Source organism: Quercus lobata, chromosome 4 (assembly GCF_001633185.2).
Source record: "Quercus lobata isolate SW786 chromosome 4, ValleyOak3.0 Primary Assembly, whole genome shotgun sequence".
Classification (NCBI taxonomy): Eukaryota; Viridiplantae; Streptophyta; class Magnoliopsida; order Fagales; family Fagaceae; genus Quercus; species Quercus lobata.
In genome coordinates, this window is record NC_044907.1 from 1,617,989 (window position 1) to 1,690,077 (window position 72,089).

General features: G+C 35.0%; 2 protein-coding genes across 2 annotated transcripts; one reads left to right on the plus strand and one right to left on the minus strand.

Annotated features, from left to right (window-relative positions):
- Positions 1–27,603: 27,603 nt before the first annotated feature.
- LOC115986931 (AAA-ATPase At4g25835-like) lies at positions 27,604–29,478 on the minus strand. Its single transcript, XM_031110358.1, has one exon. The coding sequence runs from the start codon at positions 29,383–29,385 to the stop codon at positions 27,832–27,834; it is 1,554 nt and encodes a 517-aa protein (XP_030966218.1). The 5' UTR covers positions 29,386–29,478; the 3' UTR covers positions 27,604–27,831.
- Positions 29,479–48,843: 19,365 nt separating this feature from the next.
- LOC115987455 (protein YLS3-like) lies at positions 48,844–50,241 on the plus strand. Its single transcript, XM_031110997.1, has 3 exons — positions 48,844–49,537; positions 49,738–49,839; positions 49,938–50,241. The coding sequence occupies exons 1-3, from the start codon at positions 49,192–49,194 to the stop codon at positions 50,087–50,089; spliced, it is 600 nt and encodes a 199-aa protein (XP_030966857.1). The 5' UTR covers positions 48,844–49,191; the 3' UTR covers positions 50,090–50,241.
- Positions 50,242–72,089: the final 21,848 nt, after the last annotated feature.

A 72,089-nucleotide genomic window follows, 5' to 3' on the forward strand; every position in this document is an offset into this window, starting at 1 on the left:
CACCATCCAATAACTTATTATTTAATGCATATTTTGAAAATCCAACTGTTGGATAACATGTTCTATATGTTCTTAATATGCATGCCAATTTCCATGCCAATCGGATGTAATGTGCCATTTGATCTTTATACTCATCTTTTATGCGTTATTTTAAACTACAAAAACATGAATTTAGACAATGGATTGATGACATGCCTATTAATCTTTGATCACATTGAAATTTTGTAAGCATGAAAAACATATGAAGATAATGTAATCTAACGGAAGATTTGTCAAAATTCATATCGAATTAAGAAATATAGGGTTGAGTTCAAGTTATACTTGACGTAACTCTAAAAATTGTTACACCAACCAATAACTTATTATTGAATTCATATTTTCAAAATCCAACCATTGGATTATATGTTCTATATGGTCTTAACATTCATGCTAATTTTCATGTCAATCGGATGTAATTTACCATTTGATCTATAAACTCAACTTTTATGCATTATTTTAAACTACTAAAACTTGAATCTAGACAGTTGATTGATGACATGGTTATTAATATTTGAAAACCTTGAAATTTTGTAAGTAAGAAAAATATATGAAGATAGTATAATCTAACGGTAGATTTGTCAAAATTCACATCGAATTAAGAAATATAAGATTAGGTTCGAGTTACACCTGACGTAACTTTAAAAAATGCTACACTACCCAATAACTTATTATTGAATTTATATTTTGGAAATCTAACTGTGGGATTGCATGTTCTATATTGTCTTAACATGCATGCCAATTTTTATACTATTTAGATTTAATTTACCATTTGATTTATAAACTCATCTTTTATACGTTATTTTAAACTACAAAAATATGAATTTAGACAATTGATTAATGACACGCCTATTAATCTTTGATCACATTGAAATTTTGTAAGCATGAAAAATATATGAATATAATGTAATCTAATGGTAGGTTTATCAAAATTCACATCGAATTAAGAAATATATGGTTGAGTTCAAGTTACACTTGACGTAACTCTAAAAAATGTTACACTACCCAATAACTTATTATTGAATTCATATTTTTAAAATAAAACCGTTGGATTACATGTTCTATATGGTCCTAACATTCATGCCAATTTACATGTCAATCGGATGTAATTTACCATTTGATCTATAAACTCATCTTTTATGCATTATTTTAAATTACTAAAGCTTGAATCTAGACAATTGATTGATGACATCGCTATTAATTTTTGATTTCCTTGAAATTTTGTAAGCATGAAAAATATATGAATATAATGTAATCTAACGGTAGGTTTATCAAAATTCACATTGAATTAAGAAATATAGGGTTGAGTTCAAGTTACACTTGACGTAACTCTAAAAAATGTTACACCACCCAATAACTTATTATTGAATTCATATTTTCGAAATCCAACCATTGGATTACATGTTCTATATGGTCTTAACATTTATACCAATTTTCATGTCAATCAGATGTAATTTACCATTTGATCTATAAACTCATCTTTTATGCATTATTTTAAACTACTAAAACTTGAATCTAGACAATTGATTGATGACATCGCTATTAATCTTTGATCTCCTTGAACTTTTTGTAAGCATGAAAAATATATGAATATAATGTAATCTAACGGTAGGTTTATCAAAATTCACTTCGAATTAAGAAATATAGGGTTAAGTTCAAGTTACAATTGACGTAACTCTAAAAAATGTTACACCGCCCAATAACTTATTATTGAATTCATATTTTCAAAATCAAACCGTTGGATTACATGTTCTATATGGTCTTAACATTCATGTCAATTTACATGCCAATTAGATGTAATTTACCATTTGATCTATAAACTCATCTTTTATGCATTATTTTAAACTACTAAAACTTGAATCTAGACAATTGATTGATGACATCACAATTAATCTTTGATCTCCTTGAAATTTTATAAGCATGAAAAATATATGAATATAATGTAATCTAACGGTAGGTTTATCAAAATTCACATTGAATTAAGAAATATAGGGTTGAGTTCAAGTTACACTTGACATAACTCTAAAAAATGTTACACCACCCAATAACTTATTATTGAATTCATATTTTCGAAATCCAACTGTTGGATTACATGTTCTATATGGTCTTAACATTCATACCAATTTTCATGTCAATCAGATGTAATTTATCATTTGATCTATAAACTCATCTTTTATGCATTATTTTAAACTACTAAAACTTGAATCTAGACAATTGATTGATGACATCGCTATTAATTTTTGATCTCCTTGAACTTTTGTAAGCATGAAAAATATATGAATATAATGTAATTTAACGGTAGGTTTATCAAAATTCATATCGAATTAAGAAATATAGGGTTGAGTTCAAGTTACAATTGACGTAACTCTAAAAAATGTTACACCACCCAATAACTTATTATTGAATTCATATTTTCAAAATCCAACCGTTGGATTACATGTTCTATACGGTCTTAACATTCATGCCAATTTTCATGCCAATCGGATGTAATTTACCATTTGATCTATAAATTCATCTTTTATGCATTATTTTAAACTACTAAAACTTGAATCTAGACAATTGATTGATGACATAGCTATTAGTATTTGATCACCTTGAAATTTTTTAAGTATGAAAAATATATGAAGATAGTGTAATCTAACGGTAGATTTGTCAAAATTCACATCGAATTAAGAAATATAGGGTTGGATTCGAGTTATACCTGACGTAACTCTCAAAAATGTTACACCACCCAATAACTTATTATTGAATTTATATTTTGAAAATCCAACCGTTAGATTACATGTTCTATACAGTCTTAACATTCATGCCAATTTTCATGCCAATCGTATGTAATTTACCATTTGATCTATAAATTCATATTTTATGCATTATTTTAAACTACTAAAACTTGAATCTAAACAATTGATTGATGACATCGCTATTAATCTTTGATCTCCTTGAAATTTTGTAAATATGAAAAATATATGAGTATAATGTAATCTAACGGTAGGTTTGTCAAAATTCACATCGAATTAAGAAATATAGAGTTGGATTCGAGTTATACCTGACGTAACTCTCAAAAATGTTACACCACCCAATAACTTATTATTGAATTTATATTTTGAAAATCCAACCGTTAGATTACATGTTCTATATGGTCTTAACATGCAAGCCAATTTTCATGCGCATCGGATGTAATTTAACATTTGATCTAGAAACTCATATTTTATGCATTATTTGAAACTACTAAAACTTGAGTCTAGACAATTGAGTGATGACATGACTATTAATCTTTGATCACCTTGAAATTTTGTAAGCATGAAAAATATATTAAGATAATGTAATATAACGGTAGATTTGTCAAAATTCACATCGAATTAAGAAATATAGAATTGGATTCGTGTTACACCTGACGTAACTCTCGAAAATGTTACACTACCCAATAACTTATTATTGAATTTATATTTTCAAAATCCAACCGATGGATTACATGTTCTATATGGTCTTAACATGCAAGCCAATTTTCATGCGAATCGGATGTAATTTACCATTTGATCTATAAACTCATATTTTATGGATTATTTGAAACTACTAAAACTTGAATCTAGACAATTGATAGATGACATAACTATTAATCTTTGATCACCTTGAAATTTTGTAAGCATAAAAAATATATGAAAATAATGTAATCTAACGGTAGATTTGTCAAAATTCATATCGAATTAAGAAATATAGGGTTGGGTTCGAATTAAGAAATATTTTGAGGTTATTACATGAGTTTTTGCTCATTTTAGAGATTTTGAGATATTTTGGTCATTTTAGTTGTTTTTTGGCATAATTGGTGATTTTAGAGATTGTAGGAGTATTTTTGTCATTTTAAAGGTTTCATGGATATTTTGCTTATTTTAGAGATTTTGAGGATACTTGGTCATTTTAGTGGTTTTTGAGCATATTTGGTGATTTTATAAAAATCGGCTTTGGGTAGGGTATGAATATCTATGGATAAATCGACCGGGTTACAATTGGATATGGATACTAATTGGGTAAGGTAATCGGATATCCATGGATAAATTAATTTGGTCTGGTATATATGGGTATACCCTACCCATGGCCATCCTTAATTATTTGTATACAATAGGTGACGAACACTTATTTCGTCACCAAAAACACCTCCATCTTAATATTGGATGATGAATTTGGAATTTCATCACATCAGGTTAGTCTTTGGTTAAACAATAGGTGACAAAAATTTATTTCACCACCAAAAACACCTACATCCTAATATTGGGTGACGAATTTAGAATTTCGTCACCTCTGGTAAGCCTTTGGTGACGCGAATATTTCGTCACCCTAGGTATGCCTTTTTTTCATGACCTATAGTGACAAAATAAATATTTCGTCACCAATTTGTACATCTTTGGTGACGAAATATTGATTTCGTCACAATTGGTACATCTTTGGTGACGAAATATTGATTTCGTCACCAATTTTAAATTTTTTATAATATTTGGTGACGAATTCTTCTTTTCCTCACTAAATGTTATCATTTGGTGACGAAATTGTTTATCCTCACTAGATTTCGTCACCATATCTCACTTTTGTTGTAGTGAATGTTTCCTTGAATTTATCAAACCTAAGAGGCAGTAATCAATATTTTGTAAACTTAGGATTTGATATACGTCCCAACGAAAAGTAAACTCTTATACATGATTTAGGCTTTATAATCTTGATTTTTGTTCTAGAATACAAGCTGTAAGCACCCTAGGATTTAATATATATATATATATAACCACAAAGAAAACACTAAAGCCATCTAATATATATATCCACAAAGAAAACGTTAAAGCCCTATTCATGAATTAAGATTTGCAATCATGAATTTGTTCTAGAATAAACACTAGGATTTAATACATATATATATTTATATAACCCAAAGACGTAAAGCCATATACATAACCCTTTTTAAATTTATGGCTTTGTTCTAGAAAACACAAAGTGGGCAAGCTTAGGATTTAATATATCTATCCTAGGGGTGTCAAATGGGTGGGTTTGGTTGGATTTGGGGTGGGCATAATTGGATTGGGTATAAAAACCCATTTACCGATTTAACTAATAGCTTCAAACCCAAATTCAACCCAACCCAATTATTATGGGTAAACCCCAACTCACCCAATTACCCAATTATCAAAATTACCAAAATGCCATTAAAGTGAAAACCCCAACACTTTTTTGGATTCCCTTTTCCACTCTCTCTAGTCTCCATTCTTGGGATTAAAAATTCCACATAAGCACATCCAAATCAGCAATTATATTAAAAATCCAAATAAAAAAATATTTTCTTTTCTTTTCTATTTCCTCTCACTTTCTTGGCAACCAAATGGTGCAACAAATACAAAGAAATGTCATTTCAAGCTCAAAATTACGTGAGGCGTGTTACGCACCGACTTGCTCCAAGAGAATATAAAGCCTAGTAAACATGGCCGCATCATTGTCGGCCTTGCTCAGAGCTCCGCGATTGCAATTCTCGTCATCGTCGACGCTTTCGATGACAACGACGTTGTTTTCAGCCTCGTCGTCACAAGCATACGTGTCGTTTGTGAATCAGAAGCAGAGGTTCTTATTGACGAAGGGGTTTCAGTTGTTGAGGTGGTCGGCGACAACACGATGGAGCCATGACGTGAATTCAAGCTCATTACACAAAGTTCTTATACAACCCAAATCATCCTTATATTCCGTATAAATCCAGGCCAGCTGAATGTGGAGGAGTACCCATCATGGGGTTCCAGAAGTGTTGATTGCTTCGAAAAATTGGAGTAGATTGGTGAAGGCACATATGGGTTTTTTTTTTTTTTTTTTAATTGTCTGTTTTTTTGATTGCTTGGTTCTATTTTTTTATTCATTTCAGAGAGAGAGAGAGAGAGAGAGAGAGAGAGAGAGAGAGAGAGAGAGAGAGAGAGAGAGAGAGAAGTGTTTGGAGGCCAAGAAAATAAAGGAAAATGAAAACCCTGAAACACTGAAATGTCTGAAGGTTTTTTTATTTTTTATTTAATGGGAATGGCTGGGTTGAATTTGGGTATATTATTTTTGGATTAAATGGGGCTCAATGGGTTTTTAGTTAAAATCCAATAATCACTGGGTCTAATTGGGTTGATGTCCATTTAACCCAATTAATAATTGGGTGGGTTTGGTTTTAATTAGAATGGGGGGATTTGGATGGGCAAATGGGTTTGAGTTTACTTTGCCACCCCTAATCTATCCCAATGAAAACGTAAAAGCCATCTACATGAATTGAGATTTAAAACCACGACTTTTGTTCTTGAATACAAACCATAGACAACTAACTTAATAGTATAAATCAAATTCTAGGAAAATACCCCTTTTAAACAATCTACACACCACTAACATTTCCAAGATAAAATTCTAACTCTTTAATTCTTTGTTTATAACAAATGGAAAATCATATTTGGAACAATTGCTTGTCTCTTCAATTGTATTTGTTCTAATTTCCAAGGGAAAAATTAATCTCCTAGCCTCCTTAGTGATAAAACTTTTACTATGAAAACCTTAATTTGTCTCTTCATCTACCCTGTATTTAATGCATCAAAGATGTGGGCTTGATGGGGGTAGTGGGCTAGAGTTACTAACAAAAACTACTTATGACCCATCAATTATATATAAAAGAAAAATGTGATAACCTCAAATTAAGGTTTATTTGTTTAGATAAGCTGAAATTCCAAAGGATTCCAATAACTCTTAAACTTCTAATCCAAATAAGTTTTAATTCTCTAATCATTTTTCTTAATTGATAAGGAGACCAAAAGTTTTATATAAATAATCCCACAAAGTAACACTTTACGTGTAGGGGCATGTTTTTCAGCTCAAACCCAAGATGTATGGGATCTTGAACCAGTGAACCCAGTACAATAAATTTGTAGAGAGTGGTTCGAAGAGCTAGGCTTTAGTGCACGTATAACAGTTGATATGGTGTTTGTCATGATCAAGTTGAGATGAACTGAGTTTGTTAAGGAAGATTGATCCTTAGCACAATCCGATGAGCTTTTTTAGTACGCGTTAAGTGGTAGGGATTCCAATGTCCCCCCTGTTGCCTCCCATTCCATCCTCTTTATACCCCCTTTCCCTCCTGTAGACTTTTAGATTCATAGCACTGCTCCTTGTCCCATCCGCCCATCCCTAAAGTTGTTGGGAGTGGTTGTAAAGGCAGGGAGGCATGGCTGTGTCAGGTACGGAGCACCGAATGCAATAATGACAGCTTTTCTTTAGATATTTCCATTCTTCCCGTTGTCCTTTTCTGTCTTAGTACTTACCCTATTCCATGGAATGGCCCGGAATGTCACTCTTAGTAGTAGGATGCTCCCTTTGTCCTCGGCTACATCCATGGCCAAGGAAGGGTTCTTCCCATGGCTGAGGAGGGGTTCTCTTTTGGACTGGGCCCTTGGCCCAATGTAGATATTGTCATGGGCTTCTTGGTCTTTTACCCCCACAATAGCTCCTCGAGATTCTTCTTTTCTTCCCCACGGGAGGAAAGGAGGATCTCGATGTGATGATTATCCTTTCGTGCCCATTTTGCACTATGTCTGATTGTGAGACATTCTTTTAGTTTATCCAAGTCGCGTTCCTGCCGTTTCGGTACACGAGGTGTGCTTTCATTAAGGTCTTTTTACGAGGTAATGCAAATCCAATGGCTGAAGACTACTTTGGAAATTGAGCGAGATTTATCTCGCTTGTAATTCTTTCTTGGAGATTTGGACGAATTGATTGCCACCAAGTTTGCCTTCTATATAAGACACATGGGGGAGGGGGGTCGTTCTTCTTCATTCACAAATCCTTGAGTTATGTGGGGGTTTCAGGCTTTTAACTCTTCAAATGTTCCCAAGGGCCCCACCAAGGTGGTGATCGAGATTTAGGGAATGAAATGGTCAAGGATAAGGGTGAGGTTGAAGGAACCAAGCCTTCTTTAGAAGCCACAGGCGTCACCAAGATTCAGAATGACACAGTTAAGGTAAGGGAAGTAGAGACCAAAGATATTTCTCCCCTTCGACCAGTCAAGGAAGAAGTCTCTCTTCCTTCAGCTAAAATCCGAAACGGGTGTAGGTCGCATCAGATTTTTTGTGCGACAAAATTTGGATTTCATCCAGCACCGTGTGTCACGCATGTGCGGATTTGGATTTCTCATCGTCGGTACCATCCATACTTGCTCGATTGCTGCTAGAGCAAGATTGTGGATCTAGTGTCTCTGCTTCTTCTTCTCTCCCATCGCCGGTACCATCCATACTTGCTCGATTACTGCTGGAGCAAGATTATGGATCTGGCATCTCTGCTTCTTCTTCTCTCCCATCGCCGGTACCATTCATACTTGCTCGATTGCTGCTAGAGCAAGATTGTGGATCTAGTGTCTCTGCTTCTTCTTCTCTCCCATCGCCGGTACCATCCATACTTGCTCGATTACTGCTGGAGCAAGATTATGGATCTGGCATCTCTGCTTCTTCTTCTCTCCCATCGCCGGTACCATTCATACTTGCTCGATTGCTGCTAGGACAAGATTATGGATTTATCATTCCCATGGACTGCTTTTTGTAGTTAGCTTTTGAAATAGGCTTGTCTAAGCCCTTTTATGTACAATGTACTTCTTCTTTATCTAATAAAAAGATGACTTTATTTTACTTTGCGAACTTTTCTTTTTCTGCAATAATTTTTTTATGAATGGGCGTGTTGGTATCTTTTCTTTCGAATAGTATTTAGAATTAATGCCATTGATGGTAAAGAGTTGTCATCCTGAATTTTTCAAAACTGACGGGCACACGACCGCTAACTTTAAATAAGTTAACTATATAGGACTAATCAGGAAAATAATCGTGTGCTCTACATTGCGAATAACGCAACAGCCAAAGGACCTGTAATTTAAAGTAAACGGTCCGAGGGGATCACTGGGTACTAAGGTTCTTTTCAACATTCACGATGATGTTTATAGCGTTAGCTTTCCTTAAGCATCTGGTCCGAGGACCGAGGCATGATTGAATTTAGTTTAAACACTTAGAAAGTTGCCAGTGTGTGTTAGTTTCCATAAAGCAGGAGGTCCGAAGACCATGCAAGATCTTAGTTCTGTCTAGTACTTAGATTCTTCTTGAAGTAATTAGTTTCCCCATAGGTTTGAGTCCGAGGACCATGCAAGACCTTGGTTTTGTCTAGCACTTAGATTCTTCTCTAAAGTAACTAGTTTCCCCATAGGTTTGAGTCCGAAGACCATGTAAGACCTTGGTTTTGTCCAGCACTTAGATTCTTCTGTGAAGTAACTAGTTTCCCCATAGGTTTAAGTCCGAGGACTATGCAAGACCTTGGTTCTGTCCAACACTTAGATTCTTCTGTGAAGTAACTAATTTCCCCATAGGTTTGAGTCCGAGGATCATGTAAGACCTTGGTTTTGTCCAGCACTTAGATTCTTCTGTAAGGTAACTAGTTTCCCCATAGGTTTGAATCCGAGAACCATGCATGATCGAGTCCAGCTTAATCATTTAGAAAGTTGTTAGTGTGCGTTAATTTCCCCAAAGCAGGAGGTCCGAGGACCCGATATAGCTAAGGTTCTGTTTGATCGCTTCAAAAGATTCTGATGCGTGTTAATTTCCCCAAAGTAGGAGGTCCGAGGACCCGACATAGCTAAGGTTTTGTTTAACCGCTTCAGAAGATTCTGGTGCGTGTTAATTTCCCCAAAGCAGGAGGTTCGAGGACCCGACATAGCTAAGGTTCTGTTTAACCGCTTCAAAAGATTCAGGTGCATGTTAATTTCCCCAAAACAGGAGGTTCGAGGACCCGACATAGCTAAGGTTCTGTTTAACCACTTCAGAAGTCGTAAGTCCGTGTTAATTTTCCCAAAACAAGGGGTCCGAGGACCTGACATAGCTAAGGTTTTGTTTAACTTCTTCAGAAAATTCTGGTCCGTGTTAATTTCCCCAAAGTAGGAGGTCCGAGGACCCGACATAGCTAAAGTTCTGTTTAACCGCTTCAGAAGATTCTGATACATGTTAATTTCCCCAAAGCAGGAGGTCGGAGGACCCGAAATATTTAAGGTTTCGTTTAACCGCTTCAAAAGATTCTGGTGTGTGTTAATTTCCCCAAAGCAGGAGGTCCGACGACCTGACATAGTTAATGTTCTTTTTAACCGCTTTAGAAGTCTTGAGTGCGTGTTAATTTCCCCAAAACAGGAGGTCCGAGGACCCGATATAACTAAGGTTCTGTTTAACCGCTTCAGAAGATTTTGGTGCATGTTAATTTCCCCAAAGCAGGAGGTCTGAGGACCCGACATAGCTAAGGTTCTATTTAACCGCTTCAAAAGATTCTGGTGCATGTTAATTTCCCCAAAGCAAGAGGTCCGAGGACCCGACATAGCTAAGGTTCTATTTAACCACTTCAGAAGATTCTGGTGCGTGTTAGTTTCCCAAAAACAAGAGGTCCAAGGACCCGACATAGCTAAGGTTCCGTTTAACCGCTTCAGATTTTGCTTTGGCCCTCGGCTTCTTTCTACGATGGGAATTCAGCGAACCGGGCTACTAGACCCACGAGAACTAGCCCCTTGACAAATGCATGGGGCACATACTTGACGTCAGAAGCCTCTAGAATTGCGCCCCGTTTAGCAATCCTTCCCACGTAATCAATACTTTGAAGTGTAGACCTAAGCGGAAGCTGAGTTATGACAACGGCAGTGTGTTCTTGGAAATAATGGGGAAGCTTTCGTGTAACTTGCACCACCACAAAAATGGTCTTCTCGAGGGACTCTTGCTGATAGGAGCTTGATCCCACCATGATTAACCATTACATTCACTAACGCACAAGCTTTTCCCACAGACGGCGCCAATTGTAGGGGCACGTTTTTCAACCCAAGCCTAAGATGTATGAGATCTTGGACCAGTGAACCCAGTACAATAAATTTGTAGAGAATGGGTCGAAGAGCTAGGTTTTAGTGCACGTATAATAGTTGATATGGTATTTGTCACGATCAAGCTGAGATGAATTGAGTTTGTTAAGGAAGATTGGTCCTTGGCATAATCCGATGAGCTTTTCCAGTACGCGTTAAGTGGTAGGGATTCCATTGTCCCCCCTGTTGCCTCCCATTCCATCCTCTTTATACCCCCTTTCCCTCCTGTAGACTTTTAGATTCATAGCACTGCTCCTTGTCCCATCTGTCCATCCCCAAAGTTGTTGGGAGTGGTTGTAAAGGCAGGGAGGCGTGGTTGTGTTAGGTACAGAGCACAGAATGCAATAATGGCAGCTTTCCCTTAGATATTTCCATTCTTCCCGTTGTCCTTTTCTGTCTTAGTACTTACCCTATTCCATGGAATGGCCCGGAATGTCACTCTCAGTAGTAGGATGCTCCCTTTGTCCTCGGCTACATCCATAGCCGAGGAGGGGTTCTTCCCATAGCTAAGGAGGGGTTCTTCTTTGGACTGGGCCCTTGGCCCAATGTAGATATTGTCATGGGCTTCTTGGTCTTTTACCCCCCACACTACGTTACATCTTCCTCTTTTTATTTATTTATTATTATTTTAACTATCGCAGTAAATTGTGTGCACTAAAATTTTAATTTTCTCACCTATTTTGTCGCACCACAAAATTGTCTACTCTCATCTTATTGTGCACACAAATATAGTACCTTAACTTTATAATAACAATGACGATGACGGTGATGATCATTAAAAAAAAAAAAAAAAAAAAAAATCGAGGTATTACAACATGCCTCAAATATGGCTTTCACTAGGGTGGCTCTCGAAATTATACTAAACTAATATAGTATCAGATAATGAATGTAGTGAAATCAATGTTGAAAGTTGGCTAGACAAAGTTAAGCTACAATTTTGTAGTTTTACAAACTTACTCAATATCTTTTTATTGGAGGTGAAATTTGATAAATTCACCATTGGATTACATGTTTTTACTTAAATCCTCCATACTTGCAAAAAATTTTGGAAAATTAAAAATCAATAGTTTTGTCATTAACAAATTGTTTAAATTGCAAGTTTTTATAATTTAAAATTATGAAAAAATATAAGTTTATAGATCACATAGTAAAAAATATCTTATTGGTACAAAATTTGACACAAGTATTAAAAACGTAAAGAACATATAATTCAAAGGTTATATTTTTAAAATATGTAATAATATTATTTTTTTAAAAGGAAATTGTAGCCTTAGGCCATAACTAATTTTGTAACTAAACTTTATCTTTTTAAATATCAAGGCCATGAAAAATTAAAAAAAAAAAAAAAGTTTAGTTACAAATTTCTTTCTACGATGGGAATTCAGCGAACCGGGCTACTAGACCCACGAGAACTAGCCCCTTGACAAATGCATGGGGCACATACTTGACGTCAGAAGCCTCTAGAACTGCGCCCCGTTTAGCAATCCTTCCCACGTAATCAATACTTTGAAGTGTAGACCTAAGCGGAAGCTGAGTTATGACAGCGGCAGTGTGTTCTTGGAAATAATGGGGAAGCTTTCGTGTAACTTGCACCACCACAAAAATGGTCTTCTCGAGGGACTCTTGCTGATAGGAGCTTGATCCCACCATGATTAACCATTGCATTCACTAACGCACAAGCTTTTCCCACAGACGACGCCAATTGTAGGGGCACGTTTTTCAACCCAAGCCTAAGATGTATGAGATCTTGGACCAGTGAACCCAGTACAATAAATTTGTAGAGAATGGGTCGAAGAGCTAGGTTTTAGTGCACGTATAATAGTTGATATGGTATTTGTCACGATCAAGCTGAGATGAATTGAGTTTGTTAAGGAAGATTGGTCCTTGGCATAATCCGATGAGCTTTTCCAGTACGCGTTAAGTGGTAGGGATTCCATTGTCCCCCCTGTTGCCTCCCATTCCATCCTCTTTATACCCCCTTTCCCTCCTGTAGACTTTTAGATTCATAGCACTGCTCCTTGTCCCATCTGTCCATCCCCAAAGTTGTTGGGAGTGGTTGTAAAGGCAGGGAGGCGTGGTTGTGTTAGGTACTGAGCACAGAATGCAATAATGGCAGCTTTCCCTTAGATATTTCCATTCTTCCCGTTGTCCTTTTCTGTCTTAGTACTTACCCTATTCCATGGAATGGCCCGGAATGTCACTCTCAGTAGTAGGATGCTCCCTTTGTCCTCGGCTACATCCATAGCCGAGGAGGGGTTCTTCCCATAGCTAAGGAGGGGTTCTTCTTTGGACTGGGCCCTTGGCCCAATGTAGATATTGTCATGGGCTTCTTGGTCTTTTACCCCCCACACTACGTTACATCTTCCTCTTTTTATTTATTTATTATTATTTTAACTATCGCAGTAAATTGTGTGCACTAAAATTTTAATTTTCTCACCTATTTTGTAGCACCACAAAATTGTCTACTCTCATCTTATTGTGCACACAAATATAGTACCTTAACTTTATAATAACAATGACGATGACGGTGATGATCATTAAAAAAAAAAAAAAAAAAAAAAATCGAGGTATTACAACATGCCTCAAATATGGCTTTCACTAGGGTGGCTCTCGAAATTATACTAAACTAATATAGTATCAGATAATGAATGTAGTGAAATCAATGTTGAAAGTTGGCTAGACAAAGTTAAGCTACAATTTTGTAGTTTTACAAACTTACTCAATATCTTTTTATTGGAGGTGAAATTTGATAAATTCACCATTGGATTACATGTTTTTACTTAAATCCTCCATACTTGCAAAAAATTTTGGAAAATTAAAAATCAATAGTTTTGTCATTAACAAATTGTTTAAATTGCAAGTTTTTATAATTTAAAATTATGAAAAAATATAAGTTTATAGATCACATAGTAAAAAATATCTTATTGGTACAAAATTTGACACAAGTATTAAAAACGTAAAGAACATATAATTCAAAGGTTATATTTTTAAAATATGTAATAATATTATTTTTTTAAAAGGAAATTGTAGCCTTAGGCCATAACTAATTTTGTAACTAAACTTTATCTTTTTAAATATCAAGGCCATGAAAAATTAAAAAAAAAAAAAAGTTTAGTTACAAATTTTTTTGTAGTTAATGGTTATAACGATACTCAATATTTTTTTTTTATTATATGTGAATTTTGACAAATTCACTATTAGATTACATTATATATATATATATATATATATATATATATATATATATATATATCCTCTATACTTGTAAAATTTCCAGAAGATCAAAAATAAATAATTATATCATCATCAATCAAATGTTTAAATTTTAAGTTTTTGTAGTCTAAAATTATATATATAAAATAAGTTTGTGGATCAAATAGTAAATAATATTTGATTAACATGAAATTTAACCAAAGTGTTAAGAACATAAAAAATGTTCCATTTAATTGTTAGATTTTCAATAAATATAGTCATGTTAATTTTTTTAGTATGTTAATTTTTTGTAGGCAAACTTTATAAGTAACATATATATGGATAATTTATGTATCTTTATAGTCTAACCTTGTCCATATTGTAGCTAGATATAGCCAACTTACCAAACTGGCATGCCTCTTTCTAGGTTCGCCCTTTAATTGATTATCCTTATTGTAAGGGAGACAGTAGAAAAAAGGCTTTTACAAATTCAATTGAATAAATGATTAATTGATTATCCTTATTGTATGGAGTACAGTGAAAATAATTTAAAAAAAAAAAAAAAGCTTTGGAAAATTCAAATGAATACATAATGAAACATCTTTCTTCATGCTTTATTCCTCCAAAATCATCAAATCAATCTACACCATAAATTAAGACCGAAGCTTAATTTATGGTTTTGTGGTTGCGCTTGACCAAAGCTTACAAATGAATTACGTTATGTAAATGTAGCTGGTGGAAACCGTGGAGTCGTCAACAACTTGACTGCTCTAGTCAGTCACGAGTATACTATGCCTTGGTTTGGCCCCTTTTTAAAGTTTATTTACTTATGTGCAAGCAAATCAACAAATAATATAGATGACAATGGAGGAGGAGGTTAAATCGAGTATCTTATCTCCGCCTCATCATCCAAAAGGAATGCGAAAAATCTACGTGGGGTAAGTTAGGGTTGCGATGAGTTATGGTAGTGGAACTAGCTAGTGGTGAGTTTAGGAAATAACTTGAGGGAGTGCAAAAATTACACATAATATTTGAGATCGATTTGAAAAGTACAATTCATGTATGCAAATGCTAAGAAGTATTTGAATGCAAGAAAATCTAAAATAAAATAATTTATTTTCTTATATTATATATTTATCCAAAATTTGTCATAGTAAATAAATATTCAAATAGTTATTTTAAATTAAGTACATGATTTCATACTTTTTCAAAAAAAAAAAAAAAATCTATATTAATTTTCTCATTAAAGGGGTGGCACGTGCCTTCCACGTGCGACCCACACTAGTATATATATAAAGGTGCAAAGAGGTTCTTCTTTTGGATAGAGACAAGGAGGAAATAAATAGCTTGGAAGCAAGAAAGAATAGGGAGGTTCCACTTATTTTCCTAACAACAACACAAAAACATGTTTACTAGCTACTTGCTCCCCTACAATTCAAGACTACAAAAGTAATTCTAGTTTTTAGTATACACTGGCGGCTCTATGTAGAGTCCAGAGTGATCATAGGACTACCTTGGCCTAAAAACAAAAAATTATTTTATATAAATTTTATATTAAAATTTATGATTTTTTATCCTTAAAAAAAACTATGTGACAAACATAAATTTTTTTTAGGCCCAACTTAACTAAACTTTAAATAAAATTTGGCAACACACTTGGTTGTAAGTTAAGACTACAATTCTATTCAATAATTTTTTTTATTGGTTGTAAATTTTAACAAATCCACCATTTAATTACATTTTCTTCTTATATCTTCCTTACTTGCAAAATTTTAAGAAGATCGAAGATCAATAGCTATGTCATCACTCAAATATTTAAATTTCGATTTTTTGCAGTCTAAAATTATACATAAAAAATAAGTTTATGGATTGAATAGTAAATAATATTTGATTGACATGAAACTTGACATATGTTTTAAAAACATAGAGAATATGCAACTTAACGGTTAGATTTGCAAAGTATGTAGCAATATTAATTTGTTTAACGAGAGTTGTAGCATTGTGCTATAACTTAGTTTGTAATCAAACTTTGTCCTTAAACTTTAGTCCCCTTAATTTGTTCCTTACATAAAAAAAGTCCAAGAAAAATTTTATTTAACTAAAATTTTAAAAGAAATGTAGCTCATAACATTGATAATGAGACTATTATGTAACGATTTCAAAATAATAAAATTCATAGGAGGAAATTGCAAGATTTTATGTGTTTGCATGTGTGTGTGTGTTTTTTTGTCATCAATATATGAAATTCACTTTTTATTAGATATTGTATAATTTACATTTTTAATGACTACCCTAAAAAAAGTTCCTGAAGCCACCACTTCTAGCATATGTAATCATAAAGCACAGCACAGAAGTCTTGTCCTATTACATGTAGGGTTCTCGTTAAGCTTGCTTGTCTCTATTCGTTTGACCCAAAAATTTCCTTGCAAGGAGAGTGCCCTGTAGACTGTAGTTGATCCTCTTTTGTTTTGTTTGTTTGTTTGTTTTTTTTTTTTTTTTTTTTTTTTTTTGGGGGGGGGGGGGGCGGGGGGGGGGGGTGGGGACTTTTTGCAGAAATTTGTTTTTTTTGGTTGAAGGGTTGGCAATAATTTTAGGGCATGGTTCTTGCTTCTTTTCTAGTTTGATATAGTCAAGAATAGATTTTTCTTTTTAAGTTTCATAATTTTTTTATATCTTTTTAAGATAGATAAAGAAAAGGAGAAGGGGAGGTGAGATTCAAACTTACCACTAGACTATTACTTGAGCATCATATCTTTATATTTTTCAAAAAATAAAGTCAAGTTATGCGTAAATATAAAGACAAATGGTCACAATTACAATAAATTTGTGAGTGCAATACAATAAGTTATTGAAAAATACGCATTGTAAATCAAAATTGAATATTATTCTTGCCACAAATTTAAAAAAAAAAAAAAAAGCTTTGACAAATTCAGATAAATATACATGGCAACATCTTCTTCATGCTTTATTTATTTACAGATCCCACTCTCAAATCAACAATCTACATACTAAGATGCCCATGAAAATCTCCAATCCATAGTTTACATATTCCCGTGCTCCCAGTCCCAGAAATTAGTTTCAAACACAGTTATAGATACTGCAGACTGCATGGAAATTGGAATAACCATACCATCTTCCAGTTCAACGACTTGTAATATGATCACTACAAGCGGGAGAGGTTAGAATTAACTGGGAAGTAGGATAGTACAATGGGAGCTCCAGATGATTTTGATTTGTCTTTGCCTTTGGGTTTCTCTGAAGAGTCTACTTTCATGGCATCATCAGAGACCTGTGACGATGAGGAGGGTACGAAACATTTGAACAAGGCTAAGAAAAGAGCCATTGTGTATACTTGAAAGTTTAGATCAGGTGAAGAGGCTTGTGGATTCTTTAGCAGAAGTTTTAAATGGATGAGAGTATAGGAAATTAAGATGCTCTATTTATAGTGATACCAATAAGTCCATTATCTTGTAGCGTAAGGGACAGTGACAGACTATGAAACAACGGAGTGAGTCCAATGCTTAGAGAGCACGGAGAAGACCAGGTAGAGTAGGCTAGGTCCTTGCAATGCGCGTTCGTATATTAATCCAAGATGTTTGTGGCAGCGCTAGCTTTGACCACAGCTTACGATTAATGTTAATGGAATACTTAATTGGTGTAATCACATAAGCTTCATCCTTCTGATTGGTGGAATCATGTAGCTTCATGTCTTCACATTAGGTGTTGAATAGTCATTGTTTACTGCTTCATCGGTTGGTCATTAAAAGTCTCAATCAAAAACTATTCAAAGATAATTTATTGACCGCACGTTTTAATTAGGAAACATCAATGACATAAATATTATGTCCAAATTTTCAGTGTCACGTTTTTAGCATACATGAACGATGTTCTTTGTTCTGTTCAAGTCTACTTTCAATGTTTCTTTATGTTTGAATCAAATGGTCCTAATTCACTAAAGACTAAAAAGAGTGGATAAATTAATGACAGTTTATTAACCTTTTTTTTTTTTTTTTTTTTTTTTTTTTTTTTTGGCTAAACGATCGTTTATAACTTTTAAAGCAACCTGATTGGTGTAATTGCATAAGCTTCATCCTTGTAATTGGTGTAATCACGTAGCTTCACTCCACATAGTAGAGTATTGAATAGTCATCGTTATTTGTTATCGTTGCCGCTCATTAATAAATTATTATTTGTAAAATTCTTTATATATCTTGCTTTATTCTTTGACATTAGTTCACATTTACTATTTTTCACACACACACGCATATATATATATATAGGCAAAACTCAGAAAATTTAATTAGATTTTATCTAGATTCTCAATTTTTCGTCTTGTATTCTATTTAATTTTTAATTTTGTACAAAGTGAATTATTGAATGTAAAAATTGAAGAGTTCAAATCCAATTAATTTCTAAATTGAATTTTAATTGGAGTTCAATTTTTCGCCACATATCCATCTAAGTTTTTAATTTTTGTGATAAGTAAATTATTGGGTACAAAAATCGAAGAGTTTAAAATCAATTATATATATATATATATATATATATATATATATAATGAGAAACCATTACATATTTTAAAAATATATGGTTTAACAAAAGTGTAAGCTAATACCATGTATAGTTTGAACTATATAATTGTGATTATTTTTAATTGTACTCATGTATATACACAAATCTACACACTAATATCCATAATAGATACAATAATATTCACATTTTAACAAGTAAAATTGGATGTAAAAAAATAACGAAAATAGTAGATATATGAGAATGAAAACCGTCTTTCCAACTTCTCGCTAGCTTGCGAAACCGAAACTTGATAGTTATCATAATTTATAAATATTTAAGCCATTGAGCTACTAAAGAAACCCATCTTTTATTACTACGTACAGTGAGGGCATGCATCTCTTGATTGTCTCTATGGAATCAATATTTTATTTAGTCGGTCATTAGGACCTTTTTTTTTTTTTTTTTCCTGAGAATAGTCGGTCATTAGGACTTAAGAGTACCTTATTACTCATAATCACAAACTAATTAAAGAAAATTTATTAAATGCGTTTTAATTAGGAAACATCAAAGACATAATATTGTGTCCAACTTTTCCAGTGTCATGGTTGTAGCAAACATGAACGTTGTTCTTTGTTCTGTTCATGTCTACTTTCAATGTTCTCTTTATATATGTTTGAATCAGAGTCCTAATCAAAGACGAAAGAGAATGGATATCCTAAAAAGAGTGGATAAATGATGGTTTATAACTTTTAAAGCAATCACATAAATTTTTGGGTGAATTCATGACACTTGAGCACCCACCTCTAGTTTTGCAAATGATCTTTATACCCAAATTGTTGAGTTGCATAGCTAGGAGGAATCACATAAAAAAGAAAAAAGAAAAAAAAAAAAGAGAGAGAGAATAAATAAAGCCTCGACAATAGAGTGCTATTAGAAATTTAGAACCACAATTTGGACTAAAATTTTGACGTGACATATTGTTGAGTGTCTATTAATTATCACTTTCATATAAACTCGTTACCTTTTTTTTTTTAATTTTTAATTTTAATTTTTATCATTATTTAGCCACATGAGGGCTGTAACAAAAATTGTGTCAACAAATTTTCTCTTTGCCTTATTGTTCAAAATTTTGCAATACAGTGCTGAAAAAAATTTTTAGTATGCGATTTTCAATAATCTCTCTCACGCACACAAATCAGTAGTGCGCTGATTCATCTTCCCAAGCAAGCCGCCATCACAATTAGCGTCGGAAGGAGTTCCAAGATCAATTTGATGGTGCGATTAGTGCATCTTTTTTGGAGTTCCAATATAATTTGGAGAACAAATATTAGATCAAAGTAGCAACGCTATAGAGCTTGGGAGGCCATCAGATTGATTTGGCAAGGGATAAAGTTTGGAGAGTGTGTTGAGGTAGCTTCGGTCTCTCTGAAACTTTGTTACCTATTTCTTTGCCTAAATCTTTTTTTTTTTTTTTTTTGTCTGTGTATGGGTCATGAAATCTTTTTTTTTTTGGTCCGTGTATGGTCATGATGGATGATCAATAGGGCTGTTCACAGGTCGGGTCAGCTCAAATTTAGGCCAAACCCGAACCCAACCCACTTGGGTTGGGTTGCTGAAAAATTGACCCGTACTCGACCATGCATACGGGTCAAACCCATCGATTTGGGTCATCGGTTGGGGTGGGTCGGATTCAACGGTTTGGCGGGTTTGGACCATGAATTGGCTCAAACTTGTCGAGTTTCTTGGATTTTATTTTTTTGGGCCTTTTTGGCCAAAATTGATGGGCTTTCTAAATTACAAGGATTTAAAAATTTTTGAATCCTGTTATATCATATTGGGCCTCTTTTTTACTTCATTTATTTTAAAATGGGTCTTCAAGCTTTGCTTGAAACAATATCTGTCCAAATTAATATTTTCTAATAGGCCAGTACCTTTTAAAATGGGCCGTCAAGCTCTGCTTGAAGCAATATTTGTCCAAATTTATACTTCCCAATACCCACATATTGACAATTGGGAACAAAAAATACACAGAGTAGCATGCAAAACCTGGACACAGCAGCAAACAAATAAAAACACACAAAATATCATTTTTTTTTTTACCACTTGTTAAACATCAATAGCATCTAAACCTGGGCAAAATATCAAACAAATAAAAAAGCACAAATTACCATTTTTTACTACCTGTTAAACATCCACACAATACAAGTAACAAATATTTTCAAAATTGCCTAAGTCTAAAGGCCTGGGCACTAGGCAGTGCCTCAAAATTGCCTCAAGAAAACTCAGGCATATAAATGTCAATCTGAACACATATTAAACTTGCCAACCATTCCACACAGCAAGCATTGCTATAGATGCTAGAACATCTTTATAATTCCATATATATGTGTGTGTGTGTGTGTGTGTGTGTGTGTGTAGGTATGTATATAGTAAGCCATAAAGGCCATTACTGCAAGTCTGTAAGGTAGTAAACCACCAAGGCAATAGGCAATATTCCTAACAGTATATATAATTAGTAACAATTGTGAAATACTATAAGTATTTCTAAAAAATAGCTTTCCTAAAGTTATAAAGAACTACTCTATTATCCATAGTTAAATTTTCCTTTCCATAAGCAAGAGTTCATTTATAGTTAGAAAAAAATATATATGTCCAAAAAAGCTTCCAAAATATATCCAAAATATTGCCTCCTTTACAAAATACGACCTTCCTTTTTCCTACAATACAAGGGGAAAAAAATAATTATCAATAATATATAAAGACAAAGAACAAAAGTTATAGAATGATTGAAAGGAAAGTAACCAATATCAACAAAAATTGCAAGGGTAGAAACATACCTAGTTAGCGATCATTCATCAATATTAACTGTGGTACGGGTATCACCTTTGCTTGAGCAGGAACTAGAACTTGTTGCTGTTGTTGCTTGATTCAAAACTAGAAAAGACAAAATGAAGGCAATAAATTAAATTTTGCTCAAATATATGACACATTTAATAACACTTAATAGACAAGAAGTTTGGAAGTTAAACATATTACCGAAGTCATGAAATTCATCCTCCAATGCCTTCACCTTATCCTTTGATTTGTGAAAAGAAATTGGGACAAGGGCTTGTAGCCAGTTTTGAGTACAAACAAGATTTTGAACCATGAAAGGAGAGAGTGAACTTCGAAATGGATCAAGTATGCGCCACTTAGAAGCAACCTTAGAAACAAGTACAGCCAGCACATCCTTAACCATTTTGGACAACACTTGGTATCTATCTAAATTGGCTTTCCACTAGCCCAAAATCTCAAATTTCACATCCCTTCTGCTTTCACAATTTTCAGCCAAAATATTTTTCAATCTTATTGCTACACCTTATAGACTTCTCAGCCTCCAAGAAACACTCATTGAGAATTAACCATTGCATATGGATCAGTACAACCAATTGTATCACCTTCTATGTGTGTCCTCTCACTCCCACTTGGGACTACCGCATTTAGTGAATCAACACAAGAGTAATAATCATACAACATATCTAAGGTCTTCCTCACCAAATCAATCATCTCATCAGCCACTTCATCCCCATACATATTAGAAAAAGAAAACTTCAAAAACCTCATTTTCTTTCTTGGATTGAGAACCACAGCCACATACAAAAGATAATTATTTTTATCCCCTTTCCCCCAATACTTTTCAAATTTAGCTTCCATTTTAATTGTCATGTTTTTGAAGAGATGATTTTGAGATTTAATTAAATGAGCAATATTCTTTTGAATCACAAACATCTCATCAAAGAAGGTATTTTAAGTAACATACAAAGAACTGGAGAACTTCTTTGTTGCATTGTAAAAAATTTCAAGAAACCTGCAAATGTCCTACAATTTTGAAAATCAACCCCACTAGGAGATCCCAAACCACCACTATTTTCCTTGTTCATAAAGTATGAAGAATAACTATCATCCTCAATGTCCATTCGTAGGAACACTTTCTCAAATCTTTTAGCAATATCTAACATGAGGTAGGTATAGTTCCACATAGTAGTTACATCTAAACAAAGTAAACACTTGGATTCAATACCTAATCTCTCCATAAAACTCCTAAAAGTTTGATTTCTATTTGGTGAGGATTTCACATACCTCACTGCTTCACATACCTTAGCAATGGATGCATCATTTTCTTTCAAACCATCCCCCACAATCAGATTTAGGATATGTGTACAACACCCCATATGTAGGAACTCATGTTATAAAACAGTCCCCTTCCAATCTTTAGTTACTATTTGTAAAAATTTAATGGTAGCACAATTTGAGGAAGCATTATCCACTGTCAAGGTGAATATGCTATTAACACCCCACTCGTGCAAACATCTCAATCTTTCTACTTATAGTCTCCCCCTTATGGTCTTCAATTTGACAAAAATTCAGAATTCTCTTATATAAGTTCCAATCGTCATCAATAAAATAACATGTGAGGAACATATAATTCAGATTTTAAATACTAGTCCATGTGTCCGTAGTAAGACACACCCTACGACCCTTCAAAGCCTCCCTTGGTTTCTCTCTCTCAACACCATAAATGTCAATCACATCCCTAGCCATAGTTTGATGAGATGAGATATCCCTAGTTCACAACTTAGGTTGTAAGGTTGTTGAATATATTTGAAATTCATACCCTTCAACAAACCTAAAATGCAGCTCATCTTTTATAATCATTTCAATGAGTGACTTTCTAAAAGCCTCAACAATAAAGGCTGTTGGTACAAGCTGAAACCTTTCCTCCCCATTCAGTTTAGGTTCAAATGCTAAGGTTTGTTGCCCTTTAAGTGCATCTCTGTTAGAGTTCTTAACACAATTTGGTACATGATTCAATAAGTTAGTAATACCATGCCCCTTACTATTAGCACGATAAGTTTTTTGGCAATAATTGTAAATAGCCATAAAATGACCCTTACTAATCTATATTTTTTCAAAATGATCCCAAGCAGTAGACTTTTTCCTATTATTACCACAACCAATAACTATCTCACTCACCTTACCTTTACCTTTAGGTTTAAGTAGAAGTGCGTTAGCATTAGTTAGAGTGGCAGCAGGTTCAGCTTGGGTTGTAGGTGTTGTTTGGGAAGGGGGTGCATCACTAGAGGGTTTCATAACCTAAAGACATTGAATTTAAGCATTAGCAAACTATCATAACAATAATACTATTAACCCAATAATAAGAACACACATAAGTGACACAACAACAACAATTGGTCAAAGCAACAACAAAAACAATGACAAAAGTAACAAACAAACAATAACAAGAAGTTAAAAGAGAAACAACTGAAGAGAAATGGTACCTTAGAGAACTCTTAACTATTACGAATTCGACCTTGAAAAGGAAGCAAAAAGAGTAGCCTACTTGAACAACTTTCAACTCCTATATAAAATTAGGGTTTCAATTTTTTAAGTTAGGAAAGCAAAATGAATCAAACAAATGAGCAATAAAATACAATCAAATAAATAAATAAAAAAGTGTTTGGATTTCATCTTTTTAAATTAGAGGTTTATTTTTATTTTTTTTTTTTACAATGAAGATATAAGTATATTGATCATAAAAAAACAAAACAAGGAATAAAACTAGGTAGATACAAACAGGACCTCCACACGGTCCAGCCTACTCAGGAAAAAAGATGAAGAAAAAGAACTTAAAAAAACTAACTATAATGTCTATAACGTGTAAACATGAAAATAAACACAAACGAGCACACTTAGAAAAGTGCTAGCTCAAGTCTTTGAAAAGTGATAACACAAACGAGCATACTCAAATTAGGGGTTCATTTATGAAAAGTGATATCTCAAGTCTTTGACTCAATAAATCAAATCAAAACAATTAGGGTGTCATTTTTGAATCCAATCTTTGGGTCAATTTTGGTCCCTAATCTTTGGTCCTAATCTTTAAGTTTTAAATCATTTGAACAAGATGATTAATCTATATCACAAAATAGAGAAACAGAGAGATGAAAAAGGAAGAAAATATTCATGACTTGGGACTAAGAAGTTGAGACTGAAAGGTTAAGAAGGCTCGAGGAAGCAACGTTGTCAGGTGTGGTGTAAGGCAGTGGCAACATCAACTAAGGTTTGGTCTGTTTGGAGAGGAATGGGTAGAGTGTGGAGTGAAGAGTTGAGACTAGAGAGACTAGAGACCTGAGAGAACGGAGATTGCTTTATGAGAGAGTGAGATGATGATTAAGGGTAATTGGCTAAGTCTAAGAAGTAAGGACTCATAGGGAAGTGGAGCTATGGAAGACTCTGATCTTGATTTGAAATTTAGCCATTTTAAATCTTTTAATTTGATTTTGGTTGATTTTGGCTTTTGCATGTAAGTTTTAGTTAGCGCATAACACTTAAAAAGTCAGTGCTTTAGTCTTATCAATCTTCAGTCTTGACATGTTAACCGAAAAAATAATATATATTTTTTAAAAGTCTGAAATTATTGGTCGGGTTAGGTAATACAGGTTTTTAATTCCTTAACCCACTACCTGAATTGAATAATCAATTTTTGTTAGAGAAAGATCCAAATCCAACCAACCATGGGTTTCGAGTCCACTCGCTGGGCTTCGGGTTTGCCGAACCCGATCGGTTTAGGCGGGTCATTGACCGCTGGACAACCCTAATGATCACACTTAAGGGTTACCAAATAGTCCATTGCCTAAGGCTCGATCCAGTAGCCCGAAGGCACACCAGGATAATTGATGGCTCGGCTCGTTGTTATTGAGGCCCATGGGTAGCCTACTAACTTGACGAGTTAAGTTGTAGGCCCAACCCATTGCCCAATTTGGTAACTCAAAATTCATAATAAAAAAATATAGGAGGAATATAGGGAATTGATCTTGACACATTATAGAAGAATTTCTTAAGATAACTCTCCTAACTACTAAAATACTTAAAGTAATTGTGTTAAACTTAGTTTACTAACTATATATATATATATATAAAAGTAATTTAGCAACCTTGAATTAATCCTTTGACATTTTTTTTATTAAAAGATAAAAAATAAAAAACCATTTAAAGCCTTAATAAAGAAAAATTTAAATAGCTTTCCATCATCAAAACAAAAAATTAAATAGATTTTATTAAATTTAAAATAAGTTTTTTAATTTTTAATTCTTTCATTTAAAAGTAATTGATCGATTCTTGCCTTATTAGAAAAAATAATAAAATAAGATGCTAACGTAAGACCATAAGTAGCCTATTAGGCTCAACATGATAACCCAACTTGCTAAAGACGAAATGGGTATTGCCCATGGGTAAGGTCATAAGTTAGGCTTTCTCTTTTTGCCCAATCCAGTTTGGCCCATTAATTAGTTAACAACTCAGTATGTCTAGCTCATTGTGCCCATGGGCCAAGTAAAACTGGGCTTGGCCGGCCCTACTTGGCCCATTGTCAAGCCTTAATCGCACTATTTTATAGTACATTCTCGTTGGTCTTGACGAGTGATCACACTATAATATGGTATATTCTCATTGGTCTTGATGGATGATCAAACTATAATATGGTGCATCATAATATATAAAGAGTGCGTTTGGGAAGCGCAAAACAATATGGTATATTCTCATTGGTCTTGATGGATGATCAAACTACAATATGGTGCATCATAATATATAAAGAGTGCATTTGGGAAGCGCGTTTTGCGCTTCCCACGTCTGCATTTTCCTGTTTTTCCTTTTTTTGAGTCGTGATTTTTGACTTTTCTTCAATGTACAGTGCACATCAATGGGTTCCGTTCACTGTTCACGGGACCCACAAACTTCACTTTTCAACTATTTTTTTATTAAAAATGGATCCCACGGCACTATTTACACATTTAAAAATTATTTTGTTACAATATTTTCAGTTTTCAGCAAAATAAATTGTACCCAAACGGACCCAAAATATAACCGCAATGAGTTGCTTCATATATAAAACATTAAATTTTTTTTGCAATGAGTTATATCCTTTGGATAGTGTTATGACTCTTTGGTATAGATATATCTATTTATTAACAGATACATCCTTTCCTAAGCAAGATAGAATATATCACATCTATGATCAACATTTTGACAAGAACATTTACATGCATCAACAAATTTTTTTAATTTTTTTTTAATGATACTGATAAGCTACTTTACAAGTTTATTTTCAAGAACTGTGTCTATAAATTATTCAAAAATTCCTTCTTTTTAATGAATGAATGAATTTTAATGAGAATAAGATTACAAGTTGCAAAGTCACCCCCAAGATTTGTAAGGTAGCTTAGAACCTTATAAATCGTTGTTCATCATACGATTTAAGTAAATTCTGAACAAGAAAAATGGAAGATGAGTTCCATAATTTCAATTCTAAGAGCTTTCACAAATGGTTTGTAAAGTTTAGATAAATTTTGAAAGAAAAGTCACTTTTAAAAAAAAAAAAATATTTTAAGTTTCCTATACGTTTAAAATACATCTCACGTCCTACCCTTTAATCTTTATGCTTTATTCTTTCTCTACTCCATATAAATATTCTTTTATTATTATTATTATTATTTTATTTATCTGTAATAGTAAAATCAAGCAAAAGTAGTACTACAAAACATCCTCCCAAAAAAATATAGGAAGTTCAAACTATTTACTATTTACTTTGCAACAAACGTCCAATACCAAAATCAAGCAAAATTAAAATTTCTACAACAAAAAGCTCAAGATAATTATAACCCCAATTAAACAAAATTATCAAAAAAATAATTTGGGTGTAACGTGTGGATGGAATGATCTTAAGCCCAAAGGATCCGATTTCAATAGATTCAATTCAAACCCACGTTATCAATATGGTCACAAAGTGTAGAATTTATCACACAAATGACTCATATATGTATAGCCACATCACCAAACCCTTTGAAATGCAAAATGATATGGTTAGGTAAAGTAATTGACAGAAAAGAAACATAGACCATTTTACAATTTGCCATCCGTAACAAAGAAATTGTTATTAATTTGCAACAGGTACATCATAAACACAGTTGAAATTAAACATTTTTACACCAAACAAGTACTACCTCAAAAGTCTAAAAAAAAAAAAACCCAAAAATTGCTCCATCAAGGAGATGATATGATATGATACACATCAAACATCTATAATATATATCATTTGTCACGTTAGACTTTATGTAGAGTCCATATCTCAAAAGACTCATAATTCATAGTCATACACCCCTTCTTCCCGAATCAGACTTGGTCAAAGATCTAAGCCTCACCAAGAACTTCACTTTCTTTTCCCACGTAGACCCACCACCACCACACCCACCACTTTCCTTCCTCTTCTTCATCCAACTCTCCGGCGACCCCACCATCAACACGCTCTCCGGCGACCTCCCAGCCGTCACCGCCGCGGCGTCATCACACTCCATCCCCTCCCCATGTCCCAACCCCAATATCTTCGCCTGCATTGCAGCCACAACGTCTCTCAACGCCAAGTCAGCGTCACCTCTGTTCCTCAGCAGTACCTCCCCAACCTGAGCCGGCGTGAGGGCCCCACCAGACCTCAGGCAACTCTCCACCACCTCGAACACCGGGTGCGAGTCCAAACCGAGGTAGTTCTTAACCAAGGCCTTGAAAGCGTGCATCCCGCACGTGCCGAGGCTGACGTGCACGTCCATCCTTCCACACCTCACCAATGCAGGGTCCACATTGTCTCTGTAATTCGTGGTGAACACTATGATCCTCTCTTCTCCGCAACACGACCATAGCCCGTCTGTGAAATTCAGGAGCCCCGATAATGTCACCCGCCCGCTCTCCTCCTGCTCGCCACGCGCCACCATCTCCTTCCTCTTCCTCATCACCGTCGTCCTCGGTTTCATCGTTCTGTCCACCGTCAGATCCACCGTGCAGTCAATATCCTCTATCACGATAATCGACCTGTTCGTCGTCTGTATCAGCAAAGCTCTCAGCTCAGAATTGTCAGACACTTTCGTTAGCTCCAAGTCGTACACGTCGTAGCAGAGATAGTTCGCCATGGCGGCGATCAAGCTCGACTTGCCAGACCCAGGTGGACCATGCAGCAAGTACCCACGTTTCCATGCACGTCCAACTCTGTGATAAAACTCTTTGCCGTTCGCGAACGCCGTCAAGTCCTCCGTGATCTGCTTCTTGAGGTCCGGCTCTAGAGCGAGAGTTTCGAACGTGGAAGGGTGGCGGAAAGGGACGGAGACCCAGCCGGACTCGTAGGAGCCGTGGCCGTTGTTGGTGAAAAGCCGTCTCTCGCGCGAGACACGCTCGAACTCTTCTGCACGCTTGGTCACGTGGTCGAGATAAGGCGAGAGGAGGGTGTGTCGGTGGCGCTTCGGGAGCTTGAGAGTGAAGCTTCGTTTCTCTTCGAGAGAGTCCTGGACAGTGTCTACGTGGTGAGTCCAAGAGAGAGTGTGGTTCGAGAAAGAGTCGTGGACGGTTTGGTTGGGCGCGACGGTGAAGGAAATGCGGTTGGAGGACTTGGAGCGAGAGAGGGTGAGGCGGCGGCAGGTGGCGGCGGTGGAGGGGTTGTTGACAGAGTTGAGGTAGAGGTTGACTTGGCGGTAGAGGTCGTTGACGTCGACGCCGCAGTAGCCATTGAACTCTGGGACTTCGAAGTAAGAGTAAGGGGAGAAGAAGTCTTGGAGAGACTCGTAGAAGGAGTGAAGGAGAGAGAGGAGCTGAGTGGGCAAGACGTTTTGGAGGACTGTGAGAAGCCCCAAAAACGACCACATTTGCGACAATATCTCCATCTTGCTTAATTTGGCACTATATTTTGCTTTTGTTGTTTTTGTTGTTGTCTTTGTTCAATTGTGAGTTTGTCTCTGTCTTGAGGGTTTTATTAATGGTTTGTGGGTTTTGTTTATATATATATAGGGAGTGAGGAGAGGAAGATGACAAATTAGCTTTGAAGTGATAGTGTAGTGTAGGTGTGGTGAAGGGTGTTTTGGGTATTTAGGGATATGCTGCCATGTAAAACTTGAAAAGAGAAAGAGAGGCAAAGACACTGTTTTGAGGGCATAAAAAAAAAAAAAAAGCAAGCAGTGGCAAAGATAAAGCTAAAGATGAAGCCGACTGCTCTCTCTTTTGCTTTTCTTTTACATGTGGACGGTTCCAGTTTTGTGTTTTTGCTCCACGCGCACTTTGAAAGTGTGAACCATACAAAACCTATGTTTAACTTTAAGGTGCTATGAGAATGAGAGCATCCATGCAAAGCTACATTGTTTCCAAACAATTTGATAGAGGAGCATCTTATTTCATCATTGAAACGTATGTCTTTATTTGGTATAAGGTTTATTAACTTTACATATAACCATAGCTTAAAGAAAAGATTAGAATGAAGATGGAGGAAAGTGTATACCTTTTATGTATGCCAATGAAAGCCGAATCAATGTCAAAAATTATGCAATCAAGAAGTAGTACAACAAAATTATTTCAAAATAAATATCAGTAGTTCATTTTGATTCTTAAAGCATGAGAGTTTTTCTCAATTTAAATTATTTCAAAATCAATCTAAAACTTTATATATAGAGAAAGTTGTGTGCACAATCAAAATTATCAAGAAATATGAATGAAAAAAAATGCAGCCTTTGACTCTTGTTTGTGGATGTACATTGTGTGGACAAATCACCTAAAATTCTCATGTGTTGTCTGTTCTTTCTTCTTCAATTTCTATTACTCTATCTTAAATTGAAAATTTTTATTTGATTTGATTGTACGGTTTTTGTCCTCTCACACCCATTGATATATAATTCGTATACATATTTATAATTTCATGCATGATATTTACCATTTGTTATTTATTTATTGATGTCCATGTTTAGAGCATGAAAGAAAATGCATATAAACTAGTACAACAAAGTATGTGAAAGAATCAATGCCCTTGTTTTTACACAGTTTCCTATCATGATTATAATGATTAATTAACTTTGTTATTGTAAAATGCAAACTTAATGAGTAACTTTATAATGCATTTCAAGGATGAATATTATGCTAGGGAAACTTTATATAATGCATGAATGCATAGAAAACATATATTCTACGCGCTTTATATTAGTAGTGTGGTGATAAAGGCCTGAGAAAGAGTAGTAGCTAACTAGCTAGCTAACATATAATATATATGCATGGATGACCGGCACCACTGCAGACAGCGGCGCGCATGTAAGGACACAGAGACACGGATGGCTTTTCACTTTAGTACTGATAATAAATTGGAATTTGCTTCTGCTTCCTTCTTTACCATTACCAATCACCTTTATCTTTTTCTCTCCTCGTAATTTGGGTTCTTGTCAGAGAATGTTCTTCTGAATAATTATGCTCATCATCGTAAGAGGATTAGGATCGATATTGATGTATACAATCATGTCCTGCTGATTATATACATAGCTTACTGTCCCCAAGTGAGCCCCACCTCAGTTAATTTCGGCGTTAATTAAGATCTTAAACTTCAACAAATTAAATAATTCTGAAAGAATAAAACTACAGAGCTTATGTGGTAAATTAACAAGGGTAAAAAATAAATAGTAATGTTAATAGTATACTCAAATGATAACTAATAATAGTTTTCGATCTAAATTTTGTTGTAAAATTGTTTTATCCATAGCAATATCAAATTATTACCAATCTTACTACAAACAACTTAAAAACTTGGTGTGAAAATGAATATAATTAGCATCTTTCAACAATATAATAAATAAAATTTTAAAACATTTTTTGATTGGTAACTTCATAATTTGTATACGATCTTCATTTTCAAAAGTTGTTTATGTTATGTGCAATTGAGATGCTCCATTTCTTAAAGCTGATAATGAGAAATGTAAAAAATATTATAAATTTTACTACATAAAACTTACAATTTGATGTGACAATAATTGTTATTGATATATTTCAACTAACTAATAAATAAATGTTTGGATTGTGTTTTTTGGCTATTGGTGATACATTAGTTAGAAATCTTTACACGATATCCTTAGAATCACCACTTTTAATATAGTAGTTGTGACTTGAGAGCATGAAAGGATGGAGGAAAGGGAGGGCAATTTTGGACCATAATCTTTGGTGCAGCTTATGCGGATGAACGTCATGTTTGCTTCAGCGTTTAAAGCTAAAATTTGAAGGAAAATAAGAAAGATATCCTTTATCCCAAAATTAGTTTTTGCACGTTAAAGGGCATTTGGGACTTGGGAAAGGACCTAAGCAAAAAATTTTGAGTCTTTGAGGATTATTTCGCTACAATAAATGGGTTCTTTCCTACAAAATTTTGCTTTTGTATTTCACAAGCCACACACACATCTTTTTTTCATTTTTTTTTCATTTTCATTGGGGTTGGGGGGGAGCTGAGAGAGAGAGATAAAAGGGCAGCTCATAATATGCCTTCTTTTTTCCTCTTTGCCACTTGCAAATTTATCATCTTTACAGGACTATTCCTTTTAAACAAAGTTAATTTACACTTCTTTTACAACAAAAAAAATCACGTAAAATTCTTTGAGAAAGTGAGCCCTTGACCATCTTCAATTCAGATTATATGCTCTAGCGGGCCTTCATGGTCTCAAATGCATTTTATTAGCTAGACTCTCTTTTAAATGTCTAGATCTCAGAAATGGTTGAAATTGAATTAAAAAAATAAAAGTAGAAGAGAAAAAGAAAAAGAAAAAGGGTTTAGGTTTGACATGGAAAGCCAAGAGTGAGGAGAGCAAAATTAGAGTATAGGTCACTAGCTCAATATGGAGAATCACGAATAAAGCCAAAAAGAAGCTCCACCTCGAATGTCAAAGATCAAATGGCTCAGATTCGGTTTTGGCAGCAGTTTTTGAGATCATTTATAGTACAAAATATTTGGATTTAATTCATCAAGAAAATAAAATCACCTAAAAATAAACAAAACATTTGGAGTTACATATCTATGCGGCAAAAACGAAGGTGACCAATCTAGCAATTGCACATGAGATTTTGGAGTTCAAGTCCATCCACTATTAAATCTTCATTTTGAGGCATAGAATGCTTACAAGAACATTAATAAAAAATATGGAAATGCTTGATTGCACAAACAGAATTTTCATCAAAGTAAACTTTGTCAGTATATTTTTATCCTAGTCTCTTTTTTGTTCTCCATAGAAATTAAATGATAATAAATCTGAAGTCCAAGATTATCAGCCGGTTTTGGCCTCCAATTTATCATTGTAATTAAGATATCACATTTTATGTTAAGATATCCTTCAGACCTAGGACAAGAAAAACCAACTTGGGAACAAGTTCCTCTGACATAGCACTCAAGGTGGGGGAAACAAAGACTGACAAAGAGATTGGATTTGTTAGGTAAATTGTAAGAAATTACAGGGAATTAGAATTATAAAAGTCTTTTGCAACAACGAACAACCAGTCAAAACAGATAAGTTGAGGTGCTTGAGTAGTGTTGTGGAGTTAGTTAGCTAGGAAGTTCGAGGTGGAGACATTCATGGGCAGTGGGTGAATAAAAGCATGGGAATTGATTCCACTTTAATTTAAGCTTTCCGCTTTTTATAATGTTACGTCGAGAAAAGAAGCCATTAAAGAAGCTTTAGATGGGGGAATTTATCTATTGCATGATTTCTGAACTGAACATGGGAGAGGGTAGCCTAGCTAGCCTGGCCAGGAAAGGGGAAAAGGAATGGGGTGTGGGGGGGAGAGCCGGGGAGGGGGCGTGACTCATGAGAGTTTTCTTCTTTTACAAGGGGGGGGTGTCTTTTTTACAAAGTGTATGATTTTAGTGAAGGCAACATAGTTATAATTCACCACAATGAAGATGTAAAGCATTTAAAAAGTAACGAAGTGAAAAACCAATAAAAAACATCTTTAAAGGAAAAATAACTCTAAAAATCCAATCTCATTGAAAATTCACTAGAAACAACAGATTTATAAAACCATTGCATAACTAGATTCTCTCTTGTAATCTCATCGCTTGCCTTCCTGCAGTGGTCCCCAAAGCTTTTGAAATCCTTCTATGTGAAAACAAATGACCTTCATCCACAACTTGGAACTCTTGAAATCAACAATGACCCGCTGTTGAAGAATAAACTCGGTGGTTTCAAGGAATCAACAGTTTAGGCTCATGGAGAAACACTCAGAGAAATTCTAAAAGATATCTCATAAGGAAAAAACACTTTCGGAAGAGGGATTTAAAAACTCTATAATTCGCTCAAGGAGGTTTTTCTTTGTCAAGTTATAGATTGACTCAAGTTAATTAATTCAACTATCCAAATTGATTAATTATATCAAATTATATGCAAAATCGTTGAGGCACGAAAAAATCACTAAATAATCTAAAGTGTAGTAGAAATTAAATTTGACACTGTAATTTATTAATTAATGGGGAAAACTTTCACAAGGCAAAAATCTAACCAAGTGATTTTTAGGTTACCACTCTCAAAAATACTAATCAAAATTAACGGATTACAAGTATAAGGAATTTTACCCCAACTTGATCTATCCCAAAGTACTTACCTACAGTGGAATCCTTATGCCAATCTCCAATTGATCTTGATTTTTTAGAGATTTGTTCTCTTTGCACAAATCCCAATATATGACAATTCCTGGCAACTTGAAGCTTGTTGTTGGATGCAAAGTTCTTCAATACATTTGAAGAGAATGAAGCACTTGGTCACCAAACCCTAAGGCACATAAGAACGCAGTAATTTCATAATAAGTATATAGATTCTCTGTGTAAGTCTTTGTGTTTAATGACAGCTATAAAATAATCCTTTTATATCATCTAGTAGTTTAGAGGATGAAATCCTAGATAGCCAAGTCACTATGGGCCGAAAAACAGATTTGGAATTTTTGGATCTAGGAAACTCAATAGATTGAATAGTATCAAGATGTATTGGGATTCATCAAGTCTCAATAGCAGCTTCTATCGAGCTTGTGTCAAGGTTCACAATTTTCAGCTTTTCACACTTGTTTCTTTGTGCAGTATTCATGTCTTCAATAATACCATTTGTCTTGTTTATAAAACATACTTTATGATAATCTAGAATTCACCTAAAACTACTCAAATACAAGTACAATGTATTTTGTCAAAGGATATGCCAACTACTGAAAAATATGACTCTAACAGTCTCTTAGCTTTGGTCTTGTATGGTAGCCTCTCACTCTCTCTCTGTATCTAGAGTTGGTATTTATAAGAAAAAAATAATTAAAAAGTTGGTTCTACAAATCTAGTTTATGGTTCACATGTTCTCAGTTGAGTGAGAAAATCACGAACTTTTTATCCGAAATTCACTTATGCCAAAATGGTTTGGTTCCTGTGTGATTTCGTCAAGGCCATTCCTCTGATACAGTCTAGGCCACCAATGGCACAAAGAAGCAGTATATTATGATCCCCTCCTCCTTCCTCTCCTCTCGTTAAAGTTAACTTTGATGGTGCAGTATTCAAAGAAATTGGAAATGCAAGAATTGGAGTGATTATTCGAGATTCACAAGGTCTGGTGATCGAATCCATGACTAAAAAAAATCTCCCTCCCACATTCTGTAGCAGCTATTGAAGCTTTGGTGGCAATAAAGGCTCTAAGTTTTGCTCAGAAACTTAATTTATCATCTATTATCTTGGAAGGAAGGTGATTTGGAGACTGTCATCAAAGCTCTTAAGAGTGAAGATGAATAGTTCTCCTCCCGTGGTCATCTTATTGCAGAGATGAAGATTTCTTTCATTATTTTAGTCTTTCTCATATTTGTAGATAGGGTAATTCTGTGACTCACAACCTTGCTGGACACACTAAACATGTTAGTGGTCTCCTTGTGTGGATGAAGGATGTTCCTCCATACTTCAATTCTATTCTCTTAGCTAATTTTGGTTAAGAGTTTTTAATAATCTATATATTATATATAATAGCAGAAGCTGAGAAAGTGGATTTCTACAATTAAGGAAGCGGTGACAAATAGGAAAAGTGTCTATCCAAAATTCAGGCATGTTTCACTTTAAAAAGCGATACATTATATTGTTTTCAAAAGCTTAACACTGTTTGGCTGTGATTGTTTATATTAAAAAAATAAATAAAAAAGAACAGTTTAAAAAAAATAAAAAATGTAGAAACTAAAAAAAAAAACCTAGCGATCTCTTCTGCTTAACATTTTCTCTCTAAAAAAAAAAAACCCTGGCGATACTGCAATACAGAGAAAGGGAAAAAGGAAAAAAACCCTATCGATCTCTTCTCTTCAGATTCTGCAATCCAGTGGAGATTCGTACGACCAGACACCGCCATACCCTTCCGAACTTAGACCACCACAACCGACATTCGTCAAAGCTAAATACGATCAAACGTCCCAGAGGTTTTGAGATACGGAGATAGAGATCGGCTCTATTCCGACGAAAGGTACACATCAATTCTATGTGTTCATTCTTCCTCTTTTGGTGCTTTGTTGTGAAAATTGATTCTTACGGCATGGACAATAATGCAGAACCCTAGAATATTGATTCTTCAAATTTCTGTAGTAATTTTTCTGCATAATTTTGTTTTAGAACTATTGTTCGATAAATCTATGTGTTGTGATTGATATATGTGATATATTCATTTAAGTTTCGGATACTGTGGCTTGGCATATATATAATTTTATTTGGGTACAAACTTGATTCGTAAAAGCTATGGTTACAGATGCACACCGCCAATGAGATTTCTAGGTTTATTCAAATATGATATAACTTCTTTGTTTTATCATATAATAGTTGAAGCACTAGAATCTTTGTTATGATTCTGATATATCTATGGAATTATGTGCTTCACATCATTCGTATGCTTTTATATCCTTAGATTAAATGAATATATATATATATAGATTCATGTGCGGATATTAACTATTATTTTTTAACTATAGGTTTTTTGATATCAGTTCATGATTATATTTTTAACTAAGGTCTTTGGGTTAGAATTGATTTTGTTTTGGGTATTTGGGTTAGATTTGATTCTTTTTGGGATTATTGTTTTTTGTTAAAAGAGATTGAAATGGTGTTGAATCGCACTAATCACAGGTTCTTTACACATACAATTTCTTTGTTTTTAGTAAATATAAATATTTGAATGGGGAAGGAATTCATAAGAGGCGGGCATTAAGAAGTGTAGCAATTTAAAAATGAATATTTGATGTGAGATTCAATTCTGATGTATATTTGTGTTGTTAGTTAGATTGGATTGGTGTTTAGTGATCTTCTTCAACCTAACTTAGAAAAGTTTTTTAATAATAATATTAAAACATATTTATTCCGGCTTTTCCTACATCTTCATGCCTACTCTATTATTATGTAGGGTTTCCTTGACAATAAGAACACCATATAATGAAATAAATATGGAACCAAAATAGAGGTTTTCATATCCACTGAATATTTTTTTCAAAGGGTAAACAGAGGCAATATCAGGTCATATGGTGCCGATGTTATTGAATAGTAGTTAACCTCCTAACTTCTAAAATTCTTATTCCTTTTAAGATTGATATTAATTATGATTGAATTATAGTAAAAGCTGACAGTTTTTAAAACTGCATTATTAGTCTTTTGAGGAAAATGACTTAGACGTGGTTATCTTGGTTTGATTGATTTTGATTTAGAATTGGCTTGAGAGAGATGGTGAACCTATTTATTTAAATTAGTAAGTTTTATTTAAAATGAGGTATGACTTTGATTTGTATTAGTTTGTATCTGTCAATCATATCTTTGTTCACTCAGAGTAAGACGAGTCATTGAAGTGGGATGATGTGAATAATGAATTAAGCAGTTATGTTAGTGTAAATAGTTTCTTTGTTTAATTAAAGCAGTTCACATTCAATTTTGTTTTGTTTGTTTAACTGCCTTTTGTTTATTTATTTTTAAAATACTTTCTTTGTTTTCATAATTAAAATTGTTTGTTCAATGTTGTTTAAGATCATCTTTTGTAAGAGCTGAATCTGTTTTCACCAAAATGTATAAATATTGTCTAAATTTGTTGGATTTAAAATATGCAAAGTTTATGGTTCTTTGTCTTGATGTATTGGTGTATTTCTTTCCTAATTGTTTAATTGCACATTTGTTAGTAGAATAGTGACTACATTTATCTGTAAGTTCATGGAATTAAGTTAAAGCACTAAATATATACTAAAATTTAGAAGTTGGCATTTACAATTTACCTTAGGCTATTGGTTGTTGCTGTTATTTTGAATGAGTATAAATATATACTAAGTTTACTTATTCATAAAAGTCACTGGTCATATGACATTGAACTATTATGTTTTATTTACAAAATATTTGAAGGTAAAAGCATTATCATACAAAATTGGTTGATAACTTATTAGCACTTTTGAGTCTGTACTACTTGGTTGTGGCCAAAGCTAATCAGATTTACACCCAGGTTTAATGATTGACATTGGGAAAGAAAGAAGGGAAAATTGATGGTTTTTGTGATTGTACTCTTTTTTGGTAATGAGATTAACCCCCTTTGAGAGAGTTAGAAAGATGAGAAAAAAAAAGGATACCATTGGATTGCTTAAAATCTTTATGTATAAGACGAAAACAAAACATAATATTTAACAATGCTTTTACTTGGTTCTCTTTTAGAATAGCGTTTTGTTATTTCCTATTGGCTTTTCTTTTATATATGGCTGTTAGAGCCATTTTTGTGATGCCATCTCTAATCATCTATCTCTAATCACCAATGTTTTGTATTCTATGTTTTGTTAATAGCCATATTTGTAAGATGGATGGTTTAAGATCTGAATGTTTGAGGAAGTAAAGTTATTTTGTAATTTTTAGTAAGTAAAATTATTGGATTTTAATTTTAATTTTACTGTTATTTCCTTATTGATATATGTCTCTAATTTACTAGAATGCTTATTAGACTTTGTTTCTTTTAATTTTTGTACTGCTTAGGCTATTAGGCTCAGTTTATCAACAGGCTTTTTTAAATGTTGTTGTTAGCTTTATTTATTTTGTTTACTCATTTATATTTTATTGTGTGTATCTTAGTGTTTTGGATTGAGTGCCTATAGATGCTTTAATTTTATTTATTTATTTTATGAATAGAAGATTACATAATAGTGAGTGAAAAGTTTCATGAATTCCATTACTCGGGTGTGTGTATAATCTAATCTATCTCTGTGTAATTTTGAAGCAAAGCCTAAAAAATTTGAGGAACTTTAATGTAATCAATCTTAATTCTTGTTGTCTTATTGAGTGCTTATGTTTTGGTGCTTTATGTTTGGGCTTTCATGAAAGTGTTAAGAAAAAATTCAAGAGGAAGGAATATTTGATTAAATAAAGGGTTTGTAATATATTTCATTTATATAAATCTGCCATGTTTTCTGAATTTTAAATAATTATAATTAACTTTGTTGCAGCTCATTTTTTACTTTTAAAAAAAATGGAAAATTCAAGAAAAGCGCGATTAAAAAGACGGATGCTACTGTTTGAGAGACGATCCGGCAGAAAATGATTAAAATAAATACATTTTCCCCTATTGTTCTGTTGTTGTAAAGTAAGAAGTATGATGTGTTCAGGTTTGAGTACAAAGTAGATATACCTGTTAGGCTGACTATTATTTTAAGTTATGTGTGTTCAGCTACTGCATCCATCCAAATCTTCAACACCAGTTAATGGTGCCCAGTCTGTTTCACCTGTGCTGATTCAAATAAAATCTGCCATTTTAGGCTCTCAAGGGAGTCTTTTACCTCCACAAGCAGTATTTTCTTCAGTTAAAATTGAAGTCTTTTGTTCATTGTGGTTCATAGGAATGGTAGATAACAATATCACATTTTTCAAGTACGTTTTAGATCTGCTGTGATACAAGTTTATAAATTTTTTTATGAAGTTTTTATTTTTATTTTTTAATCTATATTACTTTTTTCCTGTGTACCAATTGCTAATTTGGAACTGTTAACACTTAATTTATGCAAATTACTAAATTTTTCCTGTTGATAGATTTCTTAAATATGAAAGTCCATAGACCCAAATTTAGAACAAGGCTGTCAATAATTGAATATAATATAGTATTCTCTTCTGCATTTTTAGTTGTTGACAGACCAGGTCAGGATCCATGGGCACAGATAGTGTGTGTACGGCTATCTGCATAACCTCATTAGATTAGTGGATATATAAATGATGCTGTATTGAGTCATTTTAGTGAATAAGTACAACATAAGTGAAATTGAATGTTACTATTCTTTTTTTTCTTTTTTCTTTTTCCTTTGATTTGGTTATGAACTAAGAAATATGAGTTAGTTCTGAGTGTTTTGGTTGGGTTGGTTTTGATTTAAGTTTTTTAGTTGGGTTAGTTGTACAGTGAAAAAACATGTCTGTTTATTTCAATGTAATTTGTTAGGATCCTTTGTAAATACCATCAAAGATTGGGTTGTGATGACTAAGAGTCTTTAGAATGTATAGTATATATTAAAAGCAATCAGCTGTATTTTCTTCTATTTATGAGATTTTAAATGATCCCGCGCATTGCGCGGGTTAAACACTAGTATTCATAATATTCCTTCTTTAAAAATAAAAAATAAAAATACTCTTTGACAAATTTCTAATTAACCTTACTCATATGCATTAATATAAACCCTTTTTTCATTCTAATTCTGTCACATAGAATCAACTAACATTTAAAAAAGGGAAAACCAATTTGGGGCCTCAACTTTGGTCTCAATGCCGAAGACCAAATAATCTTGAGATCAAGACCAGGTTAGTCAAGACCTCGAGAATATGTTATTGTGACATATGATATTTTCATTTAAGTAAGAGCTCATTGGCTGTACACCTCCATGATTTCAACTTTAGAGTTTTATTACGCCAGCAATTGGAGTCCAATACTTTCTATAGTGCTCTTTATTAGCTTCTTTTTTGAAGAAAATTTACTGCAAATACTCATATATATCCTCCAAACAACTATATATTATAGACATTTTCTTTTTTCTTTTTTCGTCGATCAAGTACTTAAAAAAAGTTACAGCATTTTTCTTTAAAATAAAGTATAAAATTTAGGAATTTAGGTTATATATATCCAAATTATTATTTCATTAGAAAAAAAGGTTATGCATCCAAATTGCACATCAATATCCCTAGTTGTAAGATTGACAAATTCATGACGTTCAATTAAAAAGAAAAAAAGAGCAAAATTTCTTTACAAATGGGTGGTTATCCAAGTTTTGATGGTGGCTTGAACTATGATATAGCCATCATAGGGCTTTTGGATTATCTTCAATTGAACACTGAAGAGCAGTGGTTATATCATATTCTGATGAACCATGAAGGACGAGATCCATAATATGGGCCAATATTTTAGTCCTATGTCGTGATGGGGAATCCGGCTAGTGAAACTTGCAGGATCATAAATTGGACATTTTAATTTCCATAATGCCCAAGAAGCCCAATCTCCTTACAGTGTACAACTACATCTCATTGGTTTTTATTTATTAAACTTAGACTGATCCCCGGCCCAAAAGGAAAACAGATTTCAGGCAACCAGATATCAACAGTCCTTGATATCTTGATTGTTGGAGAATACAATGATCGACAATATCCCAAACAATGTGCTATGATTTTTATTTAATAACACAATTGTTTTACTCTAGTAAATTGCCTTTGTAACTTGAACCGATTTGCATGCCTTAATAAATTGCCTGCTCAAATGGAGCCATAAGCCACAAAACTTTCCAAAGTTCATCACTAGTTCACAAGTCTGAGAGTACATATATAAATTCTCCTCCTAAAGTTTTCAATATATATATATATGTATATCTTTTTGAAAGGAAGTTTTCAATATTTTAAGAACTATATGTTATAATTAGCCAAAATTTGTCCTAAGGAAAGGTCTATTAGTTTTGTCTGGTGAGTGAGTAATAATATCTTTTATCAGAGACTTGATCGGCCAGAGGATGAGCCACACTCTCCCTCAACCATGTTTCTTGCCAGTGGGTTTGGTTAAGAACCTAAAATTATGAATCTTCATTTAAATTTTTTTTTCCTACAACTCATTTTCACAATCCAATTGAGTTTCCCACTTGGTTTTTAATATAGAGTCCAAATGTACAATTAGTTTTACCAAACTCTATTGTTAAGATCACACTTAGGGCTACTTTGCTTACTAAAGTCAATAACCTAACCCTAAAACCCAAAATTCATTGAAGGTTTTTATCATCCCAAAGTCAATAACCTAACCCTAAAACCCAAAATTCATCAAAATATCAAGGTATACCTCCTCAATATTTTGCTTAGATCATCCTAATCATGAAAGATCCCCAAACTTCAAATACCTAGAGAATACAATTGAACAAAAATAAAAATATTAGGAAAAAAATTCTTAGCTGCAGATGACTTTGATTGATTTGTATCAAAATTCAACTTCAATATTTAGGAACTCTCTCTTTCTCTAGAACTCTCTCACAACTTATGTTAGTTTTATTAGAGCATTTCCAACAGACTCTCCAAATTTTTGTACTGTTTGGAGAGTAAACAGTTATATTTACCTACTTACTTTTTCAAATACATTTTCCAATAGACTATTTATTTTTTCTCTATCTCATTTAAATATTATTTATTCGTTCATTCTTTATTCTATCTTTAATCTATCTTTATTCTTTTTTTAATCTTTCTTTATTTATTCCCAACTATATTTTCTAACTCTCAATGAATGAAAATTTTAAAATTGTGGTTGGTCTTTTTTTTTTTTTTTTTTTTTTTTTTTTTTTTTTTTTTTTTTTTTTTTTTTTTTCAATGGTTCTCTTGAAGCACTTGAGATAACAAATAATATAGTCATGAGTTAGTTTTTTTTATTCACAAGTCTTTTTTTTTAATAAAAAAAGTGATACATCTACAACATTTTTATAACAAATCACATGTAGTAAGTTCTTATTAGTTTTAATTTGAATCATAACTTAAATTACTTTTTTGTCTATTTATAACAACCAATAACAACCTAGTATTTAAAATTTATTGTAAAAATATTATGAAAATATTATACACATAACATCCCATAAAAATATATATCTAATCATAAAATTTTTGTAATTATCATTAACCCAATTCTCCACCACATACCAAAAGTCAGAATAAAAAATATCTTCCTATACGTTTGGATACGTGTTTGTCCATGCTGCATTTGTATTATCCCCTTTTTTTTTATTATTATTTTTTTTTTATTGAGGTTTGCGTTACGCATGGAACACGGTACCGTTAGTAGGTCTCGTATACTGTGTATAAAACTCATTACCTCTTTGACCAGTAAATATTTTATAAGAATGTGTAATATTAGTGGATCTCGTATATTATTCTTGAGATTCACAAATATCTTTTTTAGCAATTTTTTTATTAAAAATTGACCTCACAATACTATTCACATAGTATTTTCAGTTTTCTTTTAGCTAAAATATTTTTAATTTTCAACCAAATAAACTGTTTAAAATATACTATTCACAGTATTTTCAGTTTTGTTTTTGTTATAATGTTTTTAGTTTTTAACAAAATAATCTATATTCATATAGACCCTTCATCTTAAACTCAAAAACTCAAACACAGGATTTCAGCCAAAAAAATAAAAACAAAGAGAGGAAGACCAGGCAACAAAGATGGCGAGGAAGACGATCGTGGAGATCGGGTGCCAGAGAAGGCTGAGGAAGAGGATGAGCAGCGTGATGAGCGTGCAGTTCATAAAAATAAGAAAATAGATACTATGTACTATCTATAAAGCTAAATATTTAAAAGACTTTGACCTCCTTTTTTTTTTTTTTTTTTTCTGAAATTTGTAGTTATCTTACGGCCAAATGTTGCGTACACGTCATTACCAGATTTAGGTGAAATTTGAAATTCTTAGCTCAAGAAAAATACACGGTCATCATTTCCTAAACAAAATGTCAATAGGTTAGAAAAAACTTAAAAACTACTTTTCCTTCAAAGACCCTGACCAACAATTCACAACCTGAAATATGCTTTGTAAATATAATTAAGTTGCAGCACATTAAACACGGCACTTTGATTCATAATCCATTACCAATAAGTCACGGGTTTGCAAACGTTATAAACTAATTAACTTTGGTTCACTGAAAAACCTTTTGTAAATTAGACAGCATGCGTCCACTGAGCCGTAAATGGCCAATAAAATGTGATTTGGGACTGAATTAGATCAAAGTAGGATTGGGGCACCATTAGTGACAATCTAAAACTTAATTCACTAAACAAAAAAAATAAAATGGTTTCATATGCGCAGAGAACTAGGGCTTCTGTCTAGAGCAGTGGGTAAAATTATTTGGAAACTCGGGTAATTACTGAATATTTGATTTAAACAATGTCTGTATCTGTATTAGGAATTTAGAACGGTACAGTGTTTCTACTTTCTAGGTATCACGGAGGCCACTTTCTTCCGTAACATTGGTGGACTCTGTAGATCATAATTGGCAAGCAAATAAATTGATGAGACAATTTGGAGCAACAAAATTTGATTCTATTAACAACAGAGCTATTATACTATTATTATAGTAATATCTATACTACGAATTTCTCTATACTACCATATAGCTAAAATCTGGTAGCTCATGAAAACCAACTTACAATTTTTACATACAAAATCAAAACCACATATATACATCTCATTAACTAAACGCAAATTTCATCTGGGATACCACTAAACTAGTATATATTTATCTGTTAAGCAGAGGAAACCAACTTTCTTTAAAGTAAGACTGGTAAGAAATCATGAAGCAGAGAAGGACAAGCGCAAATCCAAGGCCCCAAGGAGTTCCCCCAGCTCTATGGAATGAGTCTCTCTCTGGCAGAGGAATGAATTGGTAAAAAGGGCTCCGTTCACTGTTGGAGAGGAAGTGCGCAACTAATAAAAGCAACAAGGGGGACACGATGAGAAAGAGCTTGAAATTACCAAACACGCTCTCTAGCACAGGCTCGTAGTTGATGTACCATGAGAAGCCAAGGAACATGAGCAGTATGAGGAAGACGAAAAGTAGATGTAAGGGCAAAGGAGACTGATGAGAGCTGGAAGAAGAAGATGAGTAACCTTGATCAGCCATGTGTATGTGCCTGAAAAACAAACCCTGGTATATTACTAATACAATACAGAGGTAGCTAAAAGGGTGTAATATGTGGCTGTGGAGTACATTGATTACGTAGTGGAGATGGTTTATATATAGAGAATGTTAATTATGATATTTTTGCATTTGTGAAGAAAGGGAAAGCTTTACTTTTTGACAATCTAGCCAGAGCCGAGGATAATTCCAAGGACAGGTGAGTTTTCTATGGCGGAGATTCACGTTATAGAAAGGTAACTCGTGAGGAGCTGACACGTACGACCGACATGGACCAAATATTGAGGTGACTCGTGATAAAAGTAATTAATAAATAAGACCAGATTCATTTTTTTATTATTCCAGGCTTAGATCATGGTCAGGTCGGCCACATCAATCGTCAAGCTTCTTGTATATTCTAGTCATTTTGAAATCATTTCACTGTCCCATCAAAAATAAAAATATCATTTCACTGTTAAAGAAGATCCTAGTTCTATCTACTAAATTAATCTGTAAATCTAACCCCAAAAAAAAGGAAAAAACTTTAAAGGTTCTAAATTTTTTTTCCGACACAATCAAATGGAACACCTTTCCAAATAACAATAAATATCAAAAAATTTAGTTAGTTGTTACGATTCAAAATAATGCTGAAAACTAACATCTTGAGTGTTTAAAACTCGAGTTTCAAGATAAAACTCGAGTTTCAAGATAAAACTCGTGTTTTTAAGTCTCGATTTGTAAGCGGATGTATCTGATGTGAAAAAAAATCCACTTGAAAATCGAGTTTTAAAGACTCGATTTCTATAAATTGCAGAAAAACACCGCTATAGGGCTTTAAAACGTTACTATAGGGCTTAAAAACGACACTATAGGGCTCCCAGAACCTGATATGGGATAATCACATTTATAAAAAAATTTTGCAAGAAAACACCGCTATAGGACTTTAAAACGTCACTATAAGGTTTAAAAACGCCACTATAAGGTTCCCTGAACCTGTATGGGGTGATCACACTTATAAAAACATTTTGCAGGAAAATGCGGCTATAGGGTTTTAAAACGTCACTATAGGACTTAAAAACGCCACCATAGAGGAAAATTTTTTTGCATGGAACTCGAGTCTTAAAAACTCGAGATCTATGTGGCATTTTCGGTCCAAATCATCCAGCCAAACACTCGCAAAGCGAGTTTATAAAACTCGGGTTTTAATATAGATCTCGAGTTTCTAAAACTCGAGATGCTATTTTTCTTAAAACTTTGAAACGTTACCTAACTTACTACATTGAATCCCTATTAACAGCTAATCTGCGCATTCCCTCCAATCAAATGTCATTCAGTTAATACTAAACAAGTCCAGTTAATGAATGCCATTAATATTAAATTTAGAGGCATGATCATTTTACAAAGGATATCAATTATTAAAAAAAAAAAAAAATTGTGTTTTTACCATTACTCTTAAGTAAATAGATATTTATTCTGGTTGGAATAAATAAATATTTTATTTAAAAATAAAAATAAAAATGAAGGCAATTAATTTAAAGAATATTATAGTTGTATAAGGCGAATATCCATAATTGAAAATGGAACGTCTTTCAGTAACTCAGAATTTTGACTTGGTTTAAACGATGTATAGCTAAATGATGATGCTTGAATCGCCTGATGCCTTGCAAGAATATTACTTATCCCTAAAACGACGCTTACATCCATATAAAATATATATTAAAAAAAGAATTAAAAAAAAAGCAATAGTATTAACAAATTAATATTGATTAATTTCTCTCTTTCTACTAATTTATTAGTTAAAAACTCAAAGTTCACCCAAAGTGAATGAAAGTGGGATCCCACTCAAAGTAATGCCTACTGGTACTCTGATATCTTTAGAGCTGCACTCCACTCATTAGTGTTTTTTGGTACTGGTCTCTCACTCTCTCTCACTTTTTACCTGTATACATACATGCACACTCAACTGTGATAATCTTGCATGTGACAACCATGCACACTGATGACTCGGTCTTAATTCATAAAGGAGTTAATATAATATAATATTTATTTTATAAAAAGGATCTCAAATCTTAAAGTTTAAAGCATTTCATGCAGGCAGATGCAGTGGCGCCAATGGCCGGGAGGAAGGAAGGACTATCTTTTTAGGCTTTTAGCTTTTAGTCATTACATAATAAGACCAAAAGAGAACGTCCCACAGAAATAATTGAAGGTTTATATATCCACAGTAAAAAAGATACTTATCAATATATATATATATATATATATATATACACATATCTACAGTAAAAAAGATGAATAAAAATACATAGAGGGAATCAATATAAGTGCCCCCAAACGGCTCTAAAATCACTAGGATCATCTAATCCGCATCAATATAACTCATTTATTCAGCACAAAAAAAAAAAAAAAAAAAAAAAGATAAAGACTAACAGTTTGATTGGGAGGATGGAAAAGTGAGAGGATAGAAAATAAAGGGAGGATCGAAAAGTGGGAGGATAAAAATTTTTTTTGTTTTCTTCATTTGTGTTTGGTTGAGAGAGTAGAAAAGTGGAGGGATGAAATTTTTTTTGGTTTGGTTGAAAATAAAGTTTGTATAAATTTACTATTATATCCCTCTTAAATAAAGCAAAAAGTAATACATTATACTTTAAAAAACAATTGTGTATAGATGAAAGTGGACATTTCAAAAAATAGCATAAAAATCATAATCCAAAAGTGTTTTCTTAAAAAAGTAATTAAAAAAAAAAAAAAGGAAAAGAAGAAGAACCGGCTACGTCCTGAGAAAACCAAAGTAAGAAAAAAAATACCAAAAGCTAGCATTACTAGAGAAAGGAAAAGTCAAAAGAAAAAAAGAGATCTAGAAACGTTAAAAGAGGTGGGGGCAATTTTGTCCAAATATTTTTCTCACTTTTCACTTCAATTTGGAGAGATTGTATTTTGAAGGGGGAGGAGAGAAAACTTGTGGGCCCCACCACTTTTCTCTCCCCCTTCCCCTCTCAACCAAACACCATTCCCACCCGTTTTCACTCCTATTTTCCACTTTTTTTTTTTTTCATCCTCCCTAAAATCCACCTAACCAAACATACCAAGGGTGAAACAAATAAGTATGTCCAATTATACATACACACATAAAGGTCACTTATTTGATTAACGAACTAGCTAGGGGTAATATTATTGAGTACTCCAAAAGTACCATAAATACATACTTCATATTCTCACATAACTATGGATTCCACTAATTAAATTTATGGTAGGACTCACAATTCATGTAAGAGAGGGGAGTATGCATTTATGGTACTCTCGGAATATTCAATAATTTTCCACGAACTAGATGTTCATAATTAGCTAATCATGTATACAAAATTATGACAAACTTAAAAGGGTTTTATTAACTGATACTCTTAAAGAATTTGTTAATGAGCTATTTTAAGAAAGTTTTGATACTATTTTTCATGAAAAATATAAAAAAAATGTCAAAAAATCAATTACTTTTCTTTTTCCATAAATTTCTAAAAAAATTTCCTAAACTAACGTCCTTAAGACATCGGTTAACTTTTTCCAACTTTTAAAGATAAGTGTAAAAAAAAAAAAAAAAAAGATTTGTGATTTTATTGGTTTAGAATATTACACTAGCTGTATAGTAAACTAAACTACAATGTCATACATATATAAAATAAAAATAACAAACATAAAATAAATAAAAAAAAAACATTTTGAAAATGAAAAGCTAAGACCTAACCCCGGCCTTATACCTTCATGATCATGATGATAAATTCAGTTGAAGGAAGGCCGATGATGATATTGATCATAGACTAGTTATGGATCATTATTTAGGTTTGGGCTAAGGCTAGCACCAGATACTTGTTTTCTGGTTCTGCTCCTCTTTGGGTACAAGTCTGTCCAACTGGAGAATGCAGTGGCCCAAACAGAAGATAGAGAATGCTGGCCCAAGATGTGCAAGAGAAAATAAAAATGAGGTGCACTGGTTTATGATATTGATGTCATTAAGAACGGTGAATGATATCATGATTTCAAAGCCATAGGCATCATCATTGTCACTGACTTGTCCTTTGGTTGGGGTAGGTGAAGTGACCCACCATATGTTATGCAAAGTCTTGTTTTAAGTTTTAAGTTGACCTTGGAGAACTTCTGCGATCTTCTATTTCTTTACACATGTTATCTTATCTCAGGTCTGTATTACTAGCAAGTAGAAACTATGACTAAAGAAAGAAAAGGTGCTTTAGTAGATTTCATCATGTGCATTTAGAGGAATGAAGTTTTAGTTACTTTTCTTGCATCCTGCTGCAATCATAGAATGCCACATCTAGTAAGATAGCAATTGTTGAGATATTCTTAAGAGTGCACTACATATCATTCGATGTGGAATGTTATCAACAAGTAATAATTCAAAAGTAGTGCTAAACTTGGTGATTGTAATAATAAAAGTAGTCACAACCGAGGACAAAGCAGATGAAATGATAGACTCCACTACCACCTAGCTCATTTTAAATAGCCTAAGCATAAATTGAGTTTGGACCCCTCTTTCTGTGTGTGTAAACAAAATGGCAATAGCCTTACACTTGAGCACTTTGATACTTCCATTCCTATTAGTGCTAATGTCATTTATGGTTAGCTATACAATGGCAGATGCAGCCAAAGACAGAGAGGAGTGTGCACAACAACTAGTAGGATTGGCTACATGTCTGCCTTACGTTGGTGGTCAAGCAAAAGCACCTACACCAGACTGTTGTAGTGGTCTTAAACAAGTCCTAAAGGACAACAAGAAGTGCTTGTGTGTCATCATCAGAGATCGTAATGATCCTGAATTAGGACTACAGATTAATGTTACACTTGCTTTGGGCCTGCCTTCTGTTTGCAATGCCCCTGCTAATGTCTCCCAGTGTCCTGGTATGCATTCAGCTATAAGAGTTGTTTTGTTCTAGCTAATTGTTTTTTTTTTTTTTTATGAAATTCGATGTAAGAAGTAAATGGTGAATGCTATAGACCTATTTTGGTTTTACACTTCTTTAAAAAGAAGGATAAATGTCACTAGAAGTGGCTAATATTTGACACACTGATTTGATTTGTTGGGATGGTCATGGATGCAGCTCTTCTACACTTGGATCCTAATTCACCAGAAGCTCAAGTTTTCTACCAATTGGGAAGGAGTTCTAATCAAAGTGATGGTAGTCCTGCTCCTAGTCCTAGTGGTAATGTAACCAACATACATGAGTCTTCTTTTTCATTTCATTTTTTTTTTATATTGTAGAAATCTTCTTAAATTTGTGGGTAATTTCTTTGGCTACAGGTGGAGGGAGTTCTGCGAGTGCCAAAAGTGAGGGGACTAGTGGTCAGGACAAGAATGAAGGTTGTTATGGTCAAAAGAGATGGTTTGGAATGGAGATTGTTATTGGCGGGGTCTTAACATGGTGTTTCATTAGTTCACACTTGTTCATATAGGCACTTGGACTGTCACTGTTCAGTAACTTTGGCCTTGTATGCTGTTTTGTAATTGTTATACTTATGTTAAGTTCTTTTCATTTATTAATACTCCCTACCTCTATTTATCTCAAAATAATAATAAAAACCTTCCAACTCTCCCTTTTGAACTATGTTTATCTTATAAATTAGGGTATTGTATTAGTTGCCTCTTTGGACATTTAACTAATGGAAGCTATGATTGTTGTGAAAAACTGCTAGTATAAATGTACATGATCAAAGATTGAAGCACATACATTAACAGTATGCATCAAGTTTTGTTGCTATTATCTTTGTAGAAAGAATTGCTTCACAAAAAAAAAAAAAAAAAAATAGTGTTAACTATATTATTTAGTCTGTCATAGCTACAACAATAATTAACAGATTTTTGGATCTCGAGTTTTATAATATATCATAATTAGTATTATGAAACATATGCCAGAGATTTTTTTTAATCTTTTTCTTTCCCAAGAAACCTATAATATTTAAATTTATAGTGAGAAAAATATTGTAGTTTGCTGTTTCGGTAATGATGAGTCAGAAATTTATCATCATCACTAAGCAGAGATCATCATTGACTCAGAGAAAACATTACGCATTTATTACGCTCATTAATGACGAAAAGTAACAAACGAAACAACGGTCACAGAATGAGTTTCAGACAAAGATTCAGTAACGCATTAGCCGTTGAACATAAATACAACAATTCATTGCCCATTGATTAGACACACAACTATAAAAGAGAAGGTAATAGAAGTTAAAGGTACACACAAATACTCTATGAAATCACTCTCTACACATTTTCTCTCTAGAATCTTTCTCCCTTATTGACTTAAGCATCGGAGGCGGTTTGGCTAACACCACACGGGCGTGTTACTCTTCCACCCCATTTATTCTTGCAAGTCCTAGTAAAACAGTGATGACCCAAATCACAATTTCATCCATCCGCTATGACGAGGACCTCAACAGCTGATTTTTTGCATCATTAGTTTGGCTTTGTCTGTGGGGACACTAATTATTCAAGCCATCTTTCTCAATGACAAAAGAGTTCCTTGAAGTACGAGATGAAAGTAGAGACTGCACCTCAGTAACAATCGTGGTAAGAAGAAGGAGACATGAAGTGTTGGGCAGACCACAGGGAAAAAGAAGGAACTTCCAAACAGGAAACCCAAGTTCACTAACTTCACTCCTCTAATAATGCCAATTGAGTAGGTCTTTATGCAGATAGGAGACGATCCTTCCCTGCAATGGCCGAAGCCAATTAGCACTCAAGTAGAAAGAAGAGACAAAAGCAAGTACTGTAGGTTCCACCAAGACCACGGGCATCGTATTGATGAGTGCAAGAATTTGAAAGATCAGGTGGAGACTTTAGTTTGGCAAGGGAAGTTATAGAAGTACTTTAGAAAGACAGAGCCCCACAGGTACCAATGAAAGGACAATCAGGATAGAGCTCTGGAAGTAGGAGATAGCAAACCCCCAGTAGGAGAGATAAAGATAATCTTGGGAGGACTAACAGTAGATGGAACACTGAAGTCCCTGAAAAAAGTACATGGGAGAGAAGTAAACAATGTCCATTCATAGCTCCCTCCAATGAAGATGCCAAAGAATGACGAGTCTGATATTGTCTTCTCAGAGAGAGATGATCGCGGCATCAGGCAACCTTATGACAATCCATTGGTGATCATGCTCAGGGTAGAAGAGTTCAACATCCACTGGGTGCTCATAGACAACAGAAGCTCAACAGATATCATCTACTTGCCTGCGTTTCAGCAGATGAAACTGGATAAGAAAAGGATCAGGCCTTTAACCTCGCCTTTGGTAAGCTTCACAGGGGATAGAATAATCCTTAGAGGCATCCTCACTCTAACTGTAATTGTAGGAACTTATCCAGCATAGGTCACCATGGAAATTGATTTCCTAATAGTTGATTGCCCTTCAACATATAACATCATCTTGGGAAGACCTGCAATCAACAGACTAAGAGCAGCAACGTCAACATATTACTTGAAGGTGAAGTTTCCAACAACCTATGGGGTAGGAGAAATCAGAGGAGACCAAGTTCTAGCAATAGAATGCTATCAAGCTACCTTAGCATCTAGAAAGAACCAAACATGGGTGATCAATGAGCTAGAGCCCATTCCCAAACCATTATAAACACAGCAAGAAGTTGAGATCGTCCCAGGAGATTCGATGAAAGTATTGAAGATCGGAACAGCACTCCCAACTTCAGAGAAAGAGAAAATAATTTCCTTCTTAAGGGCAAACCAAGATGTTTTCGCCTAGAAACACGAGGATATGCCTGGAATTGATAGGAAGATCATACAGCATCATCTTAACGTCAACCCAGAATGCAAACCTGTATAGCAGAAGTGGAGAATATTTGCACCAGAACGTAACAAAGCTGTAACTGAAGAAGTAGAGAAGCTACTAGAAGCTGATTTCATCAGGGAAGTCTTGTATCTAGATTGGCTAGCAAACGTGGTCATGGTAAAGAAGAGTAATGGCAAGTGGAGAATGTGCGTTGACTTCACAGACTTGAACAAAGCTTGCCCAAAAGATAGCTTCTCTTTGCCGAGGATTGACCAATTGGTAGACTCAACTGCTAGACATAAACTCTTGAGTTTTATGGACGCATTCTCTGGATACAACCAGATTCTTATGGACGAAGATGATCAAGAGAAGACCTCATTTGTTACCAGCCAAGGCTTGTATTACTACAAGGTTATGCCCTTTGGATTAAAGAACACAGGAGCTACATACCAAAGATTGGTAAATCGCATGTTTTCTCACGAGATTGGAAGGAATGTGGAGGTGTACATAGACGATATGCTGGTGAAAAGTAAGGATGAAGCCAATCACTTGGATGATCTAAAAGAAACCTTCAACACACTACGTAAGTACAATATGAAATTAAACCCTACAAAGTGTGTTTTTGCTGTTGCTTCAGGTAAGTTCTTGGGATTCATGGTGTCCCAATGAGGTATAGAGGCAAATCCAGACAAAGTAAAGGCAATAATTGACGTTAAGTCACCAAAAACAGTGAAGTAGGTGCAGAGCTTGATAGGAAAAGTTACAGCCCTAAACAGATTTGTCTCTAGGGCAACGGATAAGTGCATGCCATTCTTCAAGGTATTGAAAAAAGCTTTTCAATGGACTGATGAATGCGAGGAAGCTCTTACCAAGTTAAAGGAGTACTTGACGAAGCCACTTCTATTAAGCCCCTCGATGATGGGAGAGAAGCTGTACCACTACTTAGAAATATCCAACACTGCAATAAGTTTGGCACTGATCAGAGAAGAAGGGAACGTCTAGAAGCCAGTCTACTATACCAGCCACGCATTCCAAGGAGCAGAGGCAAGTTATCCAAGGATGGAAAAGATAGCTTTTGCATTATTGTTGCCTCCAGAAAACTTCGTCCTTATTTCCAAGCACACCCTATCATCGTTATGATAGACTAACCCATAAGAAAGACGATGAACAAGATAGATGCAGCAGGACGACTCATTCAATGGGCGATTGAATTGGGCCAATTTGACATTGAATATTGGCCTCGAGCAGCAATCAAAGCCCAAGTGCTAGTAGACTTCATTGCAGAATTCACTTACCCCTATAAGGAAGAAGAACCTCCTATGGAAACATGGACGGTCCAAACAAATGGGTCTACCACGAAGAAAGTAGGAGGAGCAGGAGTAGTGCTCATATCTCTAGAAAAAGAAACATTAAAGTATGCAGTTATATTGCAATTCACAGCAACAAATAACGAGGCAGAATACGAAGCATTGCTAACAGAGTTGCAAAAGCTCTAAGTGTAAAGAATCTTATTGTCCAAGCTGAGTCTCAGCTAATAATTGGACAAATGAAGGGAGATTATGAAGCCAAAGAAGAAAGGGTGCTAAAGTACTTGAAGATCATCCAACGGCTCTCACAGTACTTTGACAACCTAGACTTTGTGCAAATCCCAAGAACTAAAAACGCAAAAGTTGACTTCCTAGCAAGATTGGCCTCATCAGACGACTACAATGCAACCTTCGAACTATGTATAAAGATAAGGGGGCAGTCAAGCACAAAAGGTGAGCAAGTTCTAAAGATAAAAGAACAAGACAAATGGATGACTCCCATCATCCGTTACTTGAAAGAATGATGGCTCCCTGAAGATAAGATAGAAGCAAGGAAGATACAGATCAGAGCAGCTCGCTTCTTCATTAATGACAACGTACTGTACAGACAAGGATACTCACTCCAGTATCTAAGATGAGCCAGCTCAGAAGAAGCAGATTATGTGCTCCACGAGATACATGAGGGAATTTGCAGAAATCACACTGGGGCAAGATCCTTGGCAGGAAAGGTGCTTAGAGCAAGATATTACTGGCCAACCCTACAGAAAGACACATACGACATCGTCAAAGCATGCGATAAGTGTCAACGCTTTGCAAATGTCCAAACAAGACCGGGAGAGACAATGACACCCATATCCTCACCATGGCCCTTCACCCAATGCGGAATTGATATTATGGGTCCACTCCCTCAAGGGAAGAAGCAACTCAGATTTCTGATCGTTGCAATTGATTACTTCACAAAATGGGTAGAAGTAGAACCAATGACAATGATAATAGAGGCAAAAGTCACAAGTTTTGTGTGAAAAAACATCATCTGTAGGTTTGGAGTCCCACATGTCATAATATCAGACAATGGAAAGTAGTTTGACAATCCCAAGTTTCGAAAATTTTGCTAAGACTTAGGAGTCAAGAATCACTACTCTTCTCCAAGACTCCATCAGGCCAACGACCAGACAGAAGTAACAAATAGAAGCTTGCTCAAAATTATCAAAACTCAACTTGAGGTGGCAAAGGGGGCTTGGCCTGAAGAACTACAAAATGTCCTTTGGGCATATAGGACGATCACAAGAGTTCCAATAGGAGAAATACCATTCAGACTGACATTTGGCACTGAGGTCATCATACCAGTAGAAGTAGGACTGACGAGCTTCCGAGTCAAAACTTATGAAGACCAGAAGAACCAGCAGGAGCTTAACAGCAATCTGGACCTAATTGATGAAGTCAGAAAAGAAGTTATGAAGTGAATGGCTAAACACAAGGAAGAAATGGCCAGATACTATAACAGAAAGGTTAAGGCAAGAAGATTCAACACGGGAGACCTCGTCCCTAAAAAGGTATCACAGGCAACAAAAGCTCCATCCCAAGGAAAACTGGGACCAGCCTGGGAAGGCCCCTACGAAGTAATCCGTCATTCCAAAGAAGGCTTTTACTACCTAAAGTCTCTAGACGGCTGAGAATTGCCTCGACCATGGAACATAGAACACTTGAAGAAATACTACTAGTAAGGAATGCTTTACATTTCAAGTTGCCTAATCTTCTTATCAATATGTATGGTAGTTATTACTTTTGTCATCCATAGATCAATAATACATGAAAGCATTATCAATGCGTATTTATCAATGATTATTCATGAGTTATATGTCAATGAAAATATGTGCAACACTTAGGGGTCATCCTTGGGAGACGTCTCAAGGGCCTCCATCATTAAAATTCTAAATCAAAAGTTGTTAACACATAGCCACCAAAGTCGACTAAATCAGAATTGTTTAAACACAACCAATATGATTGTCATCCAAGCACGAATAGACAAAAAAAAGAAAAAAAGAAAAAAGGTTAACCTAAAGACGCTCCAATACCATGACTTTAAGTCACGAGTACAGTGCAACATTGTCATTCAAACATGACTCAATTAAGAGCTATTCAAACGCAGCTACAAAATACTAAGTTGTTCAAACATAACTAAGATTGTCATTCAAACATGACTCAATAAAAAGCTATTCAAACACAACTACAAAATACTAAGTTGTTCAAACACAACTAAGGTCATCATTCAAACATGACTCAATAAAAAGTTGTTCAAAGACAACTAAAAAATACTAAGTTGTTCAAAACACAACTAAGGTCGTTATTCAAACATGACTTAATAGAAAGTTGTTCAAACACAACTAAAAAATATTAAGTTGTTCAAACACAACTAGGATCATCATTCAAACATGACTCAATAAAAAGCTGTTCAAACATAGCTAAAAAATACTAAGTTTTTCAAACACAACTAAGGTCGTCATTTGAACATGACTCAATAAAAAGTTGTTCAAACACGGCTAAAAAATACCAAGTTGTTCAAACACAACTAAGGACATCATTCAAACATGACTCAATAAAAAGCTATTCAAACATGGCTGAAAAATACTAAGTTGTTCAAACACAACTAAGGTCACCATTCAAACATGACTAGAAAGCTATCCAAACACAACTTTCTAGTTGAGAAGTCCAAGCAACGGAACTCTCCAACCAACCCTTGTTCAATGAATTCTTACTAGTTGAGAAGTCCAAGAATCATTCACCATGAAATGAAGCTATCCTTAAAAGCATGGTCTTCATTCACGGGAACCTATTAAACCAATGTTTAAGAAATAAATTTAAAGGAGAATAAATGAAAAACTAAAAATATATCTACCATGCCATGCATATTGCCAAAAAATGAAGAGAAAGATAAATTAAAAACAGAATGTAGAAAGTAATACCTTTTCTACCATATTTCAAGAAAAAGAAAATTCAAAAATTGAAACCTAATCTATGAGGTAAGATTTAATTAGGTAAGGAAAGAGATACTTACCATTATTTTTCATAGTTTCTGCATAATTTTTGTACCATAGATTTAGAAAAACATGCACTACTAAACTCTTGTCTACTGTATTATCAATTATCCTCAGGCTTTTACATATAGAACTCAATAACTAATGAACTCCCATACCTGAAACCAAAGGGAAAAGCTAAGAGAGAACAAATCTGGTACTAAATTAATTTGAAGGGAATTGAGAATGGAGATGTATGCACCTGTAGACACGATTAAAATCCTTTTGAAATAAATTTTGAACCTAGGGATGTGAAAAGCCTAGTCCACTCTTAAAAAATTTCCACCTGGATTTTTTTTACTAAATAAGTGAGAAAAGGTAGAAAAAAAAAAGAAAAAAAAATCCAAACAAATGGTTCACATTATTTAGGTCCATGAAAATGAAATTCCTCCTTTAAAATGAGAATTCATTAGGAATTATTTATTCTCTACTAGAAATATATTTTCCCTACACCTTTTTAACTCAACATATAAAGTTAAACTATCTTCAAATAACAATTTTGATGAATGCATAATAGTAATTATAAACAAATACAACCATGACAAGTAAAAAATTGCAAACTTAATGTACTGGAATGCCTAAGCAATTGTTAAACCATTACTAATTCAGATACATAGGCTCACCTCTTGCAGGAGTCATGAGGTTATTTGCATACTTTGTCAAAGTAATTAGTAGAACACAAACATTGAATTGAATTGGAATGGATTATGATGTAAACAAAATTTTTAACCTTTTTAATTATTTATTTATGGATTTGAACTTGTATTTGAAAATTGAAAGTGGTGTAATGCGGTTAGTGGGTTCTATTTTATGTATTTATCTCCAAGTTTTGTCATGGCTTAAATTTAGGGTGTAAGGATATTTTTGAACAACGTAAAAGTCTAGTCTAAAGAAGGGAATCCTATTATAGATAGTACTTGCCTCTACACATGCTCCTCATGGTTTTAGACTCATCACACGCACTTTGCATGCGCAATAATGTTCTTTATTTATTTATTTATTTATTTATTTATTTGGTTTAGTGTTATAATTTTTAAAAGTGATATATTAATAACCGTTTGTAATAATTTTATTTATTTTTTAAATAAAGAGGTAAGGTAGTGTAGAATAATGTTTAAAAATGAGGTAGAGATTGTGTACTAAGTTTTAGGCTAAATGGAGAAGATAAAGGAAAAGGCCTAAAACTTAGGAATAGTAAATTACTCTTTTAACTTGTTTGTGTTTTAATTTGTGTGAGGGTTTTTAGTATGCAAAATATTGAAACCCAAATAGGGAATCCTGTTATTAATAGTATATATATATATATATATACACACTAGACTCATCACATGCGCTTTGCACATGCAATTATGGATACTTTTTTATGTTATTTATTTATTTTAGGTTTAGTGAAATAATGTTTGAACGTGAGATAAAGATAGTTTCCTAAATTTTAGGATTTTGATAAAAGTTTGAAAGCCTAAAACCTAGGAACTCTTTTAAAAATAGTAAATTACTTTTTTAACCAGTTTGCGTTTTTAAATTTAAAATGATTAAACTAATAGATATGGGTATTTTAGATAGTTTAAGAATTTGTGTGAGCATATTTTAGTACACAAAATGTTGAAAACCAAATAGAAAATCCTGTTATTAATAGTATAAATATATATATATATATATATATAGTTTTATTTCACAATTAAAATTAAGATATGGTACAAGATAATTGTATGGTATTGATGAAGATAATTGCAACTTCTTTTAAAAAAATGAAAAAAAGCAATCATCCCTGCATCTCAACGTACTTTGAGATTAAAAGCATGACATCACTTCGACATGGGGTCCTATATTTACTCTCCACTTCTTGTCTTTTACCAATGATTGTGAAATACAATAAAACGAGAATTGACGTTAGTATGGGAATGAAAGCATTGTTAGTATGTGAATGAAATCATCAAATGATAGACAATCATTAATTATACTCACATCTTGAAGATGTGAAATAAGAAACCAAAAAAAAAAAAGTGTTAGGGTCATATTTTATGTAATTGGCTAATCCTTTAACAAAATGCACTTTACTTGTAATTGGGTAGATCAAAGTTAGGTTTAATACATCAAGAAATATGTTGTTCAAGCATATCAAGTGTTCGTGTTAAAGACATGAAGATTGATCCAAGAAGCAAGTGAAGAAAAACTGTTTTACCAAACCTCGACAGATAGCTCGACAAATGGCATCTATCGAGATTTACTGGGCAAGCTCCACACCAGCTCAATCTATCGAGAATTACAATTTCAAAATTTCTAGGTCTGAAATTCGTCACAAGCTTATGTATTTGTTTTGGGTTTCTTTTCTCACAACCCTAGACATATATAAGGCTTATTTTAAGAGCCGCCATATACGGATACAGAGAATAAGAGATTTATTTTCTTTGAGAGAAGCTACTACATTTGTACACCATAGGGTTTTGTAACCAAGTGTTTCGTAACCAAGTGTTTCCTGATCTTCATTGTCGATGAAGTGAAGAAATTTGCAGCCAACATCATTCAAGTTACTGGAATTAGTCACATACTGGGATCTGTGCAAAGGGTTAGTCACAGATTGGAGATTTATGCATCAAGGAAAGAAGGTTGCTACAAGATCAAGTTCAATTGGGTATTGAAGCGAAGATTCAAATGTAGGTTGGTATTTTGGGATAAGCCAAGGTAGTGAAAAGATTCCTTATACTTGTAACCACTTGATTGTTGATTAGTGGATTCTTGGGAGTGGTGACCTTAAAATCACCCGATGGAGTTTTTACCTTGTAAGAGGTTTTCCCTATTTGTCAACAAATCACCATGTCAATTTAAATTCCACTGCATTTAGTTCATTTGGTGATTTGTTGGTGCCTTCATGATTTGCATGCAATTGAACTTAGTTAATTAACTTGGGTAATTGAATTAATTAACTGGGGTCAAGCTATCTTAAACCAACAAGTGGTATCAGAGCGGACATACTTTGATTAGGTTTTAATTTTTGTTGTGTGATCCATTGAACCTTGTTTTCATGGAATCGAATTGCATGAAAAGATCTTTTTCTTCAAATATCTCTTGTGTTTCTAACATTAATATGCTCAAGGTTCTTAGGACATGCAGGTCAAAAAGATATTTGAAATTAATCATGATGATTATAGAAATAGGTATATCTGTGAATAGAAGAAGTGTAAACTGTCTCCAAATGTATCTCCACAAAGGTGTACTCCTCAGAAAGATAAAGGCAGGGATAAAACCACTTGGTGATCAAGTCAAAGAAAAGACCATGTCTTATGACATGACAAATAAGCACGAAGTAGGCTTCATGATGCACTCTACTTTCAAAGTGATGAACACGTGTCTATGGTATCTTAACAGTAGTTGCTCAAGACACATGATTGGAGACCGCACTCTCTTTAAGAAATTTGAATCCGTGAAAGGTGGTAATGTCACTTTTGGTGATGGAAGCAAATCTCAGATAAAGGGAAAGGGAATCATATTTCTACTTGGGTTACCGGACATTGCTAATGTGTTGTATGTGGAAGGGCTGAGAGTGAATCTATAAAGCATAATTCAAATATGTGATCAAGACTTTATGGTGTTGTTTTCAAAAGGAAAATGTTTGGTTTTAAATGAGTCAGGTGAGCAACTCATAAGTGGGATTCAGACACTAGACAATTGCTATAGTCTACTTCTTGAGGCTGAGTGTGTATGCAACAACATTCGAATACCAAATGAAGATTTATGGCATCAAAGGATGGAACACACCAGGTATAAGCAACTGTCAATTGTGTCAAAGTATGAAGCTGTCCTAGGGATGCCTAAACTCAATAAAGTGGTAAATACTGTATGTGTACCTTGTCAACTTGGAAAACAAACAAAAGCTTAACATCATGGCACTTTGACCACAGCCACTACAAAAGCTCTCGAGCTTCTCCACATTGACCTTATGGGTCAAACAAGAATAGAATCTCTTGGAGGAAAGAAATACATCATGGTGGTGGTAGATGACTTCACCAAATTCACCTGGGTCATTTTGCTAAGATCAAAGTTTGAAGCTCCTCAACACATAGAGACATTGTGTAAAAGGTTGCAGATTGAAAAGGGGCTGAAAGTTAATCAAATTCAAAGTGATCATGGCAAAGAATTTGAGAACTCTCAACTGGAGTCCTTCTGCACAAAGGCTAGCATATCTAAAGAATTCTCGACCCCCATCACTTCTTAATAGAATGGTGTAGTTGAAAGGAAGAATAGAGTTATTTAGGAGATGACCAGAGCTATGATACATAACAAGGATGTGGCAAAAGACCTATGGGGTGAGGCAGTTAACATTGCATGTCACATTGTGAATAGAGTGTAGTTTAGACCAAGTACAAAAAAGACTCCATATGAGCTGTGGAAAGGAAGAAAACCAAATGTAAAGTGATTTAGAATATTTGGTAGCACTTGCTTCATTCTAAAGGACAAAGAGAATGTGGGAAAGTTTGACACCTAAAGCGATGAAGGGATTTTTTTCGGATATTCCTCCATTAGCAAAGCATACAAAATGCTAAACAAAAGAACTAGAAAGGTCATGGAAACTGTTAATGTTGTGATAGATGAAGCATCAACTTCAAAGTCTTCAGAAGATGTTGATCAAACAAAGTCCATTCTCCCTTTAACTCTTGAAAATGATCAAGAAGTAGGTGATTAAGACTCTCCTTCTCTTGCCTCACCTAGTGCCATACAGATCTCAGAAGATGCTTTTACATCACTTCAGCCTGATGATCATTTGGAAAAGGAACCTTCATCCAGGATTAGACTGAATCATCCTCTAGAAGTGATCATGGAAAACATGAATGAACTAACCTTGAGAAAGTGTACAGTTGATAAATATGTGACTAAATTTGTTTCTTATTCATGTTACTTGTTTTAGGTTGAACCTACTAAGGTTAAAGATGCTCTTCAAGATGAAAGCTGGGTAGAAGCCATGCATGATGAACTTCATCAGTTTCAAAGAAATGATGTCTGGACACTGGTACCTAGACCGGAAAGGGTGAATATCATTAGCACCAAATGAATATTTTGTAATAAGACTAATGAGGAAGGGAATGTCATTCACAACAAAACTAGACTTGTGGCTCAAGGCTACACTTAAGTTGAAGGAGTAGACTTTGATGAAACGTTTTCTCCTATTGCTCGCATTGAGTCCATACGAGTATTACTTGCTTTGGCCTGTCACTTGAAGTTCAAGTTATATCAGATGGATGTGAAGAGTGCTTTTCTGAATGGATTTCTCAACGAGGAAGTCTATGTAGGACAGTCCAAGGGATTTGTTGATCCACACTTTCCAAATCATGTGCTTTATCTTAAGAACGCACTTTATGGAATGAAGTAAGCACCTAGAGCATGGTATGATCGTCTCACTAAATATTTGGTGTCAAATAAGTTGATCGAACATTGTTCATCAAGAAAGTTGAAGGAGAACTGGTTGTAGCTCAAGTCTTTATGGATGATAACATCTTTGGATCTACGAAAGATGACCTAGCTCATTCCTTCTCAAGCATGATGCAGACCGAATTCGAGATGAGCATGGTTGGAGAACTAAACTACTTCCTAGGTTTGCAAATTTGATAAAGTGACTCAAGTATTTTCATCTCTCAATATAAATATGTTAAAAATCTTATGAAGAAGTTTGGTCTAGAGTCTGTTAGCTCTGTTAGAACTCCTATGAGTCCAAATGTGAAACTCACTGTTGATTTGTTAGGAAAAAGTGTTGATCCTTCTCTCTATAGAAGCATGATAGGTAGTCTTCTTTACCAATCTAGTAAACCCGACATTAGTTATAGTGTAGGAGTGTGTGCTAGACATCAAGCTAATCCTAAAGAATTTCACATTACTGTGGTAAAGCGTATTATCAAATACATTAAATCCACTAGTAATTTTGGAGTTTGGTATGATAAGGATACTAATGATGTTTTAGCTAGATATTTTGATGCGGATTGAGCAGGGAATGCTGATGATCATAAAAGCACCTTTGGTGGGCGTTTTTATCTAGGCAATAATTTTGTCTCATGGATGAGTAAGAAGCAGAATTTCATCTCTCTCTATTGCTGAGACAGAATACATCACTGCTAGTAGTTGCTGCATTCAACTTTTTTGGATGCAAAAACTTCTTGTTATGGTATTTGTCAAACACATCTCACTATATATTGTGACAGTACCAGTGCCATTAACATCTCTAAAAATTCTGTTCAACATTCTCGAACCAAACACATTGAGATCTGACATCACTTTATTCATGAGTTGGTTGAAGATGACATTCTCACTCTTGAGTTCATTCACATTGATGATCAAAAGGCTGATCTTTTCATAAAACCCTTGGATTGTAGAAACTTTGAATTCCTACGCCAAAACCTTGGTGTTGTCTCCTTGGAATGATTCTCTTCTCTTCCTTCTTCAAGCATATGGACTTCTAGTTTTTGGTTGTTTGTTTTAATGCTTCATTTTATGTTTCATGTTTCTTTAAAAAAAAAGGGAAAAATTTGAAAAATACAAAAATAGTGTGTTTGTGTATACTAGTACTTGTGTACCTTGGACGGCCTTTGAAATAAGGTTTCTTAACTTTGTATGTCTTATAGCTTAGGTAAGCATTCTCATGCACAACTAAGCAATGTGAGCTTTGTGGCTCGTTTATGTGATTTGTATGAATTAGTTAATCTTTTATCATTCATATTTTTATCACTCTTTTTGACTGGAAGGACTAAAAAAATCCTAAAAGAAAGGCATAAATAACTATCTCACCACTAAAACTCATCAATCATAAAACATCTGCGTGCAATTCATAAAAGCCGCTTGGTAAGGTGTAACACTTGGACAGCAAAAATAAGATGTTTGGCTTACATAATTGGGTAATTCTTTTCTCTCTTATATACCCATGCATGTTATGTCATTTTATGCTTAAAAGAAAAAATATGAAAAGAAAATGAAAAGCAAAAGGAATCAAAATGTTTATAAATATGGTTGCAAGCATGTTTCTAGGAAATGTGAGTTATATGATGTAGCTCAAAGGTAATGGTCCCCATCAAACAGTTATGATTGTGTGTGGATGTATTTGACTCTCTCATATCATTAATCTTCACATAGTCTCTTATGCTTTCTTGTAGAAGTTTCACGCACAACATGCATACTTTTTGCTACTCTTGATACTATTGTATAAGTACAATGTGATTTGGCCATCACAAGGAATACATGTGGTAGTATAAGCTTACTTAACTGTCTTAACTTGTTTATGAAAATAAAATTGGCTAGACTTGTTTAGTGAGTGCTTTGATCTAGGAATACTTTGCATCTAGAGTGTTTGAGTGATCAACATGCTTCTTTGTTGTTTGGCTTGGTGTCTCTCTAGTTTGCTTTTATCCCATGTTGTTTTTCCTCCTTGAAAAACCTCTTTTTTGGATTCTCAATTGCAGCTCGATACCTCCTCAATCTATCAATAATTTTTGGGTTTTTTTCGATACCTCTTGACAGATAGCCTGATCCATCAAGCCTCTTCTCTAACGTCTTTGTCTGCTCAATAAATAGCTTGACACCTCCTTGATCTATCAAGCTAGTTTTGCTCTTGATACCTCTTTGATCTATTGAGCTTTAGTTCTCGACAACTGTTCGATACCTTCTCAATCTATCAAGGTGCTTATTTCTATATATATTTAAGTTTCGACCTAGTTTTCTCTTCACTCAAATATCTCGATCCTTATCTCTTCTCTCTCGATCCAAACAATTTTCCTTCTAAAAAATCTTCCTTCCCACCAAGATTTCAGCCCATTCCAAGCTTCAATCCTTTGGTATGTGCTCTAAATCCTCTCTTTCTCTCTTTGTTCATGCATTTAGACATAGGTTTCCTATTTTTAGGAAATTTTTGGGGTTTTTAAATTATTTGTGAAATTTTTGGGTTGGGTTTTATTGATTTGTTATCATATGATCATGCATTGCTTTTTCCTTCATCTATTTCACATGTTCATGTTGTAGTTTGGATTGAGTTTTTGCTAATGATGCAATTTATTTTTTCATGTAACATATCCATGCATTATCATGCATTGCACCTCTCTTTTCCTTCTTTCCTGAGCTTTGTCTTCTACTGTGTTTTTCTTTTCTTTTCTTATCCTCTTAGTTTCCTAACTATGGCACCTAAAAAGTCAGTTCCTTCTAAAAACCCGATCATACGTCGTGGTTCTTCTTCTACTTCTTCATCTTCTCTTTTTGTCCCTGATAGAGTGAGGTTTCATGATGCGAACTCCCAAAAGGATTTCGTTGAGAACTTTTGTGATCGGGAGATTCATTCGGAATGCTAGGTCATTCTGTCTGATTTCCCAGACACTCCTCTTCCCGATATGTATAGCTCTTGGGGTTGGGAATCTCTCTATGAGAAACCCATGAGGTGTCCCAGTGTGTTCATACAGGAGTTCTACTCCAACATGTATGCCATCGATACCTCTGTCCCTCCACTTACTACAGTATTCATAGGCACGCATATCGTAGTTACTTCAGACCTTCTTTCCGGTATACTATGTGTCCCTAAGGTAGATCGTTTAGACTATCCTAGTCACCCTCGTCTACATAACATTCCTTGTGATGAGTTAGCCTTGCTTTTCTTGTGAGAAGGTCATGGTGTGGGGAGATACTCTTAATTTCTCCACAACTGAGTTTGCTAAAGGTCTAAGGATCCTTAATATGGTGATGACCTTTATTCTCACACCACGATCACACTATAACACTATCACTGAGCCTCGTGCTTGTTTCCTTGTTTCTCTCTCGGAAGATCTTTCTATATATTTTCCTTCACATATGATAGTATCTATAACAAATATTTATTGAGACACTGCTACACATGATAAGCTCATCTTTCCTTCTACTATCACACACATTCTTACACACTTGCTTGTCACCATTCCTTCTTCCCCTTTCCTTTACACCATGGGTGCCATTAGCAACAAATCTATTAGGAAGAGTGACACGCAGCTGGTGGCCAAGCAGCCATGTGTAGAGCCTACTCCTAGTCAGTAGGATGAGGCTGCTTTCAGTGCTGTTGAGGATACTGCCTATGCTTCTCGACCCTCTTCTTCATCTGCTCCATCCTTTTCTTTTGGAGTAAAGGCATCTTTTGTTGCCATCATAGATTAGCTTTAGCTTATGCGTGCTGATTTTGGTAGTCATCTTAACCACATTTCTGATGAGATGTGTCAGATGAACACTAGAATTGGTTGCATAGCTCACTGACAGTCTTGTCTTTGCGTCTTTTCTCCTTCTCCCTCTCCTAAGCCTGCTAAAGATCTTTCAGGTGGTGGAGACGATGATGATGATGCTTCTGGCTCTGAGTATGACTATGAGTTGACTGCTTCTCAATGATTCACCCTTTGTCACTCGTGACAAAAAGGGGGAGTAATTTTGTATATGAAAGTAGTCATGGTGTTAGGGGGAGAGCTTGCGTAGGGATAGACTTGTTAGGGGGAGAGTTTATTGAGTGATGTAGTGAGGTGTTGTTGGATATTTTCTCATTACATGTACCATGGTCTTGACAATCAACCAAATTTTCATACAACTAATGACGATCTGCTATGAATTCAGTATAAGTTGACCTAGAGCTATGTTTAAATGGTGGAGGGGCTCCATTATGAACAGGTGGATGGGAAACTTGAGGTTGCTAAAAAATGCTACCTCATAAAAACAGACCTCATCATGGGCAAAGGCGCAAGCCTTTTCATTTGGACAAGGAAGACAGATTCTAGTATTGTTTGGAAATTGAAACCTGTTCCTAAACCTAAATAATGTATCTGCGTCCAGACCATATGACTCTTTTAGGGGAAGGTCCTAACCTTAGTGGAAGAGGGTTTTGAAGACGAGGGTCTCGAAGCAGTTGTATCTACCTTTGTTTCCACAGGTTTATCACTTGTTGACGAACCCATCTCCAGCTCACTCAACCTAACAACGTCTCTCTCTTTCTCTTCCAAAGACATGTCGCACAACAAATGGTACCAGTTGTTGAGGTCTAAAAATTTATAATACTGTACCAAGGCCCAGAGTGGCATAGTAAGTCAAACTCGATAAAAAATATAATAAAAGGCTTAAGTGCATAACAAGGAAAAAAGGGATGGTAGGCCCAAATCCATTAAAAAAGGATTTAAGCCCAAAACCCATGAGGGGATAGGCCTTAGAAACGAAGGGAGCAAGGAAGAAGCCCAACCTGTCAAAATCAAAAAAATCAAAAGGGAGTCCAGTGATAAGAACTAGGCCAAGATACCTAAGTACTGCTAGGGGCTTAGGATCCTTGGGAGATACAACAAAGCTGGGATGAGATTAAGACAACTAAAAAAGAAGTGCCCAGAAACCCAAGGAACGAAGAATAGATACATCCTTATTAGCCACCCAATGATTCAGAAAAGAATCAGAGAGCTTGGGGACTAACAATTCATGAACAAAGGGTTGGTACCTCGAGGAACCAAGAAAGAAGAACCATGAAGAGAAGCAGTTGGAAAAACTTTCAACCTTGGCAGAGATGGAATCAGCTCCCTCGGGAAAAATGACAAAAGGAAAGGTAGCCAAAAAGCTAAATTTGAAAAGGTGAGGTGTAGAAGCCTTGAAAGAAGAGAGATTAGGGGTCAACTTTCTAGGGACACCCCAGAACAGAAAGTTAGCAAGAGGCTTTTGGGGAAAAAGCACCAAAAGAAAAAGCTATGAAAAATAAGGAAGGAACCAGCCACCAAAGTTGTTGGCACAATATGGGCTCTGGTACCTAGGGGAGCAAAAGAGGGGAATCAGTGGTACCCCGGAACCCTAAGATAACACTATAAAAGGAGAAGCATCCAACAGTGGAGGGGCATTCAGAAATAGTTAATTAGAATAGAATCGTTGAGAAAACTCTATCAAAAAACTCAAAGAAAGTAGTAAAAGAAAGAGAAATATCACTCGGTATCCAAAAAACAGCCACTATAGAACATACTTGGATTCAAAGGGATTCAAACTTTGCAAGTCTTAGAGGCTTGGAGAGCCATCTAAGTCTGTAATTTTTGAGCTTATTTGGACCTTGTAACACATCTTAGTGAGCACATTGTAATTCACAATTAAGAAAAATAATGAAATATCTCACATAATTTTAAGGATCCCTAGCATTTATTTTGCATCTTTCTTTATTACATTGCTCCTTTACTGTTTCTTAATATTCCATACATATATATTTCTTGTTTGCTAGTATGTATGTATTGTAGGATTCTTGATCTGTGCACCACTTGGTTTGTAATAAGCTCATTTAGCTGCGGTAAACCAAACTCAGTCCCTTGAAACAACAACTAAAAGGCCTAGGGTCCTTACTTTACTTAGGCCTGGACATTGTCTAAAAAAGGACCCTCACATTTTAGCGACTTCACTGGGGACTGGGTAAAGGAGAGGGAAGACACAGTCCCTTCGCAGAGCATGACTCCAAGACCAAGGAACAACAAAGGTACCAATGCCTCACCTACAGCCTCTAAGCCCGTAGGAGAAAATGAAGTGGCTTCCAAACAGAGGAACGAGGTACCTCTGGTAGAACAGGAGGTCGTATCAGGACAGAGGTGCCCAAGATAGGAGCCAGACCCTGTGGCTCGAATGGTAGAAATGCTGAAAGATTTGCAGCAAGAGATTCACTTCCTCAAGGAAGGCAGGACCTAGGAAATCAGGGATAACGTCCCCTCTATGGTCAACTAGGACAAAGCCTAACCAGAAGGAGGGGGAGCCAACCCCTAGTATCTAACGATAGCAGATATCAATTCCCTTTTGGAGCAGGAAAGGGAAAAAATCTCGGGGATCCCCAAGCAATTTTCTCGGGACCCCCCATTCCTGCCATAGCTCCTTGGCAAGCCATATCCCAAAGGATATGAACCCCCAAAGTTTCATCCTTTTAATGGAATGTAGGAGACAGGGAGCTATATCTAAGGGAGTTTGCTAAGTCCCTAGTGGACAGAGCATATACATGGTACACCACCCTGAGTCCTAGGTCCATCAAGACCTGGGACAAAATGATGGAGACGTTCTGTGCAAAATATTACCCAGGTGAGGACAAGGTCACCTTCCAAAGCCTTTAGATGGTAAGGAAAAGACCCAAAGAGGATCTTGTCCAGTTCATTAAAAGGTTCGAAGACGTTTCCTTGGACTGTTATGGAGACCATGAAGAAAAGGAGCTCGTGAAGACCTGTATCTCTAACAAGCTCTTTGACTACAGGCTTAACCTTAAAAATCTATAAGTTACCCAGTTTGCTGACCTGTTACAAAGAACTAGAAGGACCGTATTAACCATAAGGACAAAGAGAATGCCAGTACCCCAAGCCATGACAACGTCAGTAGGAGAAAATAGGAAGAGACCTGAAGGAAAATTTGCCGAGGAACCACCTGTGAAACCATGTACTACAAAGGAATTGAATCATGTCTTGGATAAATGGATTGGAGATGGAATTTTCAGGCCATTTATTGTATCCAGGCCACCAACTAAGGAAGAAAGGAAGAATCCCTTGTTTTGCAGGATTCATAACTATGTCAAGCACTCTACCAAGGACTGTTGGACCCTCCGTAGGCTTTTTCATAAGATGCTTAGGGAGGGAACCTTGAAACTCACTTAAAAGGAACCCGAAGTGCAAAGGAACCCCCTACCCAACCACAAGGGAAAGGGAGTTGTGGCTGTAGTGATCCATGGGAACCCAACAGAAGCAGAGGAATCTAAAGCATCCTTCCATCCAAGCACAGTCAGGACCCTTCAAAAGAACCCCAAGTTTAGATTGCTATTCAACCAGTTGGGATTTGGGCCAAAAGCAAAAAGAGTGGCCACAGAATCCCTCATAAGTATAGCAGTAGATTTGAGGATGGAATGTTTCACAGCAGAATCCCATGCTAGTCGAGCTTACTTGGAGACAACCAATGCAATAACCTTCACTAATGAGGATATGAAGGTTGAACATCCAGATCATCGCAGACCCCTTTACTTGATGGCCACCATAAATGATGTTCAAGTCAGAAGAGTATTAGTAGATATAGAGGCATCACTTAACCTTATAACCCTGAGTACCCTAGAAGCTGTGGGCCTGACTAGCACAAGGATCCTGGGGGCTCCCATGGAGATAACAGGATTTGGAGGATTAGCAGAATCAATTGAGGGATATATGCAGTTGGCCTTAAGGGTAGGCCCAATAGTAGCCCTGACCAGATTTCATGTGATCAACTCAGAAGTTTCCTACCATGTGTTGTTAGGATGCCTATGGCTCCATAAGCACCGCCTTATTCCTTCCACGTACCATCAATGTGTTAAAGGGAGATTGAATGGAAGGCCCATAAGGATCCTTGCCAACCATAACCCTTTTAGCCAAGGAGAAGTGAACTTTGTGGAAACAATATTTTACAATGAGTTGGAACTAGATGATGAGAGCCCCATGCCGGGGACCCTAGGAGCACATATCCTTAAAGAAGAAGAAGGAGGGGGTACCTATGACATGAGAAACCTCCTGGACAGAAAGAGGCAAAAGAGGGAGCCTAGCTCCTCAGGATCTCTGGAATGTGTGGTAGTATGAGAACCAAGAGGAAGGTTAATTTATCATCCATGAAGATGTGCGGGGCTTGAATGCATCATGCAGGAGGGTCCCAGACCATCGGATTGTATGATGGCTTAAGAAGAAATCCTACAGGACCTAATCAAGGAAGCACAAATTTAGCCCGAGGAAGAATTGGGATAGATAAACTTATGGGCTAAGCTAGGATCCCAGAAACATGTTTTCATTAGTAGTTAGTTGACAACATAAGAGAAGGAGCAATTAGTGGAATTACTCAAAAAATGTGGATGTGTTCGCATGGACCTATGATGAGATGCCTGGTCTGGATCCAAGACTGGTGGTCCATTTTCTCAACGGAGATCCAAGAGTCAAGCTAGTAGTTCAACCAGCCAAGGTCTTTCACACTAATGTGGAAGCTCAAATAACTCAACAAGTCAAGAAGCTACTAGCACTTTTTGCTTAACGTAGGCTCAGTCGTGGGCTCTAGTGACACAGTTTTGGTAGGACTGAGAGTCTTACTGGCTAGGGATCTTGGGAAACAAGAGGCTGAGAAGCTTCAAGGTCCTGAGCAGTCAAGGGAATAGAAGACAGAATGGGTTGGACAACCTGCATTGGTTGCCCAACCTCCTCAATCACACCACCACTAGGGGGCTCCTTTTCCACGCCTAGGGCAATGGCAGAGGGAGCTGCTGTCACTTCTTTCACCAGAGTCCCACCAGTCATGGGAGGAGGTACCTCCACCTGCAAAAGGAAAAGAAAAGCAAGTGGCAGAACATCACGAAACACATAAGTACACAGCACCAGAAAATAATGGAAGCAAACAGAAAAGGCACAAACAGAAGAGGGCTATACCACATCATCACCAGATGACTGGCTCTTGCCTATCTTGGGGTCTGACTTGCAATTGGATTGCAAAAAAAAAAAAAAACCATTCATCAGTTGAAAGAAAAAGGGAGAGACACAATAACAGTAATGAATTACTGCAAAATAAAAGAGAGAAGAAGGAAAGAGGCCTTGCCCTTCTCTCTCCCTCTACAGATTCTCCAATGATCTTTTGTTTACTATGGATACACCCAGGGGGTCCTAAGGGAGACTGGGGTATAAAATCAAAGGACCTTGAAGAACCCTAGGCTGAAGAACTCATAAGAACCTGAGAGAGAGAAGACTCTATCTTAGTCTTCACTCAACTCCTGGGAATTAAGGTATGGACAAGTTTCTTTCCAACTATAAGAGGGCTTACTCTATCGGGTTCCTTAGAAATTACTAACTATTTCTGGGATCTTGCAGTCTTCCTCTTCTTAGTCTCAGTACCCTCAGTACTTTCTTCAAACTCAGCTCTTTTAACATTTTCCTGTTTGATCTTCTTCTCTGTACCTTTGCCTATTGGAATGGCAGCACCAATTGCTTCTACTACCCCTCTCTTAATTGGCACACCAGAAGAGGTACTAACAATAAGATCACACCCTGACCAAGTTTCCAGGAAATCTTGCGCATAACACACCCAACCACCCCTAGAAGCATGCCACTCCACAAATCCTGTCTAGTTACTTATGGCAGCAGATACAATGCTAGCAGTAGGAGGGGACAGGCATCTGTTGGAGGTAGGAGTAGAGAGAGTATTAGGATCGGGAGCCCTCCCAATCTTGCCTGAACCAATGTAGTCAGAAAAGGACTCCTGGGCTCTTCTCTATAACCAACAAAACCACTGAGGCAAAGACTCCCCTCTAGAAGTTGGGCACAACAAACTGAGAACTCCTTC

Excerpts from the sequence above, each read along its gene's own strand:
- LOC115986931 (XM_031110358.1), bottom strand. The coding sequence starts at position 29,385 with ATGGAGATATTGTCGCAAATGTGGTCGTTTTTGGGGCTTCTCACAGTC.
- LOC115987455 (XM_031110997.1), top strand. The coding sequence starts at position 49,192 with ATGGCAATAGCCTTACACTTGAGCACTTTGATACTTCCATTCCTATTA. Across the intron at positions 49,538-49,737 it reads TAATGTCTCCCAGTGTCCTG|CTCTTCTACACTTGGATCCT; the intron begins GTATGCATTCAG and ends TCATGGATGCAG. Across the intron at positions 49,840-49,937 it reads TCCTGCTCCTAGTCCTAGTG|GTGGAGGGAGTTCTGCGAGT; the intron begins GTAATGTAACCA and ends CTTTGGCTACAG.